Source organism: Ostrinia furnacalis, unplaced genomic scaffold, assembly GCF_004193835.3.
Source record: "Ostrinia furnacalis isolate ACB-3 unplaced genomic scaffold, ASM419383v2 OfSCF1163, whole genome shotgun sequence".
Taxonomy (NCBI): Eukaryota; Metazoa; Arthropoda; class Insecta; order Lepidoptera; family Crambidae; genus Ostrinia; species Ostrinia furnacalis.
This window is the reverse complement of record NW_021131402.1, coordinates 133717-205805: the sequence shown is the minus strand read 5'-3', so window position 1 is coordinate 205805 and position 72089 is coordinate 133717. Positions and strand designations below refer to the sequence as shown.

General features: G+C 38.5%; 4 protein-coding genes across 5 annotated transcripts; 1 reads left to right on the top strand and 3 right to left on the bottom strand.

The window, feature by feature from the left end:
• Positions 1–32057: 32057 nt before the first annotated feature.
• On the bottom strand, positions 32058–34056 carry LOC114351577 (uncharacterized). 2 transcript variants are annotated; one of them, XM_028302843.1, is made up of 4 exons: positions 33695–34055; positions 33446–33569; positions 32943–33016; positions 32058–32827 (listed from the first exon to the last, which is right to left on the bottom strand). In XM_028302843.1, exons 1-4 carry the CDS (start codon positions 33788–33790, stop codon positions 32282–32284), a joined length of 840 nt encoding a protein of 279 aa, XP_028158644.1. In that variant the 5' UTR covers positions 33791–34055; the 3' UTR covers positions 32058–32281. The 2 variants fall into 2 exon arrangements, with proteins under 2 accessions (XP_028158644.1, XP_028158645.1); XM_028302844.1 differs by having other exon boundaries at positions 32067–32827; positions 32943–33013; positions 33695–34056.
• A 12257-nt stretch (positions 34057–46313) lies between these two features.
• Positions 46314–51124, bottom strand: LOC114351592 (uncharacterized). The gene is made up of 3 exons (XM_028302867.1): positions 50710–51124; positions 48040–48199; positions 46314–47596 (listed from the first exon to the last, which is right to left on the bottom strand). Exons 1-3 carry the CDS (start codon positions 50927–50929, stop codon positions 47146–47148), a joined length of 831 nt encoding a protein of 276 aa, XP_028158668.1. The 5' UTR covers positions 50930–51124; the 3' UTR covers positions 46314–47145.
• A 3844-nt stretch (positions 51125–54968) lies between these two features.
• On the bottom strand, positions 54969–67531 carry LOC114351582 (uncharacterized). The gene is made up of 5 exons (XM_028302849.1): positions 67324–67531; positions 64873–65101; positions 56753–56826; positions 55946–56071; positions 54969–55127 (listed from the first exon to the last, which is right to left on the bottom strand). Exons 1-5 carry the CDS (start codon positions 67438–67440, stop codon positions 54969–54971), a joined length of 705 nt encoding a protein of 234 aa, XP_028158650.1. The 5' UTR covers positions 67441–67531.
• LOC114351596 (uncharacterized) lies at positions 60276–63193 on the top strand. Its single transcript, XM_028302871.1, has 3 exons — positions 60276–60508; positions 60630–60826; positions 61909–63193. Exons 2-3 carry the CDS (start codon positions 60635–60637, stop codon positions 63103–63105), a joined length of 1389 nt encoding a protein of 462 aa, XP_028158672.1. The 5' UTR covers positions 60276–60508; positions 60630–60634; the 3' UTR covers positions 63106–63193.
• Positions 67532–72089: the final 4558 nt, after the last annotated feature.

Below are 72089 nucleotides of genomic sequence, written 5' to 3'. Positions count from 1 at the left end.
AATGTTTGGTTTGATAAAAAAAAGTGATGCATTGTGATTATGTATAACATAATGTAGCACCTATCGGACTAAAAACATTATTATTACCTATCAGCCGGTTGCTAACCGGCTCGGAATTAAATTATTGGAATAAATTCAAAACGAAAACGATACCTCATCGGAAAATAAGACTAATGTTTTGGCCAAATAAAACATACCTAAGCTTGCCCAAATCTACAGACCTAGTGAGATGGAAGACGTGACAATAAAGATCTTATCGCTGTGATTATTGGGTGTGTATTCGTTTGAGGGAGTCAAGAGGTGATGCAAGAGCTGGTTATACCGATGTCAGAGCGACGGGTCCGCGCGTGCCAAGACGCGCGGGCGCTGCTGGTCTAATTACAAACGATTTGTCTCTAATGCACTTGACAGCTGTAATCTTTTCGACAAATTTTTTATATAATCTTATCAACTTTATGTTATAAGATTAATCTTTATTTTCAACTTTATGTTTATGATCTATAGATGAACAACACTTTTTACTTTAGTGCAAAACTGCAAATGCATCTGAAAGTAACTTCAGATTGTTTCGTGTGTCCATTTCAAATAATTTTTGACATCAATACCATCCATGAGTTTTCGGATTTTTAGAAGTAGGTAAATTACACCCGAATTACGAAACGATATTAATACATTCTGTCATTCATCAAAACTCTCTATTTACAAAGTTTCCGAATACGTACGAGGTTTAGGGCCTTTTCCACCACTTGCTGATAAAGTAGCCTGTATTACAATACAATCGCTGGACAAAGCCGCTTGTTTTGGGCAATCAATTATTATTCAGTCATACAAAACAAACGCGATGTAAAAAAGTAAGTAAGTATCCCGTTCCTGAAACATCTATTTCTTTGCACTTTGTGACGCAAATGAAAGATCATTACAAATAACTCTAAAAATAACATAAGTGCATTGACGCACGTGTTTTTCCTTCAATTTAGTGCTTTACAATTTTCAGTTTCATAATCTGGAAAAATGTCAGTGATCTCGCGCTTGAAGCCAAGATGTCTCACGCGCGGCTGGATGTGCCTGCCACAGAACAGGCAGCGAAAGAAGGCCCGGGAATGGTTCAAGCAACACAAAATATGACAATTATAAATTCAATAATAATAGTGGTCTTAGTTCCTACCAAAAATCACAAGGGATTTATACATATAATAAAAGATTATTATACGTATTGTTGATGATAAACGTATTCTTACACAACAACCAATAAAATATTTCTGTTCAATTTACTACATAATGCTTAGGTTAGGCAGTCCAGGTTGACCTTTTAAAAAGAACCCTCCCGTCGCTGTCATGTACCACATTTCTTGTCTTGTGTTCTTTTTAAAAGGTCATACTGAACTGCCTAGTCCACGGTCTCTATTCAACTTCGAGTTCGAGTCACTAACATAATTATTATTAAATACGAGTTTGATAAAATATAAACTCTGGATACTTTACACCTTTTATTTGTTGGTTCCAAAAATACATTTATTACAATTTACAACTAGAACTATATAGGTACGTAGGGATTTGAGGTCTTTACTGTGCCAATTGAGCTCCTGTCCGGCGGCGACTGTCAAAATCGACCAGCTCAAACGACTTATCGACGGCATGCCCCGGAAGTAGTCAAGTACAATATGATGGATTTTTAGGTTCTACTTTACAATACAATACCTAATCGTATAAAATACAATATAAATTCAAAAATCATTACACGAGTAGGAAACCCAATTCAGGTTGCGTAAAGTAGGTATGTGGAGTGATATTTCTGCACTCTCCTACTTAATGAATTGGCGGTGTCGCGGTGTCAGATACTGATCTCTTGGCAGGACCCGCTCGGATTAATCCGCCTAACTTCACACAACATTAAATCCTCGTGCTTGGCTTCTGCTTCAGCTCGCTCCAAAATATCTGCCTTTGCCGCTACATTAACATGTCACAGCAGGAATCTTGCCGGTCGACCGCTAAACTGCGACGAGAATTATCCCTAAAACGTCCAAAATTTGAATGACATTCCTTATTCTTTTCAGCTAACATAAACTTATGTTCTGACGTAAATTGTTGAGGGTTCAAATGAGGAGGGTGAAAGAATTATTACTTCAGTATTGAGGCACAAAAATAGCGCGGATAATATATTTAAAGGGGCTGATCTCATCCAAAAGCTAAACGATTTATCTCGACGTCTTCTGAAGTTGTTTTTGCAGCGTCATTAGTTATTGTCTCGGGCAGTTTATTACACGTTGGCGGGTATGCATTTTCTTAACTTATTATTATATTTTTACGAGCGACCTGCGAGGGTGCTCCGGTGCATGCACTAATTTATGAAACGCAGATGAGCCCGAATGCGCTTTTAAAAAGTTCTTTTTAATGTTTGTAAAAATTTATCGGGACTATTTTATAGGTCGTAAATTAAGTCAAACTCATCAAACCAGATAGTAAAACTACGATCTTTTCGGGTGCACTAAAAGCGGACGTATCGGCATCATAAATTACGCTGTTTATGTTGATGACACGTCGCAAAAGCGCAATAAAATAATACGAGTACACTTTTAAAAGGCCCCGCTACATTTAGGTGTACAGAACTTTATTACATTGAGAGCATTCTTGTAGTTCACGTGCATTAAAGTGCCGGTATTGACGATAAAGGGTGTGAAATAGGGCATCTCATGGTTTTAACGACCGAGACGTCGCAATCGCAATCGACTTTATTGTCTTAGTTTGTGTTCGAAAATAACGTAGAATTAAGAGGTTTTTAGAAAAAATTCAGCCACTTTCCGTTCAGAAGAGAAAAAAATGTCGGGCACTGTGGAAAGAAGAGAGCCGTTTATAGAACACTAAACGCCAAAGTCAAAGCTCTGTTGCTGGCAGGCGATAAAACTTGTAAAAAGATAAAACGCAAAAGATTAAAAAAAAACGGAAATCAGTATTCTAACTCCGGTTCTCTACGCTTTCATAATGCTGACTTTCATACACGTTATTTGTCATAATTGCAATTAAAAAGTTTTATTTACCTTCTAAAAATGGACTTAAGAGTAGGTGATTTAAATTCATGTAGTGTTTCCAATTGAGCTATTTGTTTATGGGTGCTTTTATGGAGTTGCTACTAAATCAGGATACATCTGTACTCACACTTTTTTGGTTTGTAATTACCGTCATTAAGGCCTGTAGAGATCTATTGTCTGCTTTATTGACTGACGAATAAGGGGGATAGTTATGTAAAGCGGCCGTAAGTGTGGCTAATTATAGGCAATTGTAAAACACGCCCGAAGTGGATGCGCGGTGCCGCTCCGTTACAATGGAAGTAGACGCAGTGGGCCAGATGAGTTAAATCTTTCTGGAATTCGTGGTATGAATTTTAAAGATGAGTAAAAGTTAAAGTAATTATTTGGCACATAACTTTTAAGTAAGTTACATAAGGCCAAGTCCACATATTTTGACCAAGATGTAGAGTTTGTGAAATTAGGGCGAGTAGAGTTACAAGATTCTTCAAGTTGCTAGTTTTTGGTGCGATATCACTTCTTTTTGTTAGTTGCTAATTTGTTTAGGAAAATATTAACTTCCATGATCTAATTCAAAGGGTGGGGGATGATTTACTACAAATCCTGAAATGTGTATTTCAAGGATCCCATTTATGGTTACATTTTTAGGCCTCCAGCATCAAAATTTGCGGAAGTATACAAACTTCCATCTCCTAGTTTAAGGGGTTAGGAGGATAAAAGTTCCAAGTTTTACAATTTTTTTATTGTTTGTGTAAATAAACAAGAATAGCTTACATACCAAATTTCAGCGTTCCAGTAGGCCTAAGATGCGCGCCGCGATAAGCGGTTATCACGCCATTTTATCGATTTTGCCGATACATTTTGACGTTGATAAAAGTTATCACGGCGCGCATCTTAGGCCTACAGGACTTTGGTACCCTATGAATTATGATGATCAACAGTGAGTCCATGACGAAATTTCCTAGCTTGCTTGACTTGTTGGAGTACTTGGAGTGGCTTCAACAACACCATCCGTGATCGCCTCTCGCAGCAGCAGCGGACCCACGCACCCTGCCCCCGCTGCGGCGCCGCTGCGTCTCAATTTGTTTCGCGCGTTCGTTAGCGGCGGCTATTTTCGTTAACTGTTATAATTACTTTTACGAGCACCACTAAAACAATATTAGAATTAGCTGGCGGCGGCTGAGCAGTAGAAGTCGTCATTTACCAATTTTGGGTTTGTTAATTACTCGCACTAAATTATTATGTTGTTTTCTCGTTTTGAAGTTCAATTATTTATTTTATTTTTGCTGTCGTCTTAATCGTTTCGTCTTAAAAATCTATACAATATTTGATTAAATATTAATATTTGCCAACTTATTTCACTAACTGATAGTAAAGCTACTAAATTGATTGTTGCGTTTTTAACAACGTTGCCTCTTGGAAGTATTTGGTTACCTAGTTGAATCAACTACCAATTAAAAATTAGATAAGTTCAGAAGATTTTATTTAAAAAAAAGTTCAGAAGAAATTGCTTTAATATACATACTGTGACTGAAACTTTCTGCGGTCTTCGGCATTGCGCTGGGAACACTTAATTAAATTTTTGGGAAGCATCACTTTGATCGCTCAGCTGACGCGATCAAACACATCCAAGGTCCTCTACTAATGAAGGACCGAATAATGAAATAACGAGTCTCTTGTTTTTAATTTTAACAAGACTAATAAATGTTTAGGTCGGTAACTGTCTTTTTGCATTAGGTTCATGCAGTATCTCCATATTACGAGTACTACGTTGTTCTTCAACTTCATGAACCATAAACCTTTCAAAAATAATTTTAAAGCTTGAGAAATAAATTGATATTGATTTTGGATAAAGTGCAACATTGACGTTCCTCCAATGCGAACGTTACACAAACCACCGACACAGTCTTCGACTAGATGTTAGTTTTCAACCATACCTGCCATCGTTCTGTCGTGCTCTAGGGCACCTGAGCTCATGCTTCCGAAGGATTTCCTAATATCTTCCACTGTCTGGTATTTCTCCAAATTGTGCTGTTCAGCCGCAACCAGATATGCCGTCTGTTTCTATTAGATACATTGTCAAACGCGTTTAATAATTCAAGAGGGCGGTGCGAGGCCGCCCCCTTCCAGTTCAACAATAGCAGAGGATTATCCTTGCTCCTTGCTTTGTCCGCGAAATTGCCTTCGGTGGCGAAAAGGAAGCTGATGAATGCGGGTGTTAAGCTAAGCCGGTGTTGCTGGCTTCTTATTACTTCATTTTGAAAATGAAAATCTTAGAGGACCTATTTGGTCGGCCCCAGATTACTCGCTGGGCCTAGTCGTATCGTATCGTAGGTAGGTATACCATTTTCCTGAAAGAACTTTGTCGCATTGTTAGGAGAAACGACTGAAGGAGGGAGAATTCTGTATTTTAGAAGTAATTTCTTTTTTACGCCGGTTCATAGGGGTAGTAAAGAAATCGAAACGTAGTACGAGTGTAATGAAGGATAAAATCAAAATCAAAATCAAAATTATGTTTATTTGTTTAGACTAATTAAATTAGTTCTTGCAAATCGTCAAATGCTCTTAAGGAGCCTATACATGTCTCATTCTTTTTTTGCCCTACCAGCGATAAACTAGATTTGTCGCTCATGTCTCAGTAATGTTTCAGCAGGACGGATGTGTGTGTATTACTGTGTATAGTGTACCCGTGTACCTTTAAGGGCTACCTTTTTATGTTTATTTACTATACTATTTTGACGTTCATAAGTGCCACTAGTGGTCTAAATTGAATAAAATATTTTTAATTTTGATTTTTGTTTTTTTTTTACCCATAGAAGCATGGCTATTAACATTTGACGATGTCTTTATGAGTTTTCAAGGTTGGTTCAATTGTTATTGTTGTACCGTGCAGTAACCTATTATCTAATTTAAATGATCTCATCTTAATGTTGCGTGCTTCCTACTAAACAGCAATTGTGTAGTTATCAGTCAATTTGCGCGCGCTCATCCGAACAGCATCGCAACAACACCAAGTCCTTACCCCGCAGAACTACTTCGATGTCCACTCTACCCCCGGCTCTCTCACATCCTCGCTATCAGATATGACTGAGGGAGATGGACGAAATCGAGAGATCGTCGGTCGTTTTACATAGTAAGCCCCCTGATAGATAAATACAGCCATTCATTAGGTGGCCATGACCGCCAGGCTGCACTACAAATTGCCTTAAAACCTTGACATAAGGTCGATAATTCTGCTTTATAGTATGACTGTAGAGTACGGTCATCGAACCCCATCAATCAGGGTCTCTGCCACAGACCAACAACAACAGTACATGATGTAAGTATGGACATTCATTAATAGTGAACGAAGTTCGGTGTGTGAAGTGAAGAATGAAACCCGCAGTCTTCACTTGCTTTCAAGTTACCTAAAATTTAGTTTGAGATGCGATGCGACTCTTAAAGCTAGAAAATTTTAAAAGCCTCATACAGTTTTGACTCCATCTTGTGTAGTGTGCAAGTGTAGAGGCTGGTCTCCGCAGGCAGCCGTGATTACACGGCCCGTGGACACGATCGGTGCGTGTCCTACATCATTACACAACGACTTGCCCAAATTAAATCTCGCACAATCAAAATTGCCGCCGATTTTATTCAATTTCTGTTTCAAAGGAATTTTTCCACTACTCATTACGATGTACTCCGGTAATTTGGCTCATTAGAGTTCCGTTGTTATTTGGTGGAAACCAAAGGGAAAATGAACAGGATCATGTTTGTAAAACAAAACACTTTCCATCAGCTACAAAAGAGTTAAGTAAACAAGTTTAGCCTAGGCGCAGACCACCGACTCATCCGGTCATCTTTAATTACTTATTTGAACTACTCAAAATTATCTTATTAATTCAATTAAACTTCATAATCAACCTGCAAGAGATATTGAGAAAAGACTACACAAATGATTGTCTCCAACAATATCGCTTAATTTTAGTCAACCCGGCCAGTTGCCTATGGCTCTACATTGAGCTACGGGACCCTTAGACGTCCCGGCTCGTGCTTGCCCGTTTTGTTTTGGTTGGTCAGGCGACCTAACGAGCGATGACGCGGGTCAGGTACTCCGGTGATCATGTGCTCAGGTTCAATGATCCATTCCGCGCGCTCATCAACCCTGTCATTTGTAACAATCAACGTCATTAAGAATGACAGGATCATCTGAAATTCAAGGACCGCGACAGGATGGTCATTGGTAGCAGTAAATGTTCATCTACACATGCTAGTGTTTAATTAGAAACCCACAGTAGAGTCCTGAGTTAAAAAACTGCCCGACTCTTTAAAATTTATCCATAAAATCCCAATTTTAAATAGATAATTTACTTTATCTTTTTCATAAGGGCCCGTCATTTGGAATTGACATCAAAAGTTTAATAAACAGCGCGCAGGAAATGAGACTAAATTAGATAAGTTTAACTGCGAAAAAGCAGTAAAATTTATACGCCGCGATATTATCAACGGATGGCGCATCTAAAAACTCATTTGAGCCCTCAAAGGGCCAGAATCCCCACTTCATTATAATTCAACATCGCTGTGGAAAATCGGATAATTAAATGGTGTATTAATTAACATTTGCGGCCAAAAACAGCGCTGTGATCGTTAGGATCACTGTGTACGGACACAGACATGTTCGATTGAGATCTAAGTGTTTATTGAACATCTATGGGGAAGGCGCGCGCGTCGTGGCCGCTTCTGGAGGGTAGTTCACTCCGACATCGGCGCGGATATTGGCAACTTAATGCGTTTTGTGTCTGTCTGTATTAGGCGTTACGGTACGGCAGATATGTGTAATTAAACTACATTTTGTAAGTTTCAAAATAGTAAAACGTGTGATTATTGGAATACCATAAAGAGATTTAAGAAAATGTTTTCTCTACACTATAGGAATCCATATTAGTAGACTTCATAGGTCGGTCCGAAAAACAAGCATAATAGTCAAGTGATCTGCACATAACCACGCCACGGTAACTTCCAATCCCAACTTAAACTAGTTATTGCAATGATCGCTGCCATTGTTTTGTATTCAGAGGTTCTACTTCCTGAAAACAATACATTCATGACTGGGTTTCGGTCTCTACTTAGCGTTCAGCTGGTGATATGTGTGAGAGAGAAGGGTAGTGTCGGTTTATAGAAATAATTTTGCCGGGTAGACCTCCGGGTTCAAGAAATAATCACCTCTCCATACGTCTCTGGCCGGCGGTAACGACTTCCGGAGCCATTAATCACTGATTAATACGCTGGCCGACGCCTCCGAATCAATATCACGATGACGAGGGCAGAGGCGAACCATATGGGAAAGAAATCAGGTTTCAGAGGGTGGAGTGACTGGCTTGCGGTTTGCTTAGGGGCGCTATCAAAAACCTCATCGACGGACGGGACTGTAAAGTCACCACAATTTTGCCATTTAGAGTCCCTATGCTACGCCTCCCATGGGTCACTTGTTCTTGTAGAGTCATGAAAGATTTGGTAAAAAATACTTTATCTTAGAGAAACTAAGATAAAGTAGGTTGTGTTAACAAAGATGACCACTTGCTCGGGCGGGGTGCACCTATAGGTATCTATACCTTTATTGCATCCCAGATATTAATACGAAGCCACGTTCATTTAATACAGCTATAAATCCCCACGCCAATTACTGAAGCAATCTAATATAGACATCCATATTTTAGGCAAAAAAGAAATGAACATTACATTTGACATCCGCGCCGTGGAATTATAATTTAATATGTTGTCCTCGCGCCACCATCGCGCAATAATGGCGCACCCCATCCGCCAGATTACAGTCATTACGTGTACAATTACATGAACAACATTTCCCGTAGGTCCAAGCAGTAGGTATAATATTGTAATCATTATTATTTGAACAGGCAAGCGCAGATTTTATTATTTAACTTTTCCTGTATGCATCACCACCTATTTGCGGCGGTTTGACGTATTATGTTTAAAAACACTTTTCATTAGGATCAATTTAGGAAGTATCTGCAATATCGCTTCAGAATAATAACGTTCACTGTTGGAACAAAGTCCTCCCCCAAGGATTCCCATATCGACCAGTCCTGCACTGCATGCATCCAGGTACTTCTTCCGACCTTCACCAGATCGTCAGTTTACCTAGTGGTAGGCTTGCCCACACTACGTCTTCCGGCCCACACTACGTCTTCCGGCCCATCATGGTCACACGAGAACTTTTCCGCCCCAACGGCCATCAGCTCTAGGAGCTATGTGCTCTGCCCACTCCTGCAATATGCTAAGGATTATTTTAAGTTAAATGCCATGTTCAAATATTTAGGACCCCGAGGTGCGACTGTCGTTACGCTCACAATTTCACAAAGGAACCGATTACGCTGCGGCTGCGCGTGTTATGTGCGTACACGAGTCTGCTTTTATCAGGACAAGATAATCCCCACCTTGTCATGTCTAAGATTAAGCTACAATAACTACAGCAAAAGTAGATTTATGTACAGACGACAGCACGTCAAGCTAAAACTTTAGTATCTTATGTATGTTGTGATACCATTTTGACTGTTATCTACTGTTAAAAAATCGGTTGACAAATCTGTAAGATCGAATCTACAGACATAAACATTTCGCGTTTAGTTATTATCATAGGTACTTATAGGTAGTCCTTTCTTCTGCCTATAAAGTACCCTTCTTTATATTTTCAGCATACGTGTGTGGCGTGAGGCGTCTCCTTAACCTGCACATCTCATTTATACGCGGCCACCGTTAAATTTAACGCGATCAGCCACGGACCCGTCTTGTAGCCCTAAAATGGTATCGATACCATAGTAGTAGGCCCACTATATTTTTTTCAAAGGAATATAATATTAAATCTCAACAGCAGTTTATGGTCGTGTTTATCGTTATTTAACCACGGTTTAAAAAAGCTGTAGGTATTATTTAATAATGTTAGCACATCTTTGTTAACACGTTTTATTTAGCACAGAAAAATTAGAGTCATTCATGAAAAAAACACTCAATAGTGTCTTCAATCAAGGCTCACCATATGCGGCCTTAATAACGTATGGCCATCAGATATCAGCAACAAGCCAACCAATCGCAAAGGCACTCTACAAAAAAGTGAGATCAAAAAGCTCCGAAGAAGGTCTACTGGAATGACACCTAGTATGGACACGTTACGGCTTAATTTGGCACCGTTCTCGCGTAAACTGCTCCCGGATTACGTTCCAAGAACGTTAAACAGAGATGATGTGGTGTAGTAACCTACGGCCATGTTTGGTGAAGTAAGGATCGCAATATTTCTTATATGTATAGCTTAGTCATTGACAAATGGCCATGATTAGGACGGATCAAGCTTAAAGTCGCTCTTATATCAATGAACAGAGGAAGCTTTACTTTGCTGAACAGAAGATGTAGCATGTTAGCCCTGTACTTAATTGGTGACTTTCATCATCATCATCATCATTTCAGCCACAGGACTCCTCCACTGCTGAACATAGGCCTCCCCCAATGATTTCCACAATGGCCGGTTGGTGGCGGCCTGCATCCAGCGCCTTCCCGCTACCTTTATGAGGTCGTCGGTCCATCTTGTGAGTGGACGTCCTACGCTGCGCTTTCCAGTACGTGGCCTCCACTCTAGAACCTTATTGCTGCCCCATCGGCCGTCAGTTCTGCGTACTATATGCCCTGCCCATTGCCACTTCGGTTAATTGATTTACAATATCTAAAATAGCTTTTCTTAAAAACAACACTTTCATCTATGTAAACAAATAAATATATAACTATCAATATTATATCTAAGGTAATTATGTGATATTTTGGTATTTTCATTCAACGCGCGTTCCGTGAATTGGAACGCAGCTCTCATTTCCGCGCCACAGATTAGCAATGCGCGGGAATCAGCCATGTTCGGGGGTAGAATAATTTTAGTTCCGCAATTATTATGGGCGACCCTTTGTTTGGCTCAAATGAGTTCACCGTGAAATCGGAAATCGTGCCTCATCCCTCATTCATATCAATTGTAGTGTAAAATGAGTTAATTGAAGTGTTATTTCAAACCGGAGAAATTGTCTACAGCACTTGTACGTTTTATTCGCATTCGCGAAGCAATGTCTGCGGGAAGGACTTCTTCTGAATTTTGTCAAAATAAAGAAACTATATATTATTTTAGGTCTTATTACTAGAGATGAAACGGATATCCGGCAACTATCCGGTAGGCCGGATATCCGGCCTAAATTTACTATCCGGCCGGATACCGGATAGTAGCTCACTATCCGGCCGGATACCGGATAGTTAAAAACTACGAAAATTTTCTATAATAAAATGAAATACATTAATCTTTGAGTTAAATATTAATAAAATGGCTTATAATAATGGCGGTTTTTATTAGGGTTCCGTAGCCAAATGGCAAAGAACGGAACCCTTATAGTTTCGTCATGTCTGTCTGTCTGTCAGTCCGTATGTCACAGCCATTTTTTTCCGAAACTATAAGAGCTATACTGTTGAAACTTGGTAGGTAGATGTATTCTGTGAACTCAAAAATTTATTTTCATCAAACACCATGTGTAATATTTTTTTTTCTAAACCGAATAGTTTGCGTGACAGACGTTTCCAAAGTGGAAAAAAGTTGGTCCCCCCCACTAACTTCTAAAATAAGAAAATGAAAAATCTAAAAAGAACATATGATGTTTGTACATTACTATAAAAACTACCAACGAAAATTGTTTTGAACGAGATCTATTAAGTATTTTTTTTAATACCTCATAAATCGTAAACCGCTTATTACCGGGTAATCTTTCATACAAATAACTTAAATTAAAAAAAATAATTTCATAAATCAATAGTACGGAACCCTTTGTGCGTGAGTCCGACACGCACTTGGCCGGTTTTTAAAGTCCAAAAAGTTACAAAAAAGCCATATTAAGGCCTAAAAACCTAATTTCTTTTTCATGTCGAAATATCGCCAAATAATTTAGGAGATCTTTTTTCACTGATGGTCTGATGACATGATGCAGTTCAGTCAGATTACGCAGTAAGTAAACTAATTTAATTCTCGCTATTCAATCACACACTCACGATGGCAACCGAAATCGCCCGAATGGGGATGTTGCCTGGGTCAAAAAGCAAGAGTTTTAATTAGTCCGTCAGTTAACTTATCAAAAAATACTCTACACGTATTTTACACTTTTTCAAACTAATGAAAATTTAAAGAGATAAAGCGCCCCAAAGTTCATAAGAAGACGCCCGTGACGTCAACGCTTGCTTAAAAATGCCGCACGTTGTGACGTCGTGCGGAACTTCAACGCACCATAACTATGTAATTATTTGTTAGATTGACAAATAAAAATATATGTGTCCAATATTTTTTGATATTAAACATTACGGACTAAAAAAATTTTTTTAGGCAACTAGCCTATTGGTCTGCCTTTTAGACGAGTGGCAAAATCTGACATTCGCTATTCGGACGAATTCGATTTTCGAAAAGTGTGACTTATCTAGTCTACTAGACCCACTGATCGCGTTCGAAGCACCTGTGCGGCGCTAAACTCGTCACGACATGCAACAAGACAATGGGTCAACTATCCGGCCGCCGGATATCCGGCTATCCGGCCAAGCAGCTCGCCGGATATCCGGTATCCGGTATCCGGCCAAACAACTATCCGTTTCATCTCTACTTATTACTCTCTCATACATGATCATAATATTCAGACTTCTTTAACTGTAGTAAATTATGTATTATCTCTTGCTTCATACAAGCACTTAGTTACTTCCATATTAATGAGGAGATTTGCCCAAATAAGAATAACTAAGTTTTGCTCAAAATGTACATTTAAGGAACTGTTAAGATAGTTCAAAAGTTTAATTAAAAAACGCCTTCATTTTGTAAGGCCATCCATTTTGAAACTTTATAAAAATGTCGGCAGGGACTTTAAACGTGTTTTAAATTCCGCTCGGCTTAAAACCCTCAACAAGTATCGCTCTAACGACCACCTAATAGAACAAAGGGAAACTTTCCACGTTACACAGAACTCCAACTTTACATTTTTAAATCTATTAGCAGTGTATTTTACTTCAATTAACTTCCAACGTTTGAATTGAGACCTTATTCTTGTGACGGTAATGTTGAGAGTCGTGTATTGAGGAAGACAAAGAAAATGGCTCGAGTTTCCCGCGGTGCCGCCGAGGCCCAGCATAGAGACAAGCAGCAGACTCGCCTGCCGCAAATTCAAATTCAAATAGTTTATTCAGTACATAGGCCCTTTGTAGGGCACTTATACGAGTACACGTCCCAAATATAGATAGCCTTACCACCACTTCGCGACACAAATACATGGATAGAGTCATTTAAAAACTTTTTTGTATACAGCAGTCAGTTTCTTAATAGATACCTTATACTACTCGTAGTATGGAGGAGAATAACATCTAGCATCAGTGGTTTCATGAATTAATGTACGCTGTGCTTACAGACTTGTGGGATTACGTTACTAGCTCTACTATATTTGAGTACGTTGTGGTCCCGCGCGTTTCCACTACAATCAAAACATCCAGATTTATTTGACAACTGAATACGACATTCCTTTCTGTTGACAAAAAGGAAAATTACTTACGCTTCAGCGGAATAGTCCATTCAAAAATACTTTATAATGATGAAACACCAAGATAATAATTATGTAATAACTACCTAACTAAATTGAACTATTTAATAATTATGTAATTACACTTCATTATCAAATGAATTCGCAGCTTTTTCTTCTGCATTTTGATGTTGATAATAACAAAACAAAGACTCCCATCATATGTGTTACCTCATATTTATTACTGATGTCGTGGCTCCCGCGCGATATTAGATGCGCTCCGCAAATATTGTCCCGGACGCGATACTCATTATCCAATATCCATCCTTCAGTGGAGCATCGCGGATCATTTACCTATTAGACGGTTTGTTTAGGAAGCCGTGTTTACGGGACTGCTATGTTTTATTATTAGTAATAATGTTTGAACTTTGAGTGCACCTTATTATGACTTTCATGCGAATTCAATAATTTTATGTAATTAAAATGTTTATTCAGTCATTCAATGCATTTTTTCCTCGAAAAAACAAAGTTAGGGCATTCTTTTCCAGTCAACCCTTGGTTCAGCCAGGTAACTGACGCTGTAAGCTCTTTTTAGTCGTAAAAAAGTTTACGTTTTCGTTATTGCTATATTACTTCTAAAAGTACATATTGTACTTTCAGAGGATGTACTCGTAGGTTGATTAATCATCTTTCCGACTAGATTGCCGCGAGAGCTGATTGAAGCCGCCAGGCGTATCGGATTACTCACAACACACTGACAGCGGCTCATAATACATTATTGTATCATAAATGATACCTAGTTCGCTGGTAGTTTTCCGCGCTCGCTGGGCGGTGACGCGATCGCCTAATATTGTTATAACTGCTGAAACCATGAATACTTTAGTGTATTGTTCTGACGACATTTTCATATTCAATTTTGGCAGGATAGTTCTAACTTATTTAAGTTATAACATATTGTGTATAATGTAGGCTTCCATATTGGGCCCGGTTTCCACCAAGACAATCAGATTTCATTCTGATTGTAAAATGTATTTTGTTCGCCACACTCATGTTGCAAAGAGGTAAAACTGACTGTGGTCGTGCCCAGCAGCGTGTGGCCAAAATGAGTTGATGATGTGCTGAAAAGCAAAAATACGATTTCTGCAAGAATAGTGGTGAATGAAAATGCTTTCATGCTTAAAATTAGCATTTGAAGGGTGTGCTGAGTTGAACTCAACGCAATACTTGCATCGACTGTACCGTAATGCCGTCTTTGCGTGTCGGCTCCACCCGTGCCTATGCCGCCCTCTGTCGGCAGGGCGGCAAGCTCGCGGCGGATTGGATTGAATCGGTTATGATGATGTATGGCATAAGGTAGAAGGCCAATATATATTCAAATAATAATAAAATAATAAATCATCCCGACTCACACCTTTATTATAGAGCCCCTCATTAGGCAACGATGTGACGAACAGCTAAACGTAATGAATACTTAATACCTACCTTCAGTGTTATTAATTTATGGAAACTAACAGAATGTGACGTTTGTAACCGTATCCACAAGTAAATGTTATTCTCTATTGAAAGGAAAATAAAATTCCCATGCTATTCGTGGAGGACATCGTGCGGTCATTTGCGCCAGGTAATTTAAGAAACTCTATGCGTCAGATTTAGTACTTCCTACTCACATTTTGGTCTTTAATTCTTCATAGGAGGTACTTAATGAATTCCAGGTATCCGACTAAAGTATTCATAGACTAATAGATTCAAAGAATCAGCTTACATTAGTGATCAGATGCTTTCAGGCTCGGTCCTCAAAGTTCAGACGGGTTCAGCGCGACCCACGCATCTTGTAGAACTGTAGAACAAAGCGACGAGATGGCGGCCTGCTGTTAGCAACGCTAAGGAATAAAATATAATATTCGTCTATTCAGTCTACTTTTTGTGACGATAGCAATATATCATTTTACATATTTTGCCTGCTAATGTATTGATCGATTCTTACCCTACCTGATAACCATATTTCGCTTCCCAATTTCTCGCAAGGAATATTTGGTAACACTCTTCGGCGAGCAAAAAACACTGCCCCCGGGCATGGCAACGGCTTTGCCAAACCATCTTTAATCATAACACATCGTCATAAGCTTCACGTTTCCCTGAATCTAATATCGGGTGGATGTAAATTCAAATCACATTCGGAAATTTCGGCAAAAATTCAATTAAGAAGACGTTTCAATTGCATTCGTTTGTTACTTTGTTTTGATTTGATTACGATAATATTGAGGCAGAATATTGCTTTTCCTTATGTTCCGTAGAATGTCAGTAATTGATCGTCTCTGTTATTTTCTAGGAGACAGACGAACTTGTAGTAAATGGGAAGACGCAAGTTCGGCTTAGGACCTGACACTAGTTTCATATTCTGCAGGGAATACAGGGAAATTTTCAGCCTTTGAGCGTTGCATCCTGTGCGTGCAATAGTGGAAGGAATTTTACATTTACAATTTTGTGATCGGTTTGTTCCGTGTCGTCTGCATGTAAAATGAATCGAAATTGATACCCATTGTTATAAAGATTGAAGGCACGGGCATAGTAGTAGTGATGTCTATGTTTCTGTCACAGCAGAGTGATGATGAGACTAAAGATTAACCAAGCCTATTTGCACCAATAATCTACTACGTGGCCTCTGAACTTTTATCAATCACTTCAGACGTATCGATACTATCTCAACTGTTACTTTATCATTTTGCGCTGTATCTGTAAAAAATATCGGTTTCACGTCTTGACCTGCGAACTTGTATTAATCAGTGCCTGGTGTCTGGCGCGGGGCGAGGGTCAGCCATTAGGGGCAATTTCGGGCCATTCTTAGTGCGACGCGGCCGAGTGGCTCTACAAATTGCGCCGATTGTTTGGCGGCACGCAGGGACTCCGTCACTCGGAGCGTGACGTCACATTGTTCAGTGTTACGTTAGTAAATGATGCTTTAAATGTTTGTGATAAATTGTTAATTTTACCTAATTGATTTGGTAAAGAAAGAGGTAATCCGTAGTCTGTTAATTGTATTTTAAATTACCTTAACTGAACCTTAGGCAAAAACATCGATATTCTCATCTAGCTAGTAGAATTTTGGAACAATCATTCAAAAGTTATAAGTTGAAAATTATACATTTCTATAAAACTTTGGAACGGTTGGACGGTTGATCAAAATGTGTTCCAATTTTGTATCAACAAAGGAATCAAACGGAAAGTTAATAAAGTCGGACTCTCTGTAAATAAGCGACTCCGACAAAGTCATGTTATTTACAAAATTTCATAATTTACTTTGAAATTCTTAATAGGGAGAGTTTAAAACTTAAACAATGAATAGCGCAATAAGTTAGGCCCGGCGAGCGCTCTGACAGTATCTAATTTGGATCATATTTTATCCAAAATGCAATATTTTCAGGAAAATGTGAAAACTTCGTAGTAATGTATATGTAGTACCCACCTATTAAAATAAATATTAACATTTTCTGACACGAATAGATAAATAATAGAAGATAATTTAAAATTAAACGGAAAATTATTGGAAACTACCTACCTTAAAAAAATAATTGTTTATTAATTATAACAATAAGCAAAAGTAGTTAATAAATTGTGTTTTATTTTATTGTTAACATATTGTGTCGTGTGTCGTCTCAGCCAAATGACGTCCACTGCTGAACAAAGGCCTCCCCATATTGTATTTTATTTATTCCTTATTCGCTTGTATCTTTGTTTTTCTTATTGTAGAGTCCGTTCAAATATAAATCATTAAGTTAATTTGATTTCATTAGTCTGTGTTCTGCTTTCTTTCCGCCAAGATAGACAAAGTCCCAAACAGCGTCAAAGGAGAAAAGTGTTGTCCACTCCCATCCCTCGACACGCTCCCTTATCCCCAGGCAGTAAGGTCCAAGGTGCATCAGTCGTTCTCCTGCTCGCCCGAGCGCTCCCGCAGGAACTTTTAACGGGATAGCCTTTTGTTCCGCTCAACAGGACAAAGGAACTGGGTAACGTCGCCAGGAGCAACAGAGTGTACACTGTACAGTCGTGACAAAATGCTTTTTAGAGAAACTACCGCTGGATAAGATTAGGTTAGAATTTTTCAGCGAAGATTATGACGTGACAGTGGTTAGGTATATGGTTCTCAAGAGGGATACAAAAGCAAGATAGTTGCGTGCGTTGGATGTCTTTACTGTAAACAATTTCGAAGAGAAAAGTAGAGACGCGATTAAGTGATGTGTATGTAGCTAACCCCTTATCAACAAGTATAATAATGATTCACTTGGCCTTGCCTCCTACTGCTACAATAGAAATAAACTGAAGTTAATTAGAATTGAGTATAATATGTAGAGCTTGTAACGTGATTGTGAATATTCTTACATTACATAAACGAATAAATGTCATTGACTCAGGGTTTGAATTGAGAGCATGTTCGTCACACTACATATTATGTAGGTATTTAGTCTGGGCGGAATACAAACCATGAGCTGAGGCCAGGCGCCTGTCGAATTACTTTCTGAAAAGAAATCGTTAAAGCGAGCACAATAAACTAAACCGTGAACGATGTCCCATTAGCGAATATTTATTTGATTTACTCGCGCCCATCTATCAGCGGCGTAACCGAGCAGACGCGATTCGATATCGTATAATTCCGAAAAAGTGGGCCTGGAGGTGCCCGACGCGCTCCTTGATGAAAGCTCGAATAAAACAGACACGTCAAATGCGGTTTAATGAGGGTTTTAGGGTCTCAAATCTGTATTTGCGGTGACTTTCCAATTAGAAAAAATGCACCGATCTTAACTTTATGGTTATGCTCAAATGTCGCGAATTGCCTTTTGTAGAGCGATTGATTATTAGGAGAAATAATATTACACTTAATACTTATTACCATATTTTTTCAATATAAATATCAATGTCCCTAAATCGACATTAATTAAAAATCTATTCACAAGTCTGTAGGCCTAAGATGCGCGCCGTGATAGGCGGTTATCACGCCATTTTATCTATTTTGCCCATACAAATTGACGTCGATAAAAGTTATCACGGCGCGCATCTTAGGCCTACAGGAAAGGAGTGACCAAGCTGATGTCGTCATCCTGGGGCTGGCTGTTCCGTCGCATCCACTCGGGGTAATGGCGCGTCATAATGACGCGTTCGCGAAACAATTACGCCTGATGTCGCTGTTGCGTCATTCCGCCTTTTATTCAAATCTTTTTGTCCTTTGTTGCTGCGAGTGTTTCGAGTCTCCTGCAAAGTTTTGTGCTCGCGGGAGAGCCTGTCGTTCTTTAGCAGTTGGAATTCATAATGAGTTAATGTCTACTCGTCTTAGAATCCTTTTTTTATTCAAGAAGCCCGTCTTTAAGGCAAGACGTTGGGTGGTTCGTTGTTGTAAGCCAGACTTGGTAAAGCTTCGTCAGAATTGATCTTACATGCTTAATAATTTTATTTGAGTGGAAGTAAATCTCAAGGCGTGCTGCGCAGCTATCCAACTGTCTTATTTATCAGTATCACTTTAATCGATAAGATCGAGTAATGTTACTTAACTTAATATTTTCTCGTAATAAATAATGACTGTCTGTACGTACGTCCATACAATGAAAAATATAAAGGTTTCAGCCGAAGCTTTAATTCTCATTCAAAATGAGGTCTGGGCATCCTGGAGACCGGAGTGAGGCCAAGAGGAAAGAGGGATTTCGGTCGATTAGCCTCCAAGTGTACGTAAACATTAGCAAATGGGCCCTCCGTTAGCACTCAACGATCCGAGCTTCATATTATTAACCATTTCCTTTTAAAAGTATGAAAAAGATCCCTTTGTGTTTTCTTAAATGCTTAAGATAATGTTCTCCGTTATTTTGATTATTTTGGGAAAAGAAAAGCATCGCGCATATTTTAAATAAATTATTGAGCCCTTAGATTTTGTTTTAATCTGAGATTGGCCCTCATTACAGTTACGATGATGCCATTGCTCTTAAGAATCAATCAAAACAAAAGTTAAGTATAGAAGAATGCCCACTTCGTTTGTTGGAAGCATTTCATGAAAATCTTGTTGTACTTTTTAGCTCTACTTCTCCACTCATTCCTGCCGCTGCAGTGAAACTAAAGCACGAAAAATATGCGGTGATCAGCATGGCCTGCGCCAAACCAAACATCTCCCTTTATTTGTCGCCAAAACAGCTTCGACGGGCCAAATGAATTACCGTGGACATTGCTTCTGATTGCGTCCATTTCCGATCCTCCCCCGTCCCCGGCCCAGCCATCTATCATTGAAGGGGCAAAGGGGTAATATCCCCTATATTAAGCTTTCGAATTAGCGCACTTGTCAGGTGAGATAAAAGATTCCCCTTTTTATGATGGCGCGTATCGTCTCTGGTAGCCGTAAATTTTGCAAATACAAAAGATACGCAGAAATGTATGGCGCGCTTTAATTAAATGTTTGAATTATGGCGTTGATAAAACGTAAATTGCTTGATTTATGAAAGTCAAAGTCAAATAAATATTCGCTATTAAAGATCTGAAATAGAGGCTGTAAGGCACGTGGATGGTGATATAGAATAAATAGGTAGAGTACCTACGCCCTGTGCTCTGTTTAACGTATTTTAAAAATAGTTAGCCAAACTCAGATCTAACTTGAATGATAATAACACAAAGGAACCTTGAATGTATTAATTGAATACTGTTGGATCAGCAACTTCCAAATAAATAATAAGAGATAGGTAAGAACACCGGATAGATTGTAATAATATAAGGAAAGGTTATGTTAATGTCAGTATAAACATGAAAGCAGCGTGAATATGTAATGAAAAGCTGAAGTGAGTGATGTGTAAAGCTCTAACGATGTTACTCTGTTAGAACTTACAGTACGTACCTAAGTAGAGCTCGTTTCGTTGTTTGTACTTAATTTATTATACGAAACGACTTGGTTGTACCTCAATGGCAGCACTTTCGTCGCCATCATCAAATGTAAGCAACTACACTGTAATCCACTACATTATTTATTTACTTCACTTTTGATATACCGTTAAGACTGTATAATCGAATTAGATCAGACCATACTCGATTTAGGTTTCGGTTACATCACTGGCTTACAGCCAATAGCTTCCATTGAATAATGGATGCAAAGCGACGGTTCGCGTGTCTGTCTGTCCGTAGTCCGTCAATGAGCCCGATCAAATATTCACAAAGGATCTGTTATTATCATTTACACTGTCTATTAACTATGCGGTCGCTGATGAGCCATAAATGGAATAATAATGATGGCCGCGTGTCAAGGGTTAGAGGTGCTTGTTGAATGAATCTTTTTAGGAATTTAAAATATTAATCTGTTATTACAAAGTTACAATTAAGTACCTATTTCCTTCTATAATGTTCTGCTATACATACATACTCTTCAATCGAATGGAGTCATATCTGCGTAGTAAAAATTTTTTCAGGCACTGAAATCATTAAAGATCTTATCTAATTCGTCCTCTATGACGTTTTATTGTTTTATTTAATTATAATGAATGAATATTAATTCAATATAATCACTTTAGCCCTTCTCGTGATCGATGGTCCTAAAGAAACACGCGCGCGCATTAATCTTTCAGCTCCCGAGGGAAGCGATGCGTTACAGTTATTATTTGTTCTGCGCTTTAGTACCACTGCTATCATTTTATGTTTTAGTCCCCAGAGTCATATAGGTGTAGTTTGTAAAGGCAAGTAGAACTAAGTAGCAGAATATGCATTAAAATGCGCTCGCTAATTTATTTAGTAGATAGGTATAAAGATACAACTTTTTTCTAGCTTCCAAGACATAAACACGTATAAAAAATGTTATTATTTTATCTATGACGTAACGTAGCCATGTTTTGGCACGTTCCCGCGCAGCTCCTCGCGACTAGAACAACTCCCATTAAACTCGCGCAAGGAAGCAACTTTGTTTTATTCCGCCATTCTCGCCTTGATTACAGATTCGCCCATTTGCCCAAAGAAAACATTAAGAGATATTCCCTTTTCTAATGCACTCGCCCTTTTAAGGCCGGCTCGGGCGAAACAGCATCCGAAATGAGGGTTAATGCTTATTACATTACGGGCTAAGAGAGGAATAAAATTGATACAAGTTTAAATAACCTTAAGTCTTTCGTAAAGGCGGCAGTTTTTAGATAAGTTTTATTGATTCAAAATTATTGTATGTTGAATATTTTGTAAAATTATAAATGTTGATAAGAGAGAGAAGTCTCTACTTATTTTTCAAAGTAAAGATAATTTTATAATCAAGTTCTATCCTCATAAAAAATGTATCTAAGTGTCAGATTACACGAGAAAAAAGCAATTAAGTTTTTAACAGATTATCGCCCTGCACCGAGATCGTGTCGATCGCTTTAATGAGCGGCTAATTGCGGGTCATCTCCGGCCGTAATGACTCGCATGTCCGTAATGACTCGCGAACATCACACGTTTACATCATTCACATTTACTATGACTTTTCCTTCACAGCGTTAATTTTCCTCAATTATGCAAAATAATTCCTGGTAAAATCCTTGTCTTTCGTAATCACTTGTTAACAATTCTTTGACGAGAGGTTAGCTAACTGACAGTTGATTGCGAGGCTAATCATTACACAGTGATGTTGCGAGGCTACTCTCTCGATAGCTCCGGGAAGGAACGAATATTAATATCAAGCAGTAACTGTTATCTTCTCGTACTTAACTTAGTTTTTTATACCTAACGTTAGACCCATTTTTCAGTGGTGGAAACTGGAAACTCAAGGCGAAATGCATGTGATGACGATCGAGGGCGCAGGAGAGCCCTTGAGGTTCACATTTTTAATTAAATAAATGGCTACCATATCTCCTCTTTGGAATAATTTATGGTCACATTAAAATTGTATCGAAGTTCCTATATTTCAAGTTAAAATTATCGACATAGAAACAGCTCAGTGATCGGAGTCACTAGTTAGCTACTAACAAAGGTGATTTAAATGAACATGATTACGATTCTTCCGCTGCTGACATAATCATGGTTTAATTCTGCGTCGTCATAGAGATTAGATCTCTAAAAGACATGCTCTGTAATCGCCGAGATGAGGTTCGATTCGAATTCCAACTTAATTTGTTATAACATACATACTATGTAGTGTACTAGGGGTTTTATTAGGTTTGGCTTTTAAAAAATATACTTTCAAATATAAAAATAGGCAAGAAAATAACTTTAAAACGAAGATTTCAAATACATTTATAATATTGCTTGTATTATTTTGTTTTCAGGTAAGTTCTACTCCAGAAGACTTCAAATGTCATCATGTAAAGTAAGTGCTATGATATTTTCTAGTCTAGATCAAAACTCAGCTGCCATATATCCCGAGCACGAACAAAGCCCATTGGGAGTTATACGTGTACACGTGGAGAAGGGGCGGTTCGCCATTTTTCAGGTCTCTGTAAATTTACAGCTGAAACTTCAAGTGAAATACGCCCATGCTGAGTGAATTGAGTTGAACGACAAAAACTGTGAACATTTTAGACCGCAGTTTTAAAATTTGTATTTTTTTGTTTATATTAGGTATTTTGCTTTTTTCGTAATTTTCATGCAATGTTTTTCATCAGAAGACGCGCTCTATAATTATAAAATCTACCTTCGCATAAACTAAGACAAGAAGTAGATAAATTCCACGTCGCAAGATTAAAACAATAAATAATGTAACACTCGTCACCAAACCAGAAGATTTTTGTGCGTAGTTTTCTGTATTACTGCGTGTGTGGCGACTGCGGCGCCATTTGTCAACTACCCTCGGGGCCGGGGCCTGAAACAGAAAGTGCACGCGCGGAAATATACGGCCTTGACTATTTTAGTACCTGTATTTCTATTTTTAATTTCAGTATAAATAGACTTCTAGTCGTGTTAGGTACCTATTTTTGGAACAGTAAATGACGTTTTACTACGGCATGCAGGTTGTGAAAATGTATATTTCATAAACTACATGCCTTATAACTTCGGATTAATAAGCTGTGTTTTAGTATCGGCACTGAGGCTGTAGAAATGACCCTACATCCTCTCAATTTTTTGTCCGTCTGAATTACTTTAATGACTTTATTATATCCTATGATATGAGGCGCGGGCTGAGCCTCATATTTTGTCACGTACCTAATATTTTCCTTGCTAGAGATCATAAACGAGATACGATAGAGTCTATCTTCCAAATGCGAACTTTTGATAGTCTCATTTTGATCTCGGAATCGTAAGTGGGCTTCCTTTGAGGAGGGCGCGCGTGCGAAGCGCACGTTCCTCCTGTCACTCCGCGTCAAATATCTTTTTCATCTGCTCGAGGAGACATCACGGCTGCGACTTTGTAATGTCACTTCCAATTTATTTTCACTTCACGAGAAAACTCTAGATTTCTTTTATTAAAAATAACATCTCGCCTCTTCGGGGTGTGTAATGAAGAATTAACAGATTTTTAGTAACGTATCTCACAACATCAATAATAGGTACGTATAAACCGTACGACAGGAAATTCGTAGAAACAAACAAAAACAAATATATTTTGTGGACTTGCCAAATCTTAGAAGTTCATTTTAAATCGACTTTAATTTAAAAAACACGCTTGATTTTCTTTACGTAAAACGCTTATGATGATAATAATATGATAAATCTCTTACATGAAAGTCGCGCCAACTGTAATACCAGACGTGGGCCCAGTAGACCTCGGGCAGACTCGGGGAACGATTTATATATTTTTAAAAACTGCGTTAGCTTTAGACATAATGACGTAGTTAATCTTCGAAGCTCGGAAATACATATAGAACTTAGAACCCACATGTTCTCGTAGAATCTCGGCTGTGGCCATGTAGATAGAGTTAGATTAGATTTTACCCGATCAAGTGGCCGTTATCATTTATTCTGTCCTTTGCAAACTTACAGTTTTATGCCTATAGGAGTATAGGCTATAAACCAATAATATAGTAGAGCATATTTATACGTATGACAATTTCATTTTTAATTAAAGTGACTTCATAAATATAAAGTTCGTGAATACTTATCACCTAAACTCCGCTTTTAAATAAAAAGTCCCAAAATATAGAGTTAAAAACCTAGTTTTCCCCACCACTACCTACTTTGACTTAGCTGTCGAGTCTTGTTCGAGTGAGCACACCTCTCGTAGGTGAGTTGTGTTCTAATAACCCGTGACACATAACCAATCATAGCGCGACACGCGCGCGCGGCCGGCACTTGCGCAACGGGAAGCGAGTTTGATTAATACCCGACATATCTAATGTGACGGCTTCAAATTAACCCACTGCGGCCGTAAACATGGTTTGGAACCTTTGATTAAATGGCACCAGCCTCATTCGAGCCCTGCTTTGAAAGAAGAATTGAACGAAACGACCACGAGGAGGGCTCTAGTTTGGGTGGCTAGGAAATAGAGTAATTTTAGACAAGAAAAGACAAGTACGTCAGAGTTTCGGCACATGTTTTAAGGATACGAAATATTCTCGATAGATAGACTAGTTGGCATACTTAGATTTGTATATTTGTTAAAAGTCCTAAAAACATCTATACATACACACATTATTTGAAATACAAAAACCGATGGCGTTGTAGATATTAGCTTTAACTGCACAAGATCAAGCTTTGACGATGTTAAATACAATCCCATTTATTTTCTAATTGAACCTGCTGCCCGAACATTAATATTTTCTCCAATTTTCTGAATCTACTCGTAGTATTCCCCGTCCCCGATGGTCGCGTGCCAAGCGCGCAAGTTCAAGGCTCCAGTAAAACATTGCCAACTTTTAAATTATTTCGGACATTGTCTCTTTTGACACGTTGACGTAAAACACCGAACTTACATCATATTTATTAATCTACCTTATCTCAGTTAAATTAAAGGATAAAATGGCTTGATAGAGACGGTGTTTGTTTGGGAGAATAAATCATAAATGATAAATTATTGCCCACTGTACTAAATTAGAAAAGGGTCTAGTTTTCTTACGCAATCGCAATAATTGATGGCACCTGAACCGAGAACGATATTTCATGATTTCTGAAATCATTAATTATGTAGAAACATAGTTTAACTTGCAATATACACTTATGACTGTTTTTAGGATAAGAAAAGCAACTGTTCAAATTATTGGTAGTTCTAAATATTTCTGCAAATTCTGTTTGTAAGTTAATGCCATTCGTTGTTAGTGTAGTTTATTTGAAACTCCATTTAGATGCTTGTAGCATACTCGCACACGTTGGAGCTGTCCCAGTTTCTCGTACAGTATAATGCTACTATTAAACAGATAAATTATCGTCCATTCCACCACCTGTTCGGGATGTCCTTCTCAAAGGTTCCTTTGATCGCTTTCATTCGCTTCCCGTTGAATAACAAATTGGGGTTCAAATCCTGGGCTAGTTGGGGCTGCCCGGCGCTGCCCGGCGGCAATGCGAGGGATTACGGCGATCACTCCCTAATCCTGGCGCCCTTATGGACTCCCGGACATATTTCCAATGGAGGATTTCCTCGTCGCTGGCCGACTTTTGTAATTAGACGTCAGTTGTGTAGGCTTACGTGTGAAAGAATATGAAGGCTGAACAAATTGTGGCTGGGAAACTTTTTCCTTATGAAAACAGTATGGTTGATAATGTTTTAACTATATCCTGAGCTGAAACCGGCACAAGCCTATTCCCATAGATATCGTTTCCAATGTGACCAAAACGTGGAATGGAAATGCTTTTTTCATGCTCTACATAATCATTACTATTATTTATTGGCATCACTTTCAAGTTTACAATAATAATAATTACTGAGTCAGTACAATCAGCTTTTCCTCTCGATCACTCTAGTGAAGGCTTCCTCGCAAAGCCTTCAAAGATCTAAATTGGAAGTATCTATTTGTTTTATTATAATTATAGCGGCGGCAGCGCCGGATCGCGGAGGATTACCTCTTTACGACGCGCCTGAATAAAACATTACTTGATTAGGCGCTCGGCCGGAATGGAGACGTAACGGCCACACTGCAGATAGGGCCCACTGTGAAAAACAAAGTTTGCTCTGTTTAAAGTTTATATTGATTTCAATGAAAGTTTAACCACCGTACTAACTTGACTCTCGTTTTGTTCACTTCGCTTCTCGGACCTTTAAGGTACACAAAACGGTCACCTGCATCAATTTGCATAAAAAAATGTTATTTAAACATCATATTTTCTGAGTTTAGGCGATGTTGTTGTAACTCTCACGTATTTGTAGCGTTTCTACAAGTGGTACCAAATTAGTCTACTGTACCTTTCTGCGCTGCGGCTCTAGTAGAGACGTACCGCCATCCCGCGGCATTATTCAGCTCGCTCATTAAAATTTCCACGAAATGTGTCTGTTATTAATTGGCGAGGATACTTTAATTTTAGGAGGTACTTCTACCTATAAATTGGCCTAGTAGCGTTCTGATGGTGATTTAATTGATTATTTCGATAAACTCACCGACGTATAACAATAATCTATATACATATATAAAAGAAAGTCGTGTTAGTTACTTCGCTTATAACTCAAGAACGGCTGAACCAATTTAGCTGAAAATTGTCAGGGAGGTAGTTTAGAGCCAGGAGAAGGACATAGGATACTTTTTATCCCGTTATTTATTGCCATTAAGGCGGAACAAAGTTCGCCGGGTCAGCTAGTTTCATATATTTCAATCATTATTATTGAGCGATAAAAAAAACAGTGGTAAGTTAATAATTCTGATCTTAATAATCAGTTAATAAGTCTTTACATTTTTAATTTCTTAAAGGTCCTATATTAAAATAATATTAGACGATGTTTATACATCAAAGAATTGGATTGTAGACTGAAAAGTAACAATGCTGGATATTTTACAAATCAATTTACCTACTCCGAGTTGAGTCCAGACTACGTTCCATCCAGTTAATAAGGGTGCAATTTTAAAAGGGGTTGGTAATTTTGCACGACTAATAGGGGCTTCTAAAAGGATTTACAATATTTTAATTGGCCTTTTCCTCTGGCCCCGTTCTCGTGGATTTCGATCAGTCACAACAAAATTATTGCGTCTCTCCATTGTTGTACGTTGTTATAAAACATAGAAAACCTTTCTTATAATCGTGTTTCACCTATGTTTGTATTTTGTGCCTATGTCAATTATGCATTATTGATTTAATTATACCTCCACCACCACCAAAGTAATGTAGCTGCATCTGTAAGTTGTCAGACTACGGATTTTCGTCGGCTCCGGTCTGCTGGCACAACCACCTGTATCTCCCACAAACAATAATAACGTAAATTCTATTTTGCAATTTGCATTTAGCCACTATTTTTTTACCCTTGATTTCAACACCAACAGCTGGGGAGCATCCGAACCGTAGTTAGGTCAGTTCGCGGTAATTGCCAGCCATAATTACTATAGCACATAGCAATTGGAAAGGTGCCTCGTGCCCTCTACGTCAAACGTCGCCGCGCCAGATTGTCTGCTCTTGCGATTTGGATCCGATTCAACTTCTGTTTTATTTAGTCATTGCATTACCACCTTTATTTTTGAGCAGTAAGATAGACGTTCCTGTTGGTAGGGCCTGACAGTATAGGGCATAAATAAAATATGACGCGATCGGTTAAAGGTTGTCGCAGTATTTCAATATTTCAAAGTGAGTGTCTCTGAGCGTGGCGTAGGACGTGTTTCAGATTAAATGCTTTCATTTTTTTCTTATTATTACCTACCCGTTAACACCTGTTAAAATTAATTAATTTAAATGCTTTCGAAGAACTAGAGAGCCAAGCTTTTAACTCTACACGTTAGTCACAATACGTAGAATGCCTGTTTCGCAGTCTTCAGTCTTCACATGGCATGGGCCTAAGGTGAAAAATGTATTCACTTTGTATTACTTTTCTGTTAAACAATAGTTATTTTATTGTATAACAGAAAAGTAATGAACTTTGAAAGTTTGTTGGCTGTTTGCTGTAGTGATTCGTGGCTGGGTGTTGGTTCTTTGCATTAGAATCGCCATCTCGTACTTACTCTGAGACATAGAGCCGTGTCTGACACCCATGCCATGCATGACGTCTTTGACACCATGGTAGATGGAAAATTACCTAGTGTACATTTTTAACTGTATAAAAATCAAATGTAATAAATTGCAATTAATATCTACCTGATAATATGAATTATTAATAAGCATCTGAACTTCGTTAAGTAAAGAAAATAACAAAAAAGATTACTTATTCACTTGTTGAAAAAACAATATTCAGAACAGCTACCTAATTAATGCAATAGATTTTAGCGATGATTCAAATTAATATTATTTATAGACTATTGTGTGTTGCAATAAATATTCAACGTATTATTACATAAATAAAATTGGCAGCTGAAGCCCGTGGAAACGTGTCGTGAACTCATGACGAATTACAAAGCTGCGGGCGCCGGGAATAGAACCCTCGACCGCGTTCTTGACTCTCCTAGCCCTTGAACTTCATTGTGATATTTTGGTAAAGGCTTTGAGCCTTAAACAACAAAATAAGTAATTATTATAATGAATTATTTTAATTATTACCTAACATAAATCTCCGTCTACTCTATTAAAGGGCATTGGGTTAATCGGAAAACCTTATCGAGATACTCTTAAGTAAGTTACAGAATAGTACATCATTTTATTTTTCCGTTTCCACAGAGGCATACTCATTTACTCATTCCCTATCACTCATCCAAACCGGTTCTACTATCTTTGTAAAATCAATTCTCACCAATCAGGAAAATGTATTTTCGAGCCCGGCTGCGTATTGAAGGCGGCTATAATTTTCGAATTTCACCCACAATTTCCACGGTAGATCACCGGGCCGACGAAAATTGCGCAATATCTAACCAAATGCAGTGGGGAAGTTGGGCGGACGGCGCCCTAGGCTACGCCGCCCTAGCCGCCGCCCGGCATGATTTTTGCGAGTAACGCGAGCAGCCGCCCTCCGAGATACCACGATAGTGGCGACTCTGCGTGATATTATAAACAGGGTTGTCAGTTCGTTATTATTATTTACATAAATATTCATTTCAGTTTTAGTTAAAACTATACTTCTTATAAATTACTTAATATTTGATGGTCCCCACTCGATGCACTAATCCCAATAATTAGCTTTTGATAGAACTGTGTTGAAATTTACTCACGCGATCGGAGTTGCTATTATGAATCTAGTTAACTCTAAACTTTAGAGTCTAAAGAGTAGGTACATGAATATCAAAAAAACAATTTCATATTATTCTAGATGCATTGACAAGTTCTATTGGGAGATTGAAAAACCAGCATTGCTTTGTTACAGCAGATAATTAGAACTCTTGAGTTAATAATATTTTTCGGTAATTAATAAAAATTAAAGCACGAGTTATCTGCGTCTAAAGCGGTACCATTTAGGTGCGGCAGCCCTAGGGCGGCAGCGCATCCTCCTCTACTCCTTACTATTTATGAGTCCTTATCGGAGTGTTGAGTGCGCACATCCCTTAGGGCACATTACTATGGCCTTACAAGTTTTCCCATCTTACCCTCCCTATGTCGGTGGCAATAAGATCTAATTTATGTAGCGACTTCGCCGCCAACTGTACGATTAAGCCGCGAAGTTTTCCCTCAAAACTTTCTTGTTACAGTATTTATAAGGTCGATTTTCACTAGGTCTGCGTTGCCTTTTGTACCATTAGAGACGCAGCGAGATTACGCGCGTACTTACCTTAATTAAACCGTTGTTTATGCTGATTACTGCTTCCGAGGAGCATTAGGATGACATCTATTAAGATACAAGCGCCTGAGAGTATGGCCGCAAAGCCGTTGAAAGTTTAAACATTTAACTTGGGACGTGTAAGAAATTTTACCGAGTGCTATAAAGGGTGAAAGTAGGTTACATTACACATGTATAAGACTGAAAGTATTACTATTGTTACAAGTGAATAATGAGTGGCTGAGTTCCTATGGCTATCTCTATCTGAAAACACCTAAAACTGTTTTCACGATTGCTGTTATCATGTGCCGAAGGCAAGACTGACACCTGACTTGGAGTTAATTTCAATCTAATACACAACTCAGTACGTAATCAATTTCTCATTTCAATCACGATAGGGTTCTCAAATTGTTACAATAAAAACAATACAGAAGCCGTTTCGAGGCATAATTTCTCATCACTAACGAGAAAATAAATTGAATGTGAGTGGCGGGCTCAATCAATCACTATGATTGATACAAACTGTACATAATATCAAGACGGTGGCGGGTCGAATGGGCTATCTCTGGGTGCTTTTGCCTTTTAGGAGGAGCTCAGCGCTAGGCGGTGGGCAGGTTATGCGCCTTGCGCTCTTAGGAGGTTGCGGTCCCCAGGATTTATTGTGACTCTACGAAATCTTTTCTAATCCCAAGTGTCTTCCTATGCATGGTCATCGATTGCGACCATCTTATTGACATAATCGCACAAACATTTTTTACTTGAAATATGTACTTTTTTATTTACATAATCTGGACAACTAATATACCCTGACGTTAGGCTCTTTCATATGAAAGAAACAGGGTAGCATGATATCTTAGTACTTAGGTTATTTTATAGGTGGAATGCCAACAAAATGTAGGATACTCTTATTCATACTTCAAGAAAATAAAGGACTATTCTTATTGCTTACTTTCTATTCTTAGCCTCCTCGACTGCATGTCAATAGAATTTTCCGCGCGCAAACAATATAGCAAGCAGGGCAGCCACAATGTAACAATCGGACGATGTGAAGCTTCACTTGATTGAACTCCAGACCTACATCAACATGGAAATTTCCTCAGAGGATTCCTTTTCATAGGGTATTTTATCAGAACTTTCTTATGGATGTGATATCAATTGAAGTAGAGAATTCAACGAAAATCAATTTTAATCAAATACCTAATTGATTTCATTGTACGTGATACAAATATTCTTTAACACATTTAAATATTTACTTACTTGACACCAGGTGCGATTGCGGTCAAATACCTGCCTTGTCTAGCATAAAAAAAAACTTAACAGTAAGTAATTTTTTAAACATCAACATAATTAATGTTAGTGAGTTTTATAATGTGGAGGGATAGTTCGATCCCTGCACATTATAAAACATTTGTGTGCATGATGAACATTATTATGTATGAAAGTAATATCCATTTGTATTGGTTTGGGTGTTTTCTATGTTCTACGTGTGTTTAATACATAATGTCTAGTACCCATAGTACAAGTTTTGCTTAGTTTGGGACTAGAAGCGTAGTGTAAAAAAATGACCAAGGATATTAATTTATTTATGTACTGCACTAGCTTCGTACGTGTGAAAACGTTCTAATATATTTTCCGTTTTTGTAACATTTTTTCAGTGATGCTAGGAGAAAAGCATCAATGAAAAAAATTTAATGTATCTGTGTAAGTATAGCTTGGGGCTAAAGTAGGTATAGTCTGCCTCAATAAATGCACTATCCGACGATAAACAGACCAGTAGATTCTTGGGTAAGCGCATTTAACCAATAAAACAAATAAGTTGTTCATCTTTATATTATTAGTAAAAGTAAGTTAGATTTACAGAAAAAGTAAGTATTTAAGTACACAGTTATTTGGTATAAGCTCTTTGGCTTACATTAGTTTGGCACTGGTTGACGCAGTGTATAATGTCCAAGAATATTACATACAATATAGAAAATCACTACCCGATGAATATGAGTGTTAAAGTATTTTTTAGAAATAACCACACTACGCGTTCACATTTAATCCGAATCGCTGTAGTGGTCGGGCTCGCTGTCAATATTCCGAGACGGGCGAGGTTCTTCAGGTTCATCATTTGGATTGTGATTCCGAGTGGCATCATTATACCTCCCCATCTCCGCTTTGTAAAGAATGTCGTTGATAAGGAATTGCGCGGTGCTCCTCGCTGGACAGTTGCTTACATTTCGCAATTTGTTGGCGACGTATTCCCCGAACACCGCAAATTCGTCCCTGGGCTTCCTCTCGCTGCAGGTGTTTTCAGGCGTTGGGTTCGTGGCGCGGGGGCTGCTTTCCCGTTTCCTTTTCGGCGCTTCTCTAGACTCGACGACGGGGGAGCTTCGCGTGCGCGAGGAGCTCGTGGCAGCGCCCGACCCCCCCGGAACATTGACGGAGAAGCTCACCTTCACGCTATGTTCTCGTGTCCACACTGATTGCTCCAGCGAAGTCGACTTCGGCGCAGGTCTGGCGCTGCGAGACGCAGAGGGGCGCTCTTCTTTTTCGGTTTCGGATTCGGATCCGGATTCTTCCTCATCAAATTCAATTTGGCGCTGTAAAACGAGTAATTCTACTATTAAAGTAATCAAATTAATACAATGTATTAGGTATATTACCATAAATAAAAATTTAGCGGTCTGCAAATGCGCGTGTTTCATCTACTCGTACCTGGACGCTCTCCACCCAGGACGGGTGCAGGAACGACATCCGCGGGAACGACAGGCAGCGGTTGCGGTCGCCTGCTGCGGGCAGACGCGCGGATATAGCGAGGGGGACCACACCAGGCATCAGCGGAATACACATTCTCAAAGAAAGACTGCGACGATCAAATTTCGGATTCAACTCATCATCAACAGCCCTTTACAGTCCACTGCTGGACTATGAGCCTACTCCACTATAGTGGATTCAACTCACCAAAGAGTAAATATTATAAAATATCTTATTCAAGCCCGTGAGTGGTCCAAGTTATGAGATTCAACCGATCACAAACTTTATTTAACATAATAATAAAATCGAGTCTAAATATACCATAACCTTTATTTTTCCATTGATCTTCAATGACGAACATACTAGTCATAATTAATTCAGTGGAGAGAAATAAGGGTTTCTGTCAAGCTATATTTTTTTCAATGTGATTCATGAATTAGTTAGGATAATGGTTGCATAAGTACCGCTCTGCTGCAGATGTCGCTGGTACTTCGCGAGCTGCGCGCGCATCTGGTTCACCACCGCCGGCTGCGGCACGCGCAACTGCGCGGCGATCGCCTGCCAGGCGGTCATCCTCTTGCATCGTTCCTATAATAATACCGAAAATTATTAAATATACCTACTACAAATAATGCAAAAAAATATACTGTACATTTATTCATAGTTTGTGGCCGAGAACAGTTTACAATGTTCTACATGTAAAACGCTGGTACCTTATGATCTTCTCGGTTGATGTCCCACAGCACGGGCCTGTCCCGGAACATGTCGATGAGCTTGACGGTGGTATCCCAGTCCCATTGGAAAGGCATTGTGGTTAAAATAAAAGTTTACAAAATATGTGTTAGGGAAGGAATCTGCAATAGACCAGTGCACCGCGGTACTTTATTTCGCACTACAAGGTATAGACTCCATTCATGTGTCGCCCGCCACGCCGAGGGTGCTCCGCCGCGGCCGCCCGCCGACTGCCGCGTCGCTCCCCGGCCCCCAAATATCGACGCGCGCATTCAGATTAGTGATGTCTCGAACAAGTTCGCGAATTTTGCTTTGTATCTGTCGTTAGGTTTTGGATGATGATTTATGTTCTACAAATTAGTAACACTACATATATGTAGATGAAGAAGTACTTAGGTGTTTGTGATAAGTGAAACTTTGAGTTTTGGGTTACATATTTTTTAATTCTTATCTAAAAAAACGTATCTTCTAAGCATGATAATCTGTACCCTGAACACGAATAACTTTCATATTTATTCCTTAAACAACCGTAGCAGTTCTGTTTTGTTTATCCGTGCTCACTGCTCAGGGCACGGGTTATAGCATAAATGTTTCAGCCAGACTTTGTAAGTTTTAATAGGAGCTATAGAACTTGGCTCTCAATCCGTGGCAATCACTCCGCGCGCGCGATACATCAATCGCGATAATTTGAAAGAAAGAAAGAAAGAAAGAAAAATTATTTAATTGACAACTAAAAAGCACAAAAAACAACGGGGCGGAGAAAAAAAAAATGTTGCCAAAGAGGTCACCCACTCAGTTTGTTGTCGTCGGGAGAGCTGCGCGCAACACTGTTCGGCGCACAGACGACATGCGCACTGCACGCGATACACCCCACAGTAAGAGTGGATTCATAATAAAGCATTTAATTACATAATAATTCTACTAATATCCTACTAATATTATGAACTTATGTCTGTTACTCTTTCACGCAAAAACTAGTTACTAAACGGATTTTGATGAAATTTTACAATATTATTTGTTATACATCAGAAAAACATAAGAGGCTATAGTCACAGTAGATATACTGTGCTATAGCACAGTAGATATATGACTATAGTTTATAACGATCTGTATCAAGCTAAATTTCATGCGGGCGAAGACATGGGCAAATCTAGTCAATAATAATCCAAGGAGTTACTAAAGGCTACGGGCCTGCTCCGCACTATCCGTATTTTTAGCGCTATCGGTTTCCTCAGTATCCTGATAAGGGGATAGATCAGTCATATGACATCTTGGAGCTCGGATAATTTAATAATATTTACTTGTATTAGTAGGTATATGCATTTTTTAAAATACATTACATATTTCAATTTATCCTCGCCTCAAGTATAAATAAGAAAGTTGTGGGGGATAAGGATGTGTGAATGATCCCTAATAAGGCAGGAATTAAATTGCTTTACGTGAAACTAGAAAAGTCTTAGTAAACAAGACGCTTTTCCCATTCAGTGACAGCGACGCGCTGAACGGAAAACTGAAAGCTCCAGGAAAAAGTTGGGCTGAAATGTTGTTATTTAGGTAGCATACTGGGACCTGACAATTAGGCTAAAGCATTTCGCTATAATGTAAACTAGTCTCTCTCCTGAAAGAGCCATAAGGCCTCAGCCTCGAACTTAGCGGGCAGCGGGGCGGCGGCGGCGGCGGCGCGGGAGCGGCAGGATCTTATGGCTATTTCTCATCGCCACGGTTCTCATCGTCACCTTCGTGGCGAATTTAATTTCTAATTTATTTCAACTTTTTGTAAACAAATATTGTAGCGCTTGATGTGAAGATTGTATTCTCAGTAAATCAGGCAAATAGTGAGTCTCGTTTGGAAGCTTTAACGTTTTGAATTTTTTGATGCCACGAAAGTGATTCTGTACTTCACAGCAATAATTTTTTCAAACTTTACTACTGTAAATGACTCTTAAGTGTTTATAAAACATATATTTTGTCTTATTTTCATAGATAAATAGCAATAACATAATATAAATAGGTACCTACTTAAATACAAGATAAAATTTTACCGATTACGTCCACCTACTAAGTTACAAGATTCTACGCAATTGGTTTTAAGGGTGACACTGGTGGCATTCTGAAATGCTAAAGAAGCAAAAAATGGATTATCAGTACCTCAATAAAAAAGAACTCTAACTGATTATCACTCCCTCAACAAAAATACATTTTTTATTTAGGCTAGAGGGCCTCGTATTTTTGTTGTACAACTTTTAACTCAAACTTCAGATTAAAATCTTACAAACAGATACACACACAGTCACATATACAGATATACATACAGTCACACAGACAGACAGACAACAAAAATACGAGGCCCTTATTTATTTATTGATGTACTGATCTCTACTTACCACGTATAATTTATTAGTTATTAAAATATTGTAAAAACATAAACACCAGTCACTATATTTTAAAATAAACCAAAGCAAGAAATCACTTTCGTGGCCTTAAATCACCTTCGTGTATAAAACACCACGAAGGTGATGCCANTGGTGTTCGGTTTAACGGCAATCTTGTATTATTACTCAAAATTTTAGGTACCTAAAATCGTGTGACCAACGTATTTCGCTTTCTCAATTCAAAATAATTATAAGAAGATATTTTTTTGACTATTGTGTGGAAAGTATATTTAATTACGATGATTTTAGTATATGCTACACACAAATTGAATGAAAATTGTGAATGCAGTAACCAAATGTTTCATTGCAACCGAAGGTGTGACACGATGAGAACGCGAAAAATGACCCCGTTTTTTATCGTTTCATATGATTTTTTCGTATTATTTTTGCTTCTATTACGATAAAATTTATTTTGTATGTAGCTAAATAGATATTTTATCATCTGATTTCAAAGTTATTGTTCTAACTTATACCGTTTATGAACTATTATTGTGTGACCATCAAATTTGAGTGTAAATGAGAAGTACCCTTATGCGTAAAATCAAATAGACCGGTTCTCGAAAACAGCGGCGCGGCAGCGGGCAACGAGCGGGCAGCGGCGAGGGAGCGGGCAACGAGCGGGCAGAGCGCACTCCTTCTTTTGCCCACAATAAATCGAGCGTTAAATTAGGAATAAATTTGAATCGAAATAAAATTGTTTTGCGAATAAAAACAAATATCTCGACAACACAACCCCGAACACAACACTTCGCCGCTAAAGCGCCGCGCGAGCTGCCCGCTTGTTTCGAGAACGGGTCTGCGTTGGCCGCCCCGCTCCAGCGCCGCCGCCGCTCCCGCCCCGCTGCCCGCTAAGTTCGAGGCTGAGGCCTAATAGTCATTAGAGGCACAAAGCCACATTCGCTGAACGCTAACGTTGAACTGTACGGGTTACGGCACATTTAAATGACCTCTACACACTCCTATAGCTAATGGCATAAGAACTAATAGAAGCAGCATGCGGTAGACTGTACGCGACCTCGTCGGTGCATCGCCCTCTTTCGCATCATCACCTGTTCCGTCCAAACATGCAAACATAGTTTGTATTATTTCAGCAATAAGTGCCATGTCGAATGAATGCTTGCGTTGGTATGTGGGGCAGCAACAGTAACATTTGCAATTGACATAATAGAAGCGAGCTGCAGAGATAAGTTAATAAGCGTCATGCGGATAATGGACCAGTTGAATAAGCTGCGATTATGTGTTTACCGAAATAGTCGTACTTACGTAATGTTAGTTATGTTTATAGTTAATTCATCAGTTTAAAAAATACCTACTTGATTTGACGTACTACGAGGTAAATAGTCCCTGTCTCAGTTGAATTCGAATAATTCCTATTACCTACTTAAATAGCTGTGGCCTAGATGACACAATTAAAACCCTATTTATTTTTACAGAAGAAGAGTCCCCATAGGACTCAAGTTCTCAACTTCTTTTCTGTTGTGGTCCAAGCCCTAAAGTCACACAGACGTTTGCGTCTCTCCCTGCTTTAAGACGCCATCTTTCCTATTACAACAGTAATATAATTTTATTAATATTTTAAACTAGGTATGTTGCATTTTTACTATAAAATTATCACTTCACGGGATTATTTACCGTTAAAACAGATATTGTTGCAATAAATCCCGTGAAGTGATAATTTTATAATTTTATTAATGTTTGATCCAACAAATTGTAACTTGATTGAATTACTTGAGCTCCTTCCTGTATGCAAATACTCGCAGGGAACGATCGCAAATAACTGCCGAGCACCCTCCGCGCCGCGACGCGAGCCCTCGTCTGCAGTGAACGAAATGAACATAGAAAGCAAATTATGTTCCGTTTTTAATTTAACCACATAAGAAAAAAAACAAGGTTTATGTGATTTATCGCGTGCTTTTCAGTCTCTTGCGAATATTTCCCAACATAGATTAGAGCATGACAATGCACAATGTAATACGAAGATCATGTCGAAGATATATAAACATTAAAAATAATTGAGACAGTATAAAATGCATTTGCATGCTTTGAAATCGTCTTGATTTTCATCGTTTTGGGTGAATTTATGAAGATAAATGAAAGGTAGGTTATGTAGAGTGCTACATCTAAAGCTCATCTTATATCGCGAGCAGCTTCTGCGCCCGTCGTTCGCCGCTCGTATGATAATGTCATATTTCACCGCAGATTGAACGTCACTCCGCGTCAGCTCGCTAGTGGAACGCCCGCGACTTTTATTGCTCATCCGATTCAAATGGAATCGAATATCAATTTAAGTGGAAGATCTAGTTTGCCAAGTGCGATGATATGGCGTAAGATCATACTTTATTATATCATTGTGGTGTGTCATGATTACTCTCTACTAAGAGACTGCCTGAATTTGTTTTCTAGCTCTGAAAAACTGAAAAAAAGTTTCACTTATAACAACGAATATAATTAGATAAATAGTTTTTATGAATACTTAGTTATTACAATTAAAAATTCCGATCAATAATTCACGCATAATGTAGGATGCATCCAGGGATTGAACTTGTGAACACACGCATAGAGTCTAGCAGACTCTTAGTAGAAACTAAGAGCTACCCTCGGAGATGACATCACCCCACCATGTACCTCGTCAGCGCAACCACGACCACTCTGACAAGAGTGCCCGACTAAGAAGAAGAAGTAGAAACTATAAAATAGTTCAATATTCAATCAATATAAACACAATGATACTCGTACTATCTATCATATAAATAAGCTAAAGTTATAAGAAATGGCGATCGAATGGTTGCTAAAATATTATAGTTTAAGTATCCTATCTGCATTTTAACAGCATAAACTATTAGCCTTGACTGTAGATTATAGGCAAGTCTTCCTTGCATACATTTATATGGCTCTACGTCCTTACATTGTTGCAGTAATGGCCGACGAGTTGCCAGCAGCCGCAACACTTACAGGCAATTTAAGAAAGTGTTGCTAGGACGATAAATACCGTGCCCGGGGCCTTACTGGCTGGAGCGCTGGAACACATTATTTTCATTAAATAACTGTCGTAACTAGCAAATTGGCGTGCAGTGCCGACGCAAATGTTTTTATCCTTTATGCCGTTAATATCGATAAGTCACGTGGTATTTCCTGTAATACACGCCCCGACACGAACTTTATTCATGCTATTTATTTACTCTGGTGATAAATCACGTCGCATGATAACATCCTACGTCACATACGCGCAGGAATAGGTAGTATTCAAATTAATTCAGATACGCTTTCAATTATTTGATTATTATTCAGCGTCATGGGTGTAACGAGAAATCACTTGTTTTTAAAATACTTGTTAAGAAGAAGACTCATACATAGGTGTATAGGAAAGTTTACAGGGTTTTGGGTTGAAGACAATTCACAAAGAAATCACTTGTTTTGTGAGCCTTAAGTAGTTGTAGCCGAGAGAAGAGGGGGTGTAGTGTATTATTGACCGAGATATTAATCACACGGATTTAATAATAACGCAACTGACAAATGCGCCAATGGAAATATGGCTCCGTGCCTCGTTCTATGGAGCAGTGTCACTCGCCTCTAAACTGGAAATGTTCTTCCATAAATTAATCAGGTTGTTCTGGGAACTTCTATGAAAATCAACAGTCAGCGATTTCCCTCGACTGCTTTTGTTTTCAGCGTCAGTTTTATAGCTCTATTTAAATCTACTATTCATTTAACAGACCATTAACCCGTAGATAACCCGGGGTTGTAGATGGGTTGTAGATACACCACGGTGTAGTACTTATACAGCAAGATTTCGATAGTTCCACCAGAAGTTAATTTCTTGGGACAGATCAGCCACGTTTACATATTGATTTAACACTTTTAGGCCTCCCTTATAATACTATCCCATCTTACTTGATCTTACTCTACCACTCAAAGTCTACCTATAGGCTACACTCCCCAGATCAAAGACATCAGAGGCGCAAATTCTCATGTGAAATGTTCTTTTAATCCGGTCTTTAAATTGTTCATCAGAAATTAGCAATCTGTAACGTTAATTGATCTCCCGTGTTATACTCTCGCTCGAATGATTCTGCTAGCGATGGTGTTTTTATAGGCGAGTGAAATGAACGAGCCATCGCGCGATAAAGAGCAAAAAGCTCGCTTCGCACCCGAAAATGAAAATGAAACAACGTCATAAATAACAGCTCCCCGCGCTCGAGCGCTTCCTCGCGTATCTATAGCGGATTATGGAAGTTGCAGACTAGTTTGCATTATTTTAATCAGTCCCAGTCACAGAACAAATTTGCTTCAACGTTTATTCTGCGAAGAATGTCCTTTTAGGTCCGGGGTCTGAAGTCACTTTAAAAGTAGACTAGGATGCAAATCATATGAATCCAATCACAGGTTTTGATGTTTATATTTGTCCTTAAGTTTGTTTTTAGCGCTCGTGTGTTATTTTATTTCAAAGTGCTAGCAGGCACGCTAGGCATCCAAGCACGTTTTACGTACTTGCCATCAATATCATTAGGTCAAGTGGTCTTATTTTTCGTGTCGACTTAGTGAGTGACATTTATATTAGCAATTTACATTCAAACGTAACTAAGCTTTGAATGGGTAATACATGTCATGCTAATTTAAAATACAAACCATGTAATGTTTTAACAAATAGGTGGCGGATGTGAACTGCACATGCTATTCCTATCGTTTACGAGCTACACAGCTAGTCCATCACCGTAAACAGCCCTTTGACAGGCGACTTAGTGTTCGTGGCCGCCACTTTGTTCTGCGGATGTCCGCAGTAAAAACACGAAGTAACACGGTAAGAAACACCAGTTCATCGTCTCTACAGTCCACGACTAAGCAACGTCTGCAAGCAGCTGAATAGAACAGTCCGATTGCAGTCGGTGTTCTGCAGCTGGGGTGCAGTTCTCAAGACTGTACACCGTGTGACGGTTGAACCAATTCCACTAGGACTGCAATAAAACTGAAGTTTGATAGAGTTTTAGGTAGTAGTGTCGCAATGTGTGTCGCAATTACTAAAAATTGTGCTTTATCCTACGGCGGTTTTTTTTAATCTTTATTGTTTATAGGGGGGTTTGTCAAAATTGACTATGTCATCCTATGGCGGTTCATCTTTGACTCGTGTACTATCTGTCGAAAATGAGTTGGCTGTTATATGCGATCTGCGCCCGGTGTAACGCGAAACGCTTCAGTTCATCAGCGTGCGGTAACTGACTCTACATTGTAAACGGCTTACTACGGCGGCGGCCGGTGAGTCCTGCGGGAAGGTTTTAATACCAAACACTAGCCGCTTCTATTTGGCAAATAAATTCACCCTGGACATACATAAAGATACGTTTAGTAGAATCAGATAGGTGGCTCAAAAACGAAAAACATTTAAAGAAAAAAAAAAGAAATAAAAGAGAAAAATGTAAGGCGCCGTTTATATTACTGTAAGATCCTAACTAGTCATTGTAAAATAACTCTTAACTATAATATTGTTCTGATTTTGTGTTATTTAGTATGTGTATTTTAAACTTTGTGGCTGGCTTGTTATGATAATTTTAAATATTTAAGTCCTCTCTGATTAGTGACAAATTTTCCTAAAAAATAAGCCATTTAAATAAGTAAACATGGAGAGTTTTAGAACACAGTTCGACACATTTGCTGATCTTAAACGAGTAGGTACCTACTACTGCTACTACTGTATGTTTTATGGCTTTGTGCATTGTACATAGATAGGTGCTGTTGTCTACTGACAATAGCAGCGTGCATAACATTTGAGAGGTTCAGCTCAGCCCTCTAGCTAGCCGAAGTTACAATTTACCTATTAAAAAACGCTGAAAAAGAAAATGATAGGCACAATGTTGAAGATTCTTTGAGATCTGGCCGTAGGTAATCCCAATGTGTAACTTCCCTAAAATCGAATAGTTCTCAATTAAGTTGGAAACCTCTAGGACTTGTTGAGTAGCGTCGTGTCTGCGTATCTCTAGTGCCGCGCTCCACCGAGTCCGGTCCCCGGTGTCACCTTGCAAGCGCCCCCCTCCCTCCCCCTCTCCCGCCCCGGTCGTCAGGTGCTCACTTGCAAATAATGCATCAAACAATCGTCCAACAGAGCTTGATTACACACAAGCACTGCTGACAGGCTAATACCCGTGTCCCGTATAAACCATTTTCCATGCCTTTCTGCAAGACATCCGGTGATATCTGTTTGCATTCCTGTCGAATATTCTCCTTAAGATTGTTTGAATACCATCTACTTATTTCAGGTTTTTAGCAGTCACAGCACAGTTCGCAGGCCTAGACGTGTTACCTACACTGCACTCGATTTCAGTTTTAATTTTCCCTGGTGTTTGATTTGCCCTGGTGAGTGGTGGCCGCCAGCCAACGCAGCGCCATCGTTTCATGCGGACACAGATAATAGATGCGGATGACGGTCGCGGTCTTGCGGTCGACGTCACACTTGTGGTTGCACATTGATGTAGTAAATTAAATAATCGAAGTGGTTGGATTACCTTTACAATGTAGAGTCTACATTGTTGCACTCCTTCACTCACGTATCCATCCAATGCACCCCTTGTCGCTATTGTAGTTTTTAGCTGAAACAATATTACACTTTTGTTACTACTAGCGCCATCTAGTATCATTCATTGTTAGTAAAATTACACGCTGAAAAATTAAAATGTTCAATCTATGGAGTCCTGTAGATTTTCGTCAGTCATGAGCATGACTGATGGAATTGAGTGTCACCTGCACGCATAATATGAAGGCGTGTACATATAATAGTCGCGCCAGAGGACAGGGACATCGATGGCTACGCATTCGTGATAGTTGTATCTAGGATCCGTAAAATAAATGTACGGTCCATTTGGGCCGGTAATGGCTAGACCGCTATTTCCGATAATCCCTCGCGTTCATTACGCACAACATGGCACACGTCTGTATGAAGCGATTGCCTTCCACCGTTATTATTGTATCTTGGTATCATTGGGAATGGGTACCGCCTAATTTCCAGGCCATTTGCTTTGGATTAAATTATAGAAATCGGGTCATTGTAATGTTTACTTATGCAAAAGAGTTACGATAAAGCTTTTTGGTTATGAATATTAAGCGTTCGATACCGAACTCTTTTGTGTAACTTTGTGTTTCAGCAAGCTCACTTAGTATTCATTAGGAAATAATCCTTGCTAAGCAATATAAGCAGTAAATCTCAGCTAAACTGCTGTCAGCGGTTTATCTCGCCATATAAGCGCGACCTTGCGCACGAGTCGCCTGAATGCTAATGGCTGCCCAAATCCAAAGATTAATGCTACCATTTGTCTGATCTAATGAGGTTTGTTTCGCTTTAGTTTCGGCCGACAAAGGTATTCCACAAAGAGCTTTCATATCAGATGTCAGTCACCTTTCTTTTTCTGTTGAAGTGCTCACAAAATTGATAGTGAACACACATTGTGAGTCACAGAAATATAAGCCGTAATCTCGTAAAGTGTTCACATATTGCAACAATCAGAATTCAGAATAGGTAAATCGGAGTCTGTCACTGTCAATTAGAATCGCTAAAATTGGAGAAAACATGAAGATATCACTTCAAAGTAACTACGAGCACACGTGGGTGCAGACAGAAATAGCGGCCGGGAGGGTTAGGGAGGAAAATAAAATGACGGGTGACATCAAGAATACCTTTCTCATCGCAATCGGTAGGTGTACCTACCTACTTTTTATTATTTTTTAGTTATGCTCACTCACTTTTTAAACCAAATACACAGACGCGTAACTTGACTCTACACTAGTATTATATTATCTGTGACTCTACATTCGTTTATTCAATGATTTATGTGCAATTTTTAATGGATTAATTATAAGGTTTTTGTAGTTAAAACGCACAAATATTAAAACAAAACACCTCAAGCTACGTCATTGTAGCAAATGTACAGCAACGTGACATTATCTCTCTCGCAAAAACAATTGTAATATCAGTCATGTAAACAAAATGCAGAACGAAGAATCTCAGGTTCGTCAAAAAAGATTTCCTTTGTCGGTCTTTGTCATCAGCACAAATCACGAAGTTCAATCTTTTCGGCAATGTGCGTCATTACTCGGAGGGAGACACTCGGGCTCAAATCACTCGTCTGAGAGGCAATCTGCGCCGTCGCTCCTCGTCCTCGCTGCTCCAAAGCGTCAATGTGTCGGCTGGAGGCTGGAGATATCGGCTCGCCTCGTCAATGGCTCGTACGTGAGGCGCGCCAATCGGCGGTGTATGTAACACCGGAAGCAGTACTCTACTTTGTTGTTTCTGCATTAGGGTGAAGAGTTCGGGACGTCCCGATTATGGCGTGGTGAGTGAAGCCTCTATATTCCCGTAATGGGTAGATTCATTGCCAAGGAACCGAATCAAGAATAGAGAAACTAGAACTGTCCCGAACGAATCGGTACAGGACTCCCGATACATACCTAACAAATAAATATGATTCACGACCTACGGACCTAGCCTATCCCCTAAGGCTAAGGTGTGTGTCTCTAAGGTGTAAATTGGGACACTAGTTCTGATCTAATCGGCAGCCTCCCTCGCCGTCAGGCGTCCGACCCATTTACACGAAACATGCAAAATCAGGGACTCGTCTCATTTGAAGATACTATTGGAAAGGCTTCTATTTGATTTATCGGGCCACCCTCCTCCCGCGCCTCGTCTCCATTATTATCGCTTTAACATATTTCCCTTGGAGACGGGGACGAAAACCGACCTTATCTTTGAACGGCGAGACTCAAAATTGGTTAGCGGAAGTTCTGCCAATCCCGGTATGGTAAGCGAGTAGGCATTTTGCCGGAATAAGTGAGTTTGGGCGTCCCGAGGGACAAAAAGGTCTTCGGACAATGGATTCTTTAAACAGGCGAATGACGTCACGTTTCAATTTAGCTCGACTATGTTGTGCCCCGGCGCCGCTCGCCCTCGATAAATTAATTTGAGCGTCGTCAAACTCTGCGTTGGGCGCTTTCCTGAAATCTTCGACATTCCTTTCCCGCGGTCCTGAGGAGGCTCCGAGTGATATCAATCTAACGACAGTGTTGTTAGATAATACAAAGTATTTTATTTGCATGCAGATTGCAGAGGGTTTGATCCTACATGTTTGCTAATCTACTTACGCTACTTACAATATTAAAATTGATTTATTTGCTTGGTGTTGACAGACATTGTAAATCCTGTTAGTAAAGTGAGTTACAAAACGAAACTACTGGCATTGGCGGAAACTTTCCGAAGATCTGTTCGTTGTGAGTTGTTGCAGACTGGTCGGAGCGTCCTCGCCAGGGGGCGACACTGAGTTTCCGACGCTAACTTTCCAACCCAGCCCGGAATCCGAAAAGTGTTAAATAAGTTACTTGTAACGCTTCTCTGATAGCACCACTACTAGTTCTGCATTCGAAAGAACTACTAAATCAATGAACAATAGTCAATGATTAGGACTAGACGAACTACAAGAGACTCTACATACCTACCTACCTGAAATACATTCATGTGATCCAATGGAAATGTAACTCTACTTTTATGAACGTATGAATAACAGTTACCTACAATTGCGCGACTGGCTTGAGCGAAGTCACAGGCAGTATTTTAAGTACAAGTATAACATAAAATCAATTAATGAATATATTTAAATAAATAGTATGGTAATAGTTGTCGGATTCATTATTTTGTGATTTATCAACGTACAGAGCCGCCCAAAGAGCAGCCACAGGGCGGGCGGCCTCCGCCCGGCCGCCCGGGCAATGTCGGCCGCGCTTATGTGTAACGGTAACGAAACATGCGCTATGATTTGGTATATATGTTACGGTTATTCATAATAATTATTCATAATAACCGGCGATTATTCATAATTTTCACATTTATCACATTAACCGTAACATATACATAATATTAGTTAATGTATTTTGATCTTAATAAGTGTTTTTTAATTTTAATTCTTTTACCTATAAGCATTATAGTTGCATTGCACCTCTGTATTTAAACCTTCAGAGACTTCAATATAATTTAGTAGAGGTTAAAATATTGACTAGAGTTTTAACTACTTATTTTATCTACACATAATGTCACATACGCAAAATAACTACCTACATGATATTATAAGTAAATCTAAATAATAAATTGAAAAACAAGATTTCCGTCCGTCTTTTACTTATTTATTTTTAATAACTATTATTATAATAATTTACAATAGCTCTTATTGTAGGTATTGTCACAGAATAAAAAATAGTAGGTATAAGGTATTGTTTGAATTTCTAACGGCAAATACCTACATAGTAACAGTCACAATTAACATGAAATAATTGCATATTATGATATAACGATAACATTTTCCCGGAACTTCAATTACCCACCTATCCCACCCATTGCAGTTTATTGTGGCACTTGAAACTTCCACTACTAGAAATGTCTATTTAAAGTGATTTAACAATCATTGGCATAGGCATGGTTGTAATATTATTTAATGATCATCAGCATCTTGGTGATCATCAGCAAATAAAAATGAATTTGTGATCGTAGGTGTACCATGTTATTATTTTCATTGTGCGCAGTGATGCGTTTTACTCTCCAGCATGAATCGTATTGTTATAATCCGGAACGAGTTAGCAACGCCCTGACCTTGGCGCTGTTATCGCGATCCAGCCTTGACATGAAAATGTTCAACGTTTGGAACCTGTTTTGTAAGTGATACGTTTTTATTATGTATGCTTATTAGGATTACGTTTTATATGAAGGGAAAATACCTTACCTGGGTCTTGCAAGTTATGTTTAAATACTTAAAAATATTATTATTTTTTCATAATCTGATCTCCAAGTTATGACAACACAATCATTTTTGTTCTCCTTTAGTGAGTCTGTCAGAAGATTATTAATTATTATCTCTTTATAGCTAGATATAACTACAATATATACTTATCGTATCTAAGTACAACTAGTAGATACGGAATTGTCTCAATTCCGCTCATGCGCTGCGCACACCCGTGCGCCGTGTACAGTATCACAGTCAGTCGGAGGCGGGCGGCAGCTCCACGAGGTGCTCCACGACGCAGACCTTGTGCTCGCGCTCGTCGTCGCTGGCGTGAGACGAGTTGGACAGGTTGATGGCTCCGCTCTGGTACAGCGGCGACTGCGTCGAATCCTGCTCGTCCAGAAGCTCCAACAAAAAGTCCAAACACTTTTTCTTGTAGATGCGCTGCCGCCGGGCGGAGAGCTCCTGGTAGTCGTTGTGAATGCCGCGGAAGAACTGGAAAAAGGAGGAGTTCTCGTCGGCCTCGAACGTCGAGCTGCAGCTGTCGTCGTTGGAGGGCGGCTCGGCCTTGGGCTCGAAGGTCGAGGGGATGCTCAGCCAGGGGTTGTTGATGAAGGGCTTGGTCTCCACCGGCTCCTGCTGAGGCGACTTTATCCCTTCTATTTCGAGAAGCGATGCAGAGTATGGGAAGGTAGGTGACATTCGTCTGTGGAAGAACAAAGAAAGAATTGTGAAACCTCAACAACTGTTTTCTCACTTGTAGGTTGTCACGGCATGTATCATGGACAGTTACTTATTGATTTAATAATGCACTAATGTAGGTCTATCTGAAACGTATAGTGGTGCACCTAAGTGTGGTTAGTCTTCTTTTTAGAATAGAATAGAATAGAATAGAATAGAATAGAATAGAATAGAATAGAATAGAAAACTTTTTATTTGCAAGAAAGGTATACAAGCAGGTAAGACATAGATTAAAACAGAGAGAAATAAACAAGTTTACGGGTTTACAGTGTAAATTTCAGTGCGAATTAGCCGCAAGAGTCGCGGAGAGGTGCAAGTGTCATGAGTGGCGCAGGATTACTGCCAGTTCGGCCAGCTACAGTGACCCTGAAGTGGTGAGTGTGGTGAAGGCGCTCGGTCGGTACTCACAGGTCGGTGGCCATGTGCTCGCGCAGGAAGTCCAGCTCGTCGGCCAGGTACCAGCGCGACACGCGGCGGCCGCGGCCGGTGCGCGCGCCGTGGATCTCGTTGCGCAGGTGCCGCGAGTACGAGTTGCGCACGTGGGACCACTTGCGCCGCACGTCCATCACTGCAGAGTGCAGACTTGTATTTACCACCAATTACAGGTTAAAACAACAAATAATATATAATTATATATGAACAGCAACTCTAACTCTAATACCTAGCATAATTTTAGTATTTTCGTTCGTTTGGTTCAACCAAAAAGGGGATTCACAGGATCAACGCCTGCCTGCGTCCGGGCGCTTCCCGAAACCTGGAGTCGACGAAACGTGTAACGTCTTCGAGGTAGGTAGAGTCAGGGTGCCAGATTGGTTCGACCCTATTGTCGGGAGAAAAATACTATTTGAAATCCCTAAATTAATTGAAGTTATTTTTCGAGAGACTTTTTTTTTGTCCGGAGAGAGGATATGCAAAGTTTCAGGAAAATCCCGCCAAGTTCCGACCATCTGGCAGCCCTACTGCTACACATGATTTTTGCTACAAATCGTAGGGACATACCTATCTTTTTATCTTGTCATGATTACATATTTGCTTGTTAAACATATCGGTATGTGTTGCTGGTACATCAATTTCAATAAAGAAATTAATATGTAACAGCAAACTGATCATTAATCGTAATTCTAAAAAGCTGACTCCAAAAATATCATGTATTTATTTGTCCTAAAAAAATAATTATGTTACATTTTTGGAATCAGTTTTTTTTTATAAATGCTGCCAAGACGAGTCCATAATAATACTTCGTATCCGCAGATATCATGTAGAGACCAACTTCTAACTACTCGCCCAAACTCTACAAGCCCTAATTTCAGAAACTCTACATCTCAATCAAAATATTAAGTGTCTTGGTCGTTTCGCTACCGCCATTATTATGGGTGTAAGGTTAAAAATATATACACTGTTCATATTTAAGGACCGTTATACTTACAAATAATGTTCGTAGTAACGTAACGGTCAAACTACGCTACGAACTAAACTTTTTATCGTAGTTCTACATATAAAAAACTTAATGGTGATCTTTTTAAATAAATAAATAAAAAATATCCAAAAATGCATTTGATGAAACTCTATATTTGTCTGCGACTTTACAGTTATTAACTTGTCTTTGATAGGGCTTCGTACTTACAGGGGATCTACAACAAATAGATTAAAACTGCACATTAAAAGTAGGAAAATAAATTTCATTATTTATTTACCTATTTGGAAAGTTATGATTGATTTTTTGGAGTCGGTAAATGTAGGATAAAGAGGAAGGATTTACTGTTAAATAAATGAACCGGGATCTGGTAAAGTTCGCGGGAAGAGCCTGGATGCAGGCAGCGCAGGACCGTGCATTGTGGAAAACCTTGGAGGGGGCCCTTGTCCAGCAGTGGACGTCATTTGGCTGAAACGAACGAACGAACGAACGAAATGAACCGTAAAAATGGCTCTTGTTATTTTAACAATTGGAAAACTTTTTTGATTAAATAAATAAAATCTTAAGCGCTTTAAAATCTATTTTATTTATACTTTTAAAGAATAAAAAGAAGTTTGGTAACATTTTTATTTAAAGAGACTATGTACTAGTCTAAAAATATCTGAATGCAAAAAATAAGTAAGTAGGTCTTTGTTTATCTGCATAGTTTTTTTTTATTTTTTGTTCACTGTGAGCCTCGCTCTCGTGGTAAATATTATCAGCAGAATAAATGAGCCCCTAGACAAAGTAACATTCGTGGCAATTTTAATAATTTAGACATAGCTTCACGGAGTAAATTACAATATTTAATAACTAACATATAGAAAAACTCCAAAGCGAAGCGATTTAGGATTTAGGTACAACCTGAATTCTTCTTTCTTTGTTTCTTTATTAAATCACACGGTTATAAGAGAACATTCTAGATAAATTTTAAAAAAGACCACGCCACGCTTTGTTACTTAATCAATTAAGCAGTTGGTTTGGTAATTGGTAATGGTACCCCCAACAGCGACAGCGACTCCAGAGAGCAAGACAAAAGACAAATCATCGTCACTATCGCCTTAAGTCGGCTGATAACAGTCATTGTGTGACGATAAAGGTATTACGAGTAGGTGTACAGCGCACGATAGCAACATTATACTAAAATATTACTCAAATATGTACAGCTACTTTTTGCGAGTAACTTATAGTATAGCAGTGAAAACCAGAATATGAAATACACTGACTGAGCAGGCTCATCAATCCTAAGTAGTTGGTAGGTACAATAGATACTACCACAGATAGGTAGGTACCTACCACGTACCAAAACCAGATTAACTGTAAACATTCTGCCGCGAACAATGCGAGAATCGAACTTGTTTACGCTCTACATACCTAGCACACGTCATAAAAATTAAACAGAGGACTGAGAGATTCATATAATAACTATTAATAACATCATAATAGCTATGTAAATGCTCAACAGCACGTGTTTAATTAATTATTCGGTACAGGCTCTGCAAATATAACATCTATGCAGTCATACCTAAGAGCGATACGAAATCTACGTCATGGAACGTTGCGGCTACAGTCCTCGGAATGAATTATTCCGTATTTGTATAGACTTAAGATTCAGAATGACTCACCGCTCCAGCCCATCTGGTCGGCCACCTCGCGCCACAGGCCCTTGACGCGCGAGTACACGCTGGCCACGGGCATGTTGTTGCGCGCGTACAGCAGCGGCCGCTCGCGGACCAGCCGGATCATCTTGCGGTCCTCCGACTGGCTGGAGTCCACCATGCGGCCCACGGGCGCCGCCTCGTCCGCCACCGAAGACGCCATCGCCGGCGGACTTATCGCCAACATAAATAAGCGCACGTCATACCGCCGCGAGGTCGCGGAGCAAACACGGCGGCGCGCATGGCGGCAGACAGACACGCGCAGCGGGAAGCAAGCTCGCAAACGCCGTCTCGCTCGCACGCGCCGGCCGCCCGCCCGCCGGAGCGGCGCGGCCGAGACGCGTGCACAAAAGCAAGAGCGCAGATGCCCGCCCGCTCCCGGCCACTTTTATAAATTCCTCGCTTCGTCCGCTATCGATTCGGGCCGCGTTTTCACGTTTTATTTCGAGCGGCGTATCTCGGACAGCGCTGGCCTGTAAACAAAGCTTGCTGCCGATAGCCGCGGCCGCTATGAATCTTAATGGCTAGCAAATTATGCTAACGTTTTGGTTTTCTTCTATTAGGTGCCATTAGGCAACGGGCATTAGCCCGTTTTCACCATCAATCCTTAATTTTTAAGTGACCTCTATCTAACAGGAATTTTGTTTTCTTAAGGGTCATTTAAAAATTAGGGATTGATGGTGAAAACGGGTATAAATGTATCAAGAAACGGATGACACTCCACAATTACTGAATAATTCAGCTGTGGTTACCAAGAGGTAATAAGTACCGGTTATAAAATGCAACGCCCATTCCAATGAAGTAAACGCCATAGCTCAATCGGCTTCTTTACTTGCAATGTTACTACCGCCAAAACCGAAATACTCGTAGTTATTGCATTACACTGCGAATGTAATGTTCCGGAGGCCCGTTTAGTATGTTTGCTTATTCGGCTTTTACGGGCCGGTGACGTAACACGAGTCCCCGATAACATGACATGTCGCCTGTCAAACTGCGACTTCGCATTGTCTTGAGTCCGTTTACGGCTCCACCCTGGACATGACTACTGGTACGGCTTCATAAGAAGCAATGGATAGGAAACCGTTTGTGCGTGTTTCAAGACGCGGGCACTAAAATATCTCGCGCGATAGCAAACAAACGGTAAAGCCTAGGATTTGAGTGCAATTCTTTTTTACTGCGCGGAGTGAACGGCCGGTCTTATGAAACAGTAAAACTGTAGTTAACCCTCGCCCCTCGTTTCTACCCCGCGGCATATTGGATGGCTGTATTGTTCCAAGACTGGATGTTTATGTTCAATAACGTCAAACCGGCGACGTGTTTCATAAGCGCTTGTTGAATTATTAGCTCATCAATTGCCGAAGTAATAATGCTGAGCGCGGTGGAGCGATTCAGCCTAATCACCGTTGCCAAATGCCAACTGGTAGCCACTGGTAGGTCACTCCCAAAAACGTCAGGATGGAGAGAGTGGAGGCTAAATCTTCAATTTGCCTCTGGTAAATTAGAGATACCTATTCATGATCTCAAAGAGGATACTAAATAAATGACCATAATGACTGAATGAATTACAAATCTGGTTAGGAAAATTTTACTTTACTCGTTTACTTACCCCGATTCCTCGCAGAACTATATTAATTGTTTTTATAAAAGGTGCACCAAGAAGAAATGCTTACGGCGCTACTATTATGATACATCATCATAATACGTTATCCTTTACGAGCTAATATCAGAATCAAATAATAATCAGTGTGATGTTAGAGTCCAGCGGCATGCGAGGCAGCGATTAGCGCCAATCACGTCTTAAATTAGCTCCCGCCACCCCCTACTCCCCGCCCCACGGTGGTCCCGATTTAATAAAACATGGACATTGATGCTAGAGGCACGAAATTTTTTTTGATGGTTACTGCTATGATAACTAATAAGGCAAAAAAATATTACAATCCTACGACGTCTATTTCGTAGTAAAAAAAAATATATACATATTTTTTGTATGGAAGAAATTACGTTTCTGTCAATTTTTCGAAATTCTTAAACGATGTCAAGATGCCGATCACACATGTTATAAAACAAGTGATTCTGAGTATTTCATGCGAAGATACTTGTCACTTATCTCTGCGTACTTTTGAGTTATCGAGGGTTGAAAAATCGATTTTTTTATATTAAATATTTCCACGAAAAATTGCCAAAATTACAATATGGTGTATAAGGGACACCTTTGATGACACATAACAACGACTCGCACTCGTGCGCGCTCGTATGCATCAGCTTTTAATAAAATAAAATAAAAAATTAAGGGAAATACTTAATACAACGTTGTATGTATAGGTCCGCTGGCCGTCAAAAAGTAGCTTATACGAGAGGTTGCCCAATTTACAATATGTCCATCATTGATAACTCACACAAATATCGTCTCTCTCTGAAGGATAACAAGTTTTTTTTTTGTTTCCAGAAGCTCTTGATAGGATGGAAGCCCATAAATACTCTCTGAAGCGAGAATGAATCTCAAATTGCGATATTGCCATTTTGACAAATTACATGATGTAACTAGCGCTAACGTTTATCTTCAGGTAGACACAGTTTTAAGTTAAAAGATTGTCTACTATTTCACACTGTTTTTCGTTTTGGAACAGTTCTTTGATTATAGGTAGTCGCTAATTTCGTTTTGTTAGACTCTTTCGGTTTAGCACATTAAGCGTAAACTAATTCCTCCTCAGAATGATCTAAAAGTGTTAGAGAGCGCCTCTTCTTCTGCAGAAGAAGAATTTTGCATAAATCTTCAAAAGGTTTTTTATTTAATACCAGAAGTCGATGGTTGCACATCTACTTCCGCAGTCTCATCAACTGGAGCATCTTCCTCGGTGTTAACGTTGTCTATGCGTTGTGTTAACTCGGTAAAAAAACATTTTTGAAATCTATATTTTTACATTTCGGCCAGACCATTTCAGACTAAAATGACGAACGTATTGGCATTGAATTGTCTTCCGAAGATTTGAGTAATTATCAAATCATTAAGTCGTAATTTTACAAGAAATATATGAAAGAAGATAATTATGGTCTGCTTCCAGCAGAGCCCAAAAGACATTTTTGCACCAGAATTCCCATTGGCTAGACTCTGAAATTGTCTGGCCGAATTGTAAAAATATAGATTTAAACAATGTTTTTTACCGAGTTAACACAACGCATAGACAACGTTAATACTGAGGAAGACGCTCCAGTTGATGAGACTGCAGAAGTAGATGTGCAACATCGACTTTTAGTATAAATAAAAAACCTTTTGAAGATTTATGCAAAATTCTTCTTCTGCAGAAGAAGAGGACGCTCTCTAACACTTTTAGATCATTCTGAGGAGGAATTAGTTTACGCTTTATGTGCTAAACTGAAAGAGTCTAACAAAACGAAATTAGCGACTACCTATAATCAAAGAACTGTTCCAAAACGAAGAACAGTGTGAAATAGTAGACAATCTTTTAACTTAAAACTGTGTCTACCTAAAGATAAACGTTAGCGCTAGTTACATCATGTAATTTGTCAAAATGGCAATATCGCAATTTGAGATTCATTCTCGCTTCAGAGAGTATTTATGGGCTTCCATCCTATCAAGAGCTTCTGGAAACAAAAAAAAAACTTGTTATCCTTCAGAGAGAGACGATATTTGTGTGAGTTATCAATGATGGACATATTGTAAATTGGGCAACCTCTCGTATAAGCTACTTTTTGACGGCCAGCGGACCTATACATACAACGTATTTCCCTTAATTTTTATTTTATTTTAATAAAAGTTGATGCATACGAGCGCGCGCGAGTGCGAGTCGTTGTTATGTGTCATCAAAAGTGTCCCTTATACACCATATTGTAATTCTGGCAATTTTTCGTGGAAATATTTAATATAAAAAAATCGATTTTTCAACCCTCGATAACTCAAAAGTACGCAGAGATAAGTGACAAGTATCTTCGCATGAAATACTCAGAATCACTTGTTTTATAACATGTGTGATCGGCATTTTGACATCGTTAAAGAATTTCGAAAAATTGACAGAAACGTAATTTCTTCCATACAAAAAATATGTATATATTTTTTTTTACTACGAAATAGACGTCGTAGGATTGTAATATTTTTTTGCCGTATTAGTTATCATAGCAGTAACCATCAAAAAAATTTTCGTGCCTCTAGCATCAATGTCCATGTTTTATTAAATCGGGACCACTGTGCGCCCGCCCCCAGCGATGCCTCAGGAAGACACAGGTGGTCTATGCGTAAGTTTCAGAAAAGCTTTCATGAAAGTTGGGCCATAAATTCGCACTTCCATAAAGGAAGTCGACTCCGGCCGGGTGGCGGGATGGCGGCGGGGGTGGCAGTAAAACTGACATGATGCGATCTCGCAGATTTCCTGCGGAATGCACGGAATCAAGTTTTTATCGTAAATTGGCATCATTTTTACGAGCGACGCGTTCATCCCTGGATTGGCAGATTTGAATTTCGGTCGCTCCCGCCCGCCCTCGCCCGCTCCCCCGCGCCGCCTGATTGAATACAAATGGGCTTTTTAATTGGCTCTCCACTAGTCTCGGCGCGCAGCAGCTCTTCACTGCTGGCAATTGGCTTCAATCTTCCATCTCATAACTGTCATTAATATTTTTCAAAACAAACATTTAAAGAAAATAAGTAGGGAGGTAGCTATTTTATTAATGCTTTGTGAGGTGTACGCTTACGTTGGCTTTTTAAAATGAAAATGATGTGATATGAATATTACAAAGTACCTTTACTTTGATAAATTCTTCTCGTTTCATCTGCTATAAAATAATTTATCTCAGGGGCTCCTGTGTGTTTATCGGTGTGGAACTCGGCAAGAGGAAGTGAACTGCGGTGATTCGCCACAATTACCGGCAGCTGCCTCCGCAGCCCAATAGCGATTGAAGCAGGACACTGCAATGTAACAGAAAATGCACGTGCCTTAGCGAATAAAAGCAACGCGTGTGCTTTGATGAAATTAAAGAACCCAATATTNGAACGTGCTATAAGGAACATACAGACAGACAGACAGACAAAAATTTTACTGATTGCATTTTTGGCATCAGTATCGATCACTAGTCACCCCCTGATAGTTATTTTGAAAATATATTTCATGTACAGAATTGACCTTTCTACAGATTTATTATAAGTATAGATTATTATGGAACCAAATGTAAGTACGTACATAAAAAAACCAACCGAATTGAGAATCTCCTTTTGTTGAGGTCGGATAAAAATAGGTTGCGCCAGTACCTTACTAATATCGAAGTCATCGTCTGTAGGCGAGTCGACGAGACCCCCGCTGGAAGTCGGTAGAGGTACACCCTAAAACAAGGAAAAGTATTAATAAAACATGAGTCACCTTAAGAGTATCGAGTAAATTAATGTTCTTTTATGACGTACTTTGAAGAAAATCGTCACGAATTTGTGTTGGTATTGATATTTCTGGGAAAAATTGTTTCGTGTGTAATTGCATGCTTGGTTTGCAAGTTACTGAGTAAATAAAAGGTGAAACAAAGTTTTGCCCATACTGCTGGATAAAGTCAATCCAAGTTGTATGTGTTTAAAAAGGCTTGTTAACTATGAAACACATTTCCGACCTCTATTCTAACTCAAGTGTATCAAGCCTGTGATTTAATATCAAAACTTAGGCTACTCATAGAATAATCTAGTCAATAATGTAGATAGATGAAGAAAAGATATTATGGGGCTTAGGCTATAGTAAAAAATATCCTCAATAGGTAAATAGAGGTAAGGTTTTTCGATTTTAATGTGGGTCCTAAAGGAAAAGTGATAGAGCTGATAGAAAATAAATAACAATCCTTGTAGTTTGAGATCTTTGTCCAGAATAATAATAATAAATACTCTTTTTTGCACAAGAACAAACATTGAATAAGAACAAAAAAGAAACACACGGAAAGGCACAATAGGCGGTCTTATCGCTGTGCAGCGATCTCTTCCAGACAACCTATGGAGAATCACCTTAAAAGATAATTAAGATTTTACCTGTTCAATCAGCTTCACTGGTATTGGTATCAGAGAGTCTTCTGTGTGAACCTTTTGCTTTTTGTTGTGATTATCTGGAAACAAAAATGAATAGCAATTACTTTTTGCTCTTGTCTTTTTTTCATGATGATACATCATAGGTCATTTTGTCTTCACTGCAGTGGAATAACCTTCTCTGATTTCCCAGACAGAAAAGAGATTTGGCCTACTATCCGTTCGCTTTAAGTTTGCCACTGGCGATATGACGTCATTCGAAGTAAAGCGTCTTTAACTGTAACAAACTATTTATTTAAAATATTTTTTATTTATTGTTACTGATAAAAATTGTGTATTTGCGTAAAATAAGACACATTAATTGCGTTTAATCACTAACTAATTGCGTTTAATCGCGGCTGGGAGGGGACGTGCATTCCACGGACAGGCAAACTTAGCGCGAACGCCCATCCCCAAACTACCCAAATGGGGTAGGGAAGCCCGACGTTTGCTTATTTTTTTAAAGATTATTAGCAATTTGTATTGCACAAATCCCAACTTCCCAACTATAATAATATTATAAATGCGAAAGTAACTCTGTCTGTCTGTCTGTCTGTTACGCTTTCCCGCTTAAACCTCGCAACCGATTTTGATGAAATTTGGCATAGAGATAGTTTGAGTCCCGGGAAAGAACATAGGATATTTTTTATCCCGGTTTTTGAAACAGGGACGCGCGCGATAAAGTTTTTCTGTGACAGACAAAATTCCACGCGGGCGAAGCCGCGGGCGGAAAGCTAGTTACTAATAGTCCCGTTAGCCCCTCGTGTGCTAAATAAGCTTGTGTTACGAATGGGCTCACCATAATAGTCAAGTGGCGGTGGGATTCGAACCCGCGTTCCTCGGATCTCGAGTCGGCCAGTCCGACCACTTCACCTTTGGGCTATGATGGCTTATTTCTCACTTAGGCTAAGAACTCACGGCGCGATTTTCACCAGCAGCGCCCGCGTCGGTTGTGGAATTGCGGTTTTATTTCAAAACTCGTGAGTTCTTGGCTCATGGTGAGCTAAGTCACTGGTACAAAATGGTCGCCCGCCGATCGGGCAGTTTTCGCGTGGGCAAAAACCGCGTCGTGAGTTGTGCATTAGTTTTTACATCAGTATCTGCATTCTACAGAAGCTGCGGGCCCGCAATCGCCGCGGGCGCGGGTGAAAATCGCGCCATGAGTTCTTAGCCTTATGCCCGTTTTCACCATCAGTCCCTAATTTTTAAGTGACCTCTATGACAACAAAATTCCTGTAATTTGTTACCATAGGGGTCACTTAAAAAGTAGGAATTGATGGCGAAAACGGGCATTAGTCACCTCTAGGTGGCGGTTCGCGTCGCCGAGACCAAGACGGGAGACTGCGACTGTAAGCTGACTTAGGTCTCTGTCTCGCTCCCGAACTAACGCTTATACCAGGGTTCGAAAGGATAATTATCATGATAATTATCGTGATAATAACAGATGGATAATCGGTTGATAATTAGAGATGAAACGGATAGTTGTTTGGCCGGATACCGGATACCGGATATCCGGCCAGCTGCTAGGCCGGATAGCCGGATATCCGGCGGCCGGATAGTTGGCCCATTGTCTCGTTGCATGTCGTGACGATTATAGTGCCGCACAGGTGCTTCGAACGCGATCAGTGGGTCTATTAGTAGAATAGACTAGTCACACTTTTGGAAAATCGAATCCGTCCGAATAGAATGTCAGATTTTGCCACTTGTCTAGGGGGCAGATCAATTCAATTTCGGCTGCAATCGTGAGTGTGTGATTGAATAGCGAAAATTTAACTATACTGGTCATCACAAAAATCGGCCCACCTACGTTTTACAGGAAAACTCGTTTCTACTGATACAGTCATGGTGCCCTAACAATATTGGTGTTATTTGAAAGCCCAATAAATATCCTTAAAGAAAAACACATTATATTCTTAATAAACGGGTAACATAAACGCGATATACAATAAATGTGACTTGAAAAAAGACCTCACTTTGGACTCACCTCTGGGATCAACTAGACCAATTTTTATGGTTATAACACCAAATAATGATCACACGTGTCCTCTTTAACAGATGGATAGCGATTAATCCCAACTTAACAGTTTTATAGTCATAAAAGTCGGCTCAAGCGTAACTACCTATTTTTTGAAGAAGTGACCCTGGATTCTTCTACAGACACATTTTTGGGGTAAAACCCTTTCCTTTAATGAAATGAAGTTTAGAACTAGGCTTTTAAATGGTTTTCGCCCCTTCTCTTTCTGGTTGTCTTGGATGGAGTCGTGAATCGCGCATATCAAGACCAACGGCGTGAAATAGAGTGGGGTATAACCGGAGTCTTAGAAGACTTAGATTATGCCGATGACCTCTGTTTGCTGAGCCACACGCATCACGATATGCAGTCCAAACTTGATGACCTACATCGAGAAGCGGGTATCACAAGGCTCAAAATTAACTGCCGGAAGACCCAAGAGATGCGATCTGATGTGAGAAATTGCACGCCATTACGGATTGGTGCAGAGGATGTAGCACGAGTCCACAATTTCACCTACCTCGGGAGCGTCGTGTCAGAAACTGGAGGTACTGAAGAGGACATCACTTCGCGCATTGCCAAGGCCAGAGCTACTTTCGCACAACTTCGCCCCATATGGCAGTCACGGAAATTGACCCGAAGGGTCAAGATCAAAATATTCGGGTCCAACGTTAAATCCATTCTGCTTTATGGGTGTGAAACGTCGAAGGTCACCAAGGTTATCTCGCACCAGCTGCAGGTCTTCATCAACCGCTGCCTTCGCCGAATTCTCGGCATATACTGGCCCGAGAAAATCTCCAACGTCGAGCTATTGGAACGCTGCCACGAAATTCCGATCGACCAGCAGATCAAGCGCCGCAAGTGGAACTGGATCGGCCACACTCTCCGAAGGGACCCCGATCACATCCCTAAGCAGGCTCTGGATTGGAATCCCCAAGGAAAACGCAAACGTGGTCGACCCAGGCAAACTTGGCGGCGCACTGTAGCGGACGAGGCGAAGAGGATCGGCAAAACCTGGAGCGAGATCAAGCGAGAAGCTCAAGACCGAACTAGATGGAGGACTGTTGTGGACGCCCTCTGCCCCATCAAAATGCTTAAATCTAAGAATTTTCTCAACTCACTATTTGCCTAAGGACCTATACTAAGATATAAATGTTTGTTATATCGTTTTCACAGTATTTTTATAAAAAAATCAGCTTGTAAACTGACGCTAAAGTGGAAATTTGAAAACCTGTATAGACTTATCTTGATAGAATTCTTAAATACGATACTAATCGAAATATTTTCTCAACTAACTATTTAGACGACGAAATTGCCTAATTATTTATGCCTATAACATATTTGTAATGTAACTGGTCAATGATTGTAACGGGTTGAAAAAGTACTGTTTTTGCGCCAAACGGCGTAAACGCTCTTAATAAAATAAAAAATAAAAATTGTAAATAAAAGTCAGTTTTAATTACCTAACAGTGACTGTTCAAAAAAATCTTCAGAATAAAAGTAAGATTAGGAAGCAACGTGTATAGATCGTTCCATCCACGAAGACGCGCCCCACCATTCTTCCGCGGCCCGCACCCCGCGCTTCCCTCCCTCGACAAAAAATTGGTGGGGCGCGGCGCGTCTTAATTCTGTACGCTACACAAATGCTAGTGGGTGACGTCAGTCAGTCTCGAGCGCACGCGGTCAAAGCTAGTAGTGTTTTTTTGTTGTCGGTAAGTAAACAAAAATCATTGGTGTTTTGTACTTGTATTTACTGTTATTGATTTTTAATTAGTGTAGGATGTGAGAAGTTGTTCAGTGCACATGAGTGAGTTGGTAATTATTGTGTTCCAGGAATAATGACAGATGAAGACATCCCAAGTTGTTCTAAAGGTCCACCATCTTTAACCTTTATAAAACGAAACGGTGGTACTGTTCTTTTACGTAGTGGGCACCAATATAGTTTAAAAGAAACATATAAAAACGGAACGATCGCGTGGGAATGCATTAATCGAAAAAAACAAAAATGTTGCGGAAAAATAACTTTAAACGTAAGTATACATTATGTACTATTATAACGTTTAACTAACCGTTAAGACCTTTTGTATTATGCATAAATCGGAATAGGTACTTGCCACAAATGTTTAGGGAGTAAGTACTTGTGTAAGTTTTCGTTTGTTTCCATAATGCTGCGATTATCACGCGTTTCAACAAGGCGGCAACGTCGCGCGTTTGGCAACGTGTTGCTGACGATTTACGTGCGACTTATTGGCCTATATAAATCGTTTTTTATACTTAGTGATAAAACTAATTAAATTCGTTAATAACCCGGAATATTAACATTTGACGTTAAAGAACCTAAATACGAGTGTAGTCTGGTCGCCGAGCACGAAGAGTTTCATCCAATGACCCTAAGCTACCCATCCTTATCGCTCGTGCGTAATTATATTGCTGTCGTGCTCGCACACTCACTGCGGTCGCCCGTCGCACAGTCGCGGCAGCAATATATAATTACGTGCGAGCGGATAAGGATGGGTGGCTTGAGGTCATTGGACGAAATTCTACGAAATTCTACGTGCTCGGCGACTGGACTTTTAGCTCTACCTATTCCGATCAGTGTTAATAATACTTACCTGTTTTTACTAGATTCACTTTATTGAAACGACAATCAGTGGCGTTAATTTAGTATTTTGTCATAATCATTAAACAGATTCAGTACAAAAATTTTTCGATATCTATAGTGATTCCCAAACGTTTTTTAATAAGAACTTTAAAATGTTTGTATACATCAGTCTGTACTAGTATTATAATTATCTGTGGAATACTTATTTTATCTATACTTCTGTACTAATATCTATACTAATATTATAAATGTGAAAGTAACTCAGTCTGTCTTGCTTTCACGCCTAAACTTCTGAACCGATTTTGATAAAATTTGGCACAGAGATAGTTTGAGTTCCGGGAAAGGACATAGAATAGTTTTTATCCCGGTTTTTGAAACAGGGACGCGCGCAGTAAAGGTTTTCTGTGACAGACAAAATTCCAAGCCGATAAGCCGCGGGCGGGTAGCTAGTAATATAATATGTGCAACATTGCTAAAGGTTTTGTAAACGACGACTTTTCTTTGTTTTAGGGCAAAAATTATATCGTGGGAGAGAAACAACACACATGCTTACCAGATTTCGCCAAGAATGAATTAGATAATAATTTAAATAAATGCAAGATAGAGTTATCTTCAGCTGAATTTCCAACAGTATCTTCAGTATATAATGCTTCAGTAGCAAAGTTCAAAGACGCAGGCTTGGACTTGATAAAAAAAATTCCGCCACTCAAAAGTATCAAAAATACGTTATACAGATCGAGAAATGTTTCGGTGCAAATGGAGAAAATTGCGTTTAAAGATTTGGCAGAAGTGAAAGTACCAGAAAAGTTTTTAGATTTTTTACTGGCAGACTACTCATACGAAGGAAAGCGTATATTAGTATTTGCTTCTAAAAAAAACAGAGTGATCATGTCTCAAGGTAAAGATTTTATGGGAGATGGAACATTCAAAAGCTGTCCAATTCCATTTATGCAGCTCTATACGTTACATTGTGACATTGGTAGTACTACCCAAGCAACACATATAATTCCAGTTGCTTATGCACTACTAAGCGACAAAAGCACTGAAACATATGAGATATTGTTTTGTTTAATAAAATCCCAAATACCGCAATGGGAGCCAATAACTTTTAAAACAGATTTTGAGATGGCAGCCATAAATGCAATTATTTCTGTGTTCCCATCTGTAATTAGAAAAGGATGTTATTTTCATTACACACAAGCTGTATGGAAGAAAGGCACAGATTTAAAGCTAACTAAGAATAAAAGGACTCGCAGGCAAGTAGCATTGTGTGCTGTACTGCCTCATTTGCCTCAAAATCAAATTTTTAACGGTTGGTGGTACATAGCTGCTCAGAGCCCTGACGATGGAAAAAGCAAGCTTTTTCGCAAATATATGCTCAGTCAGTGGCTACGAGACGAGTTTATTCCAATCTGGTGCGTATTCGGAGAGAGACACCGGACTACTAATATGCTTGAGGCGTGGCATAAAAAGCTTAATAAAACGATTAAAAAAAAGCAACCGAATATCATAGAGTTGTTAAACACACTGCTCAGCGACGCCTCCTATTATGAAGTGATTTCAAAACAAGTAGAAAATTTGTCAGCATCACAACAGTGTAATCGTTTACAGGAGTCATTACTTTGGGACGACTTTATTATAGAAAAAACAAAGGAATTTTTGAATGGCCAAATGACAGTAGGACATTTTCTAGAAAGTTTACGATAGTTATTATTTGATTAACCAATGAAGACCGATTAAAGTACGAAAATTAGATTATAGAAGTAATAATCATATTTTTTTACAATTATATTTTGTGTCAAATACAAATTATTATTTTGTTGTTAATGATTTATTTAACTAGATAATATTTTAAGCGCTAGTGTTAATCAACAACTGATTAATGTAACTACGTATCTGTGATTTTTAAATACCTAATAATTATATTTGTAACAATTTAGATAACTACGTCTCTGTGATTTTAAAGTAATAATTATTATATTCTGTCATAATTTTAGATTTTTTAAATTGTTATTATTTGTTAGTAGTAGTTTAAGAGATACTTTTAATAACATTAATGTGTTTATTGACTGATTAATGTAATTGCGCATCTGTGATTCTAAAACTAATAATCATAATTTGATACCGTGATATTTTTATGTCAATTTTAGAATACTTTTTTTCGTTATTAATGATTTATTTAATTAGTAGTTTAAGTACTATTGTTAATCAACACCTGATTAATGTAACTACGTNATTTTAAATCTAAGCTGCTAAGTCACTGGTACAAAATGGTCGCCCGCCGAGCGGGACCTGATTTCAACCGCGCCCACTGCGCGCTGCGGGCGAAAACCGCGTCGTGAGTTGTGCATTAGTTTTTACATAAGTATCTGCATTCTACAGAAGCTGCGGGCCCGCAACCGACGCGGGCGCGGGTGAAAATGAGTTCTTAGCCTTATGCCCGTTTTCACCATCAGTCCCCAATTTTTAAGTGTACCCCTATGTAAACAAAATTCCTGTAAAATGTGACCATAGGGGTTACTTAAAAATTAGGGATTGATGGTGAAAACGGGCATTAGTCACCTCTAGGTGGCGGTTCGCGTCGCCGAGACCAAGACGGGAGACTGCGACTGTTAGTTGACTTAGGTCTCTGTCTCGCTCCCGAACTAACGCTTATACCAGGGTTCGAAAGGATAATTATCATGATAATTATCGTGATAATGGGGATGTTGCCTGGGTCAAAAAGCAAGAGTTTTAATTAGTCCGTCAGGTAACTTATCAAAAAATACACGTATTTTTCACTTTTTCAAACTAATGAAAATTTAAAGAGATAAAGCGCCCCAAAGTTCATAAGAAGAGGCCCGTGACGTCAACGCTTGCTTAAAAATGCCGCACGTTGTGACGCCGTGCGCAACTTCAACGCACCATAACTATGTAATTATTTGTTAGATTGACAAATAAAAATATATGTGTCCAATATTTTATGATATTAAACATTACGGACTAAAAAAATTTTTTTAGGCAACTAGCCTATTAACAGATGGATAATTATCGGTTGATAATAACAAAAAAAATGCGCTCGTGAAAATGGACTGTATTCGAAATTTTCGAACGTGTATTTCCGCACTTGCGTCTAATGGTAGGCGTTAATCAACATAGATAGTTACAAAACCTATTTTTTTAACACCACAATGATCACTAGTGATCTAGCGTCAAAATATTTGTCTATTTTCCAAGCTTTATGCGACTAGTGATGGACTGATGGATAACTTGACAACAATCAGCAACCAAACATAAAACAACATTAGCAATCAGAATTTTTTATGTAACAATATGACGAATGTATCTTTATATTGTTGATAATTATCCGATAATTATCTTGATAATTTCGAACCCCGGCTTATACATTGTCTAAAGTCAAATAATGGTTACGGTCTCTCATCTTGGTCTTTTGTCTCTGTCACAGTGCGATCCTGGCCACTACAATCAACGTACCTTCAATAACAGATGTGTCTTTCTCCCGTCCTCCGGTAGGGCAGATCTTCGTCAACAAAACATGGTATTTACTCTCCACCACCGGTAGAAGTACCCGTAAAGCTGGTATGTGCTTCATACGGTACAGTAAAATAAAGAGTTCACCGACTCTATGGTTGAGTTGGCCCCAGTTTGTGAATAGCTGGTCCGTCGATGACTTGGCGTTGCGGTGGGCCATTTGTTCTATTTCCTGAATGAAAATAAGACTATAAGCTAATAATAATATACAGTGTGAGTCACGTTAAAGTGTACATATGAAAATAGATGAAACTAGACCTATTTTTATCGAGAAAAAAGGGGTCAAAAAATTTTTGAGATTTTTTTTTAATTTTTTATAGAATTTTTTTTCTTCAAATTACTTATTGTAAAGAAAACGTAATAACTTTTAAACTAAGCGGTATATCCTGATAAAATAAAAACAGTAATAATGCTTAATAACAAGCGATACTAAAAAAATACATAAAATACACAAAAAATGCCAAAAAATAATAAAAAATGATACTTTTTGAAAAAAATCTGCTTAAAAATTCGTGTTTTTTTTGTTATTTTATAAATTTCTCCAAAAAATGCCCCTATAACCGGTGGTTTTTATTGCTTTGTATTATTTTCTATCGTATTATCTTTGTAAAACCAAAAATCGCATGTCTCTATCCCTATCACAACATTTGCTATGATCGTTTGAACAAAGGCCTGCCACAACATTATTCTCCGCTACAGGTAGAGACAATTTTAATTTTAACTAAAATTCTTATTTTACTTCGAAATCTTTTGTTTTTATTTGAAATCTAACTTGTTTTTATCAAAATTACAAATCTAGAGCCATTTTCAGTTTTGTTGTTAACGAAGCGTTGAATGGAGCGCCCGGAGAGGCTTAGTTCAAACGATCATTGCAAACGTTGTGATAGGGATAGAGACATGCGATTTTTCGTTTTACGAAGGTAATACGATAGAGAATAATACAAAGTAATAAAAACTACTGGTTATAGGGGCACTTTTTGGAGAAATTTATCAAATAACCAAAAAAACACGAATTTTTAAGCGGATTTTTTTCAAAAAGTATAATTTTTTTATTATTTGTAGGCCTTATTTGTGTATTTTATGTATTTTTTAGTATTGCCTGTTATTTAGCATTATTACTGTTTTTACTTTATCAAGATATACCGCTTAGTTTAAAAGTTATTATGTTTTCTTTACAATAAGTAATTGGAAGAAAAAAAATTCTATAAAAAATTAAAAAAAAATCTCAAAAATTTTTTGACCTCTTTTTTGTCGATAAAAATAGGTCTAGTTTCATCTATTTTCATATGTACATTTTAACGTGACTCACACTGTATTGTTGAAAGAAAGAAAAAATATTTATTTGGTATCAAAGATATTACAATACAGATCAACAAAAGAGCAAGAGTTGTAAGTATAAATAAGTCTTAAATGATTATTGAAATGATGATTCTTTGGTGTGCAGCTTTTTATTACACAGCTACACAGTTTTTATTGAGCTGGGACTGAGGCAGGCTTGGAGATTTGTTCATTTACAAGTTTTAGGTCTGCCAAGAACCTAAGATAGTACAACTAAGGCTGGGTTGCACCATCTTACTTCGGCTTTGACAAATGTCAAAAACTATCAAACTCCAAACAAAATACACCAGAGCCCCGATTACGGTAATTTTTAACGTCTCCAATCCAGACACGCTTCTCGATTCGTCGTTCAACAGCGTACGTCAGCTGTTTTGACCAATCGAATCGCAGAATCGATGAAGCGCGTCTGGATTGAGACGTTAAAAATTACCGTAATCAGGGCTCTGATAACCTTCAAGTTACGGTCAAAGTTAGGTGGTGCAACCCAACCTAAGTGTAAAATTGAATGAAACTAAATAAACATTTGTCCCCTTATTAATAAAAGTTACCTAGTTGAACTCTGGCTTAAGTTGTCATTATTTATTTTAGTATGGATTATGTCATTTTAATCCAGTGTTCATACTAGGTGTATTTTTTTATTATTATGGGGGTTGAATGATAAGTGTTCAGCCAACTTTATTTTTCGCATGTAGCTATATGAGATATTTTATGTAATGTTTAGTATATGGCCCTAAAAAATCATTGTATGTGTAAGTATAGTACATAAACAAAGTATCCTAATTTCTATTATGCAATACACAGATTGTAGAAGATAATTTATATAGTCATGGTAATTTAAGATATTCTAGTCATTTCAATCCTTTTAGTGTTGAACACACGAAAGTTTGACCTCATATCCCGAATAACAAAACAGGTTTATTCGATGTTTACGACCGACAATTTGGATCAATGGGGATTTCTGAATTACGATAATGCTGGTGATCACATAACTATGGACGTACAACATTTCGGTAATCCCAACAAGTGGTTGGGAAACCCACGGTGCAAATCACTTACTTTAATTTCAAATGCTTTGTAGCTCATATTGTCAGCCAGTTCCTTCCAAACATTGTCATCGTCCAATAATCTACACAATTCTCTTCTAATTTCATACGGCAGATCGTAAATATACATTTTTTCAAAGGTTTTCCTTAAATTTTCTTAGGTACGACTTTGCACACACAAACAACACGCGCAAAACAATTTAGATGACTGATGTTGACATTTTGACAACTTGACTGACACTAATGACAGCGATTTTACCAAAAATAGTTCATCCCTAAAAATGATGTAAAACCCGGTAAGGGGTTTACAGTTATTTCTGTATGGCCGTAAATACATTTTAAAAGTATGGATGGTAGTTCGAAAAAAATCTTTAAGCCGCTTTTGACAAAAACTTTAAAAGAAATTGATTTGAAGTGTGATGTCGCATAGAAAAATAAAGAAAGGTATTTTGTTTAATGCTACAATCATTTCATTAATTTCTTTAATCGCCAGCTAATGTTCTTAGATGAAAAAAAAATGCGAATATAAGAAGTCTGTAAAAATATTTTTACTGAAAATCTGGTGAAAGATACTAACTTGGCAACTCTGTAACTGTCACATAAACGTTAAAAAAATAATTGTCAATGTCAAATTGACAGTTTACTTTTTTATTAATGTAGGCAAGAACAACATTAAATAAACTAAAGTTATTAAAAAAATGTTAAAAACATGCCTTCATATTATTAAAATATTTAAAAATTAATTTATCCCTTTGAGCCTCACGTCTTCTATAGAAGTATATTTTCTTTACTATTGCTCACAACCCTGAAAACAGAAAAAGAAATCTTACTGTTCCTAGCTAGGGCGCCGCTTTTGTTTTTTTTTTTACATAATTAAAACATGCATGAACATTTTTTATTTTAATCAACCATTAAGTAATTTCAGTAAGTATTGGGATTGGGCTCGTCGCTAACAGAGCTGATCATTGCTGGAAACTGTATTCTCAAGAGTACATACCTACTTACTTGGTGAGATTAGGTACTGACTGGAAGACGGAGANGGAGAGTAGGTAGTTGGTTCTCCTCGATGGACCGATGACTTGCTAAGGTTGCTGGAAGCCGTTAGCTGGATTCAAACAGCGCAGGAGCACTGATTGCATTGTGGAGATTGGTTTAGACCTCCTGCTCGACGGCGACCTGGCATGGTCGCTTGCGGATGGCCTCTTTAGATGCAAAATAGCTTAATGCTAGCGTAACCTACTTACTTAAATGAAAAAGAGATGAGACTATGATTCTAGAGACTGGCGGTGATGATGATGATTTCAGCGAGTTTTTAAACATACTTTGAAATACAATGAATAATAATTATTGATTCTTGAAATTATTATAATCTACGCTTGCGGTCGTCTTTGCAACCGCGTAACGCGAGATGCATGTGCCAATTAAAGGAGTAACCAAGCAATACATAAGTATCATTCATTGAATTATAATGTAATAAACAAAATAATAAATAAATAACACTAAGTTAATCCAAGTTAAGAGGGACGACTGTACAATCATGAGTGCTTCATGGCATAGTGGTTCGCGTACCGGTCCACAAGAGGTTGCGGGTTCAAATACAAACATTCAGACAATAAATTAATCGTATTTGTATGGTTATCGTTGTGTTTTATGTATGTAATAGTAGGTATGTATTTCTAAAGTAAGCTAAGTTTAAAGCTTGCTTAATTTGCTGACTAATATTATAAATGCAAAAGTAACTCTGTCTGTCTCGCTTTCACGCCTAAACCACTGAACCAATTTTGATGAAATTTGGCATAGAGATAGTTTGAGTCCCGGGAAAGGACATAGGATAGTTTTTATCCCGGTATTTGAAACAGGGACGCGCGCGATAAAGTTTTTCTGTGACAGAAAAAATTCCACGCGGGCGAAGCCGCGGGCGGAAAGCTAGTGATGCCTAAGTAATAGAGAAAACAATGGATAGATAGAAGAACGTTATGTTTCGTAGAGGCTTACATTATTTAAAATCAAAATCAAAATTATCTTTATTTGTTTAGACTAATTAAATTAGTACCTACTTGCAAATGCTTTTTACCATTCTACATTAACAAAACAAAATAATTATTAATTATAATGGCTTCATACTATGAACTTCATAGATTCCACATGTCCAAGTATTCCACGTACCTAGCTATTATTCACTGTCGAATCACGTTTACCTTCTAGAGTCCTTAAAGTTATTGGTTTTTCTCGTAATTTTTTCAACAATAGCAAACCTTGGCCAGAATGGGACCAGTCTGCCAATGTTTATTCAAATGTACATTTGGTTATCTGCATCGTGTTTAATCGATTATTTGTATACCACTAACGAGTATGGATGACCCAGTTTGTGTTTGCTTTTTCGACAATAGGCAGATATTATGTTACAACACTATTTTTATCTGAAAATCACTTTTCTCATCAAATCTTTGAAAATTCCAAGTTTGAAGTAGGTACTATCATCATCATTATATTTTCAGCCACAGGTCCACTGCATAGGTGTCCACCAATGATTTCCATATTGCCAGCCAGGTTGGTAGCGCCTTCCTGCTACCTTTACTTATTATGAGGTTGTCGGTCCACCTTGTAGGTGGATGTCCCACGCTATACCTATGGTGTAAAGATAAGTTAGCTATGCCTACTAGTCCTACTACGCCTGCAATACTAGCTACCAGTATTATTGAAAGAGGACCTATGCAGGAAAATGAGAAGTTGTAGAATATAAATGAATCATAGCATTGTTAGGTATTTCAATGAAAGTTTCGCAGTTCATAAATGCAACTGAAATCATTTCAGAATTGGCACCAATTCTTTAGTACTAACTAACTACTTTAGGACATATCATTTTTTAAATTGAACGTAAGTTTAATATTTTATAGAACATCCTATCCAATAAAATAATTTAAATAAATTTCTCATACAAAAGTACAAAATACACAACTGAATTGATGACCTCCTCTGTTTTTATTTTAGTTAGTTACCTATTCGTAATTAATTATGTGAACCTCAGCTTCGAAATGTAATCGGTTAATTGACCAGTATCATATCGACACGACGGAATTACTCTCAAAGTGAACAATGAGTATAAAAACTAAATTATATTGCGGGTTACACTTACGTAGGAATTGGAACAAATATAAGCAGGAGACACTTGAATACACAGAAAACCACATGAGCGCAGGGCCGCACTCTACTGTGGAGCTTGCAGAGAAAATTATATTTATTAAAAAAAATGTTGTTGACATTGGTTTATTGGTATTTAACATCGCCAAGAGGAAGAAGAACATTGATAACAGAGTACAAAATGCTTTCTCTCCCAGTCAAACTATGGGCCCAGCAGCAGAAAAATTATATTAGTGTAAGTACCGCCTACCTACTTTAAAACTGTTTGTTACTACTCTAAAATAATTATGTAGATTGAAAAAAAAATGTGGTTAAAACATTCGTATCTTAAACCCTGAGCTTAAACCATAGAAATATCAATCTGTTTATACCATGGTGTAATGTGGGTACGTAAGACGTAATTTTTTTTTATGTACCTAATTTATAAAAAAAAACACCATAAGATTGTATACGGAAAGCTAAAAACCAATATGGTGATGATAATAAACCAGTTTATTATTGTTTGTTTAATAAATAAGAAGACGCCTAACATTAGTGTATTTTAGATTAGTAAGTAAGTAATATGAGTTTGCAAGGATAGTTGTAAACAAATTAACTAATGAGTGTAGTTTCCGTAAATATTCGAGGCCATTTACTATTGACAAATCGATTATATAAGGTTTATTATTGAAAAGATTCAGTTTAAAAGTTAATTATCTTTCAATTCATTCATTCAGACTCAATTGAAAGATAATTATCGGATTATTTCCTTTTTGACTAATTTGTTTTTCAGTTTATTAATTAGTTCCACCAACGTCTAACTTAAAGTTTACAAAAACAAAGTCTTATTTGTATGTTATTAAATTGTAACAATGAAAAATACCATTTTATTCAATATTTTTACTTAATACAAGGCTGAAACTAGCTGTATGTAACGTGCACTTCGAAGTACGGAATCGTAGTTGATTCGAGCCTTCCGTTTCCTTATTCAACTGAAAATAAATATACAAAGCGATTCCCAGTTCAAATTCAAACGTTTTGTCTAATCCTGAAATTGAACCCAGAACCACGAACCTCCGAGTCACTCTCCTAAAGGTCTACGTATTATATGCGAAAGTAGTACCTACCTATGTCGTAATATGTTTGTTACTTTTTCACGGTAAAACCACTTAATATTATGTTTAGATGCAGGGAAAATATGTTCCTAATTTGTTGATAGTTTATATCCCGNATATCCCGGTTTTTGAAAGGGAATCACGACTGATAGTATTTTTGTGACAGAATAAATTTACATGAGCGAAGTCGTGAGCATAAGCTAGTGAATTACAACTTATTAATCAAAAACTTAGTACAGCCCTGTACTCCAAAGGCAGGCTGGCTTCGTCCACAAGACCTACATTTCCGAACCACAAGCAATATCCATCTCAGTCCACCTCCGATCACCTCCTGAAACAGATCTATCCACGTTTCATTAATTATTTAATCATTAAATAATTTATTCATTATTGGAACTGCATCCTGAAACGTGGCTGCTGCATTTGAGAGAGGCGCTGTAAAGGTAAGGCTATTTGTTTCTGTAGTGTTTTGTTTTATTAACCTTTAAAAAAAATCACGTGGTAGTGTAGGTATAGCTGATAGGTTAGTGTAGCAAGTTTTAGT

Bases quoted from the DNA above. Each gene is read 5' to 3' on its own strand.
- LOC114351577 (XM_028302843.1), bottom strand. From the start codon at position 33,790: ATGCCTTTCCAATGGGACTGGGATACCACCGTCAAGCTCATCGACATG. The intron at 33,017-33,445 runs GTACTTATGCAA...GTCTGCCCGCAG, and splicing joins GCGACATCTGCAGCAGAGCG to CAGGCGACCGCAACCGCTGC. The intron at 32,828-32,942 runs GTACGAGTAGAT...CTCGTTTTACAG, and splicing joins CCTGGGTGGAGAGCGTCCAG to CGCCAAATTGAATTTGATGA.
- LOC114351592 (XM_028302867.1), bottom strand. From the start codon at position 50,929: ATGTTGGCGATAAGTCCGCCGGCGATGGCGTCTTCGGTGGCGGACGAG. The intron at 48,200-50,709 runs GTGAGTCATTCT...TGCACTCTGCAG, and splicing joins CGACCAGATGGGCTGGAGCG to TGATGGACGTGCGGCGCAAG. The intron at 47,597-48,039 runs GTGAGTACCGAC...GTTCTTCCACAG, and splicing joins GAGCACATGGCCACCGACCT to ACGAATGTCACCTACCTTCC.
- LOC114351596 (XM_028302871.1), top strand. From the start codon at position 60,635: ATGACAGATGAAGACATCCCAAGTTGTTCTAAAGGTCCACCATCTTTA. The intron at 60,827-61,908 runs GTAAGTATACAT...TCTTTGTTTTAG, and splicing joins GCGGAAAAATAACTTTAAAC to GGCAAAAATTATATCGTGGG.
- LOC114351582 (XM_028302849.1), bottom strand. From the start codon at position 67,440: ATGTATATTTACGATCTGCCGTATGAAATTAGAAGAGAATTGTGTAGA. The intron at 65,102-67,323 runs GTAAGTGATTTG...ATTTTCATTCAG, and splicing joins ACAAAGCATTTGAAATTAAA to GAAATAGAACAAATGGCCCA. The intron at 55,128-55,945 runs GTTGGTTTTTTT...TGCATTCCGCAG, and splicing joins AAAAGGAGATTCTCAATTCG to GAAATCTGCGAGATCGCATC.